This window comes from Manis pentadactyla, chromosome 7 (assembly GCF_030020395.1).
Source record: "Manis pentadactyla isolate mManPen7 chromosome 7, mManPen7.hap1, whole genome shotgun sequence".
Classification (NCBI taxonomy): Eukaryota; Metazoa; Chordata; class Mammalia; order Pholidota; family Manidae; genus Manis; species Manis pentadactyla.
Window position 1 is genome coordinate 126558386 of NC_080025.1, and position 60948 is coordinate 126619333.

The following is a 60948-nucleotide window of genomic DNA, read 5'->3' on the forward strand; positions in this document are numbered from 1 at the left end:
ACATAGTTTAGTGTTGTAAGAGAGCACATGTAGATGATCAGGTGTGTGCCTGTAGACTATGTGTTAATCCAAGCTAGACCAGGGCAATAAAACATCCACGTATGCAGAAGATTTCTCTCAGAATGGGGGGGTGAGGTTCTAAGCCTCACCTCTGTTGATCCCCAATTTCTCACCTGATGGCCCCCCTGCGACTGTGCCTGTCTTAGGTTGTTCCTCCCTTGAGGAATCTTACCCGTCTCTGGCTAACCAGTCATCTTCCGGGACCATACAGGGAAATGTGAAGTTGGTAAGTGAGAGAGAAGCCTTATTGTTTGAAAAAGTTAGCTTTTTACTTCTTTGCATATTTATGCCCTGTGGCTTCTGTGCCCAGCATTTGTCTTGAGGTATCTTTACCACTTGGAAGAATTATGATACTCGGTAAATTTGATATGAGGCACGAATTCTATTTAAGGGTTGTAATTAGGAAGGAAGAAGAAAAGCTATAGAAGTAGCAGGCGGAAGAAAACATGGGAAGATTGATTATTTCTTTGATATATCTTCTTGTAGAGTAACTTCAGCATGTATAGGTTTTAAGCTACTACTTAAATTGCACACACACATTAACATAATAGGAGTATAGTTACATAACCAAAGCATATCTGTAATTACCAGCCATCTGCAGTGAAACCAAGAAAACCAGTTAGGCACCTTAGGCATTTGTGAAAACTTATCTATGATATGGTGGATATTGTCCAAATGAACTTGAACAGTCTGAGAGAAATCAGACAAATTAAAACAACCCATTCCTGGGGACTGTTCACATGCCATATGTTCTTTTAACAATAAATAGTTTGTAGTTGTAAGACTTTGGAGCGCTACAATTTGCACTTCTCCAAATTCTTGGTTGAGTTCCAACAGTATAGATCCAGTCCAATTTTGTTGTTTTACTGTATGCACAGGCCAGCTTAGATATCTCCTTCCTCATTCCCATGGCAGGTCCAGGAACTGGTGGGATGAGTGCATCTACAGCTGTAGCAGTGCGTGGATCTTTGTTGGGGTTTTTTGATGCTCATCTTCTGGCATGAGTCTTCCAGAGGGTGCAGATGTTGGAAGTTCTTTTTCATATCGTATCTTAGTTCATTTTCGGGGTAGCCCTATTAGGCTTTGATCCTCTGTATAAACACAAACAGACCCTTTGCCTACACTTTTATATGCCCTTTATACCCTTGTGTAGAACTCGTTGGAGGTTACCACACAGGAACTGCCCTTTTTTTTTTTGCTATCACTAATCTACACTTACATGACGAATATTATGTTTACTAGGCTCTCCCCTATACCAGGTCTCCCCTATAAACCCCTTTACAGTCACTGTCCATCAGCATAGCAATATGTTGTAGAATCACTACTTGCCTTCTCTGTGTTGTACAGCCCTCCCTTTTCTCCTACCCCCCCATGCATGTTAATCTTAATACCCCCCTACTTCTCCCCCCCTTATCCCTCCCTACCCACCCATCCTCCCCAGTCCCTTTCCCTTTGGTACCTGTTAGTCCATTCTTGAGTTCTGTGATTCTGCTGCTGTTTTGTTCCTTCAGTTTTTCCTTTGTTCTTATATTCCACAGATAAGTGAAATCATTTGGTATTTCTCTTTCTCCGCTTGGCTTGTTTCACTGAGCATAATACCCTCCAGCTCCATCCATGTTGCTGCAAATGATTGGATTTGCCCTTTTCTTATAGCTGAGTAGTATTCCATTGTGTATATGTACCACATCTTCTTTATCCATTCATCTATTGATGGACATTTAGGTTGCTTCCAATTCTTGGCTATTGTAAATAGTGCTGCAATAAACATAGGGGTGCATCTGTCTTTCTCAAACTTGATTGCTGCATTCTTAGGGTAAATTCCTAGGAGTGGAATTCCTGGGTCAAATGGTAAGTCTGTTTTGAGCATTTTGATGTACCTCCATACTGCTTTCCACAATGGTTGAACTAACTTACATTCCCACCAGCAGTGTAGGAGGGTTCCCCTTTCTCCACAGCCTCGCCAACATTTGTTGTTGTTTGTCTTTTGGATGGCAGCCATCCTTACTGGTGTGAGGTGATACCTCATTGTAGTTTTAATTTGCATTTCTCTGATAATTAGCGATGTGGAGCATCTTTTCATGTGTCTGTTGGCCATCTGTATTTCTTTTTTGGAGAACTGTCTGTTCAGTTCCTCTGCCCATTTTTTAATTGGGTTATTTGTTTTTTGTTTGTTGAGGCGTGAGAGCTCCTTATATATTCTGGACGTCAAGCCTTTATCGGATGTGTCATTTTCAAATATATTCTCCCATACTGTAGGGATCCTTCTTGTTCTATTGATGGTGTCTTTTGCTGTACAGAAGCTTTTCAGCTTAATATAGTCCCACTTACTCATTTTTGCTGTTGTTTTCCTTGCCCGGGGAGATATGTTCAAGAAGAGGTCACTCATGTTTATGTCTAAGAGGTTTTCGCCTATGTTTTCTTCCAGGAGTTTAATGGTTTCATGGCTTACATTCAGGTCTTTGATCCATTTTGAGTTTACTTTTGTATATGGGGTTAGACAATGGTCCAGTTTCATTCTCCTACATGTAGCTGTCCAGTTTTGCCAGCACCACCTGTTGAAGAGACTGTCATTTCGCCATTGTATGTCCATGGCTCCTTTATCAAATATTAATTGACCATATATGTCTGGGTTAATGTCTGGATTCTCTAGTCTGTTCCATTGGTCTGTGGCTCTGCTCTTGTGCCAGTACCAAATTGTCTTGATTACTATGGCTTTATAGTAGAGCTTGAAGTTGGGGAGTGAGATCCCCCCTACTTTATTCTTCTTTCTCAGGATTGCTTTGGCTATTCGGGGTCTTTGGTGTTTCCATATGAATTTTTGAATTATTTGTTCCAGTTCATTGAAGAATGTTGCTGGTAGTTTCATAGGGATTGCATCAAATCTGTATATTGCTTTGGGCAGGATGGCCATTTTAACGATATTAATTCTTCCTAGCCACGAGCATGGGATGAGTTTCCATCTGTTAGTGTCCCCTTTAATTTCTCTTAAGAGTGACTTGTAGTTTTCAGAGTATAAGTCTTTCACTTCTTTGGTTAGGTTTATTCCTAGGTATTTTATTTTTTTTGATGCAATTGTGAATGGAGTTGTTTTCCTGATTTCTCTCTCTGTTGGTTCATTGTTAGTATATAGGAAAGCCACAGATTTCTGTGTGTTGATTTTGTATCCTGCAACTTTGCTGTATTCCGATATCAGTTCTAGTAGTTTTTGGGTGGAGTCTTTAGGGTTTTTTATGTACAGTATCATGTCATCTGCAAATAGTGACAGTTTAACTTCTTCTTTACCAATCTGGATTCCTTGTATTTCTTTATTTTGTCTGATTGCCGTGGCTAGGACCTCCAGTACTATGTTAAATAACAGTGGAGAGAGTGGGCATCCCTGTCTAGTTCCCGATCTCAGAGGAAATGCTTTCAGCTTCTCGCTGTTCAATATAATGTTGGCTGTGGGTTTATCATAGATGGCCTTTATTATGTTGAGGTACTTGCCCTCTATTCCCATTTTGCTGAGAGTTTTTAACATGAATGGATGTTGAACTTTGTCAAATGCTTTTTCAGCATCTATGGAGATGATCATGTGGTTTTTGTCTTTCTTTTTGTTGATGTGGTGGATGATGTTGATGGATTTTCAAATGTTGTACCATCCCTGGAATGAATCCCACTTGGTCATGGTGTATGATCCTTTTGATGTATTTTTGAATTCGGTTTGCTAATATTTTGTTGAGTATTTTTGCATCTACGTTCATCAGGGATATTGGTCTGTAGTTTTCTTTTTTGGTGGGGTCTTTGCCTGGTTTTGGTATTAGGGTGATGTTAGCTTCATAGAATGAGTTTGGGAGTATCCCCTCCTCCTCTATTTTTTGGAAAACTTTAAGGAGAATGGGTATTATGTCTTCCCTGTATGTCTGATAAAATTCCGAGGTAAATCCATCTGGCCCGGGGGTTTTGTTCTTTGGTAGTTTTTTGATTACCTCTTCAATTTCGTTGCTGGTAATTGGTCTGTTTAGATTTTCTGTTTCTTCCTGGGTCAATCTTGGAAGGTTATATTTTTCTAGGAAGTTGTCCATTTCTCCTAGGTTTCCCAGCTTGTTAGCATATAGGTTTTCATAGTATTCTCCAATAATTCTTTGCATTTCCGTGGGGTCCGTCGTGATTTTTCCTTTCTCGTTTCTGATACTGTTGATTTGTGTTGACTCTCTTTTCTTCTTAATAAGTCTGGCTAGAGGCTTATCTATTTTGTTTATTTTCTCGAAGAACCAGCTCTTGGTTTCATTGATTTTTGCTATTGTTTTATTCTTCTCAATTTTATTTATTTCTTCTCTGATCTTTATTATGTCCCTCCTTCTGCTGACCTTAGGCCTCATCTGTTCTTCTTTTTCCAATTTCGATAATTGTGACATTAGACCATTCATTTGGGATTGCTCTTCCTTTTTTAAATATGCTTGGATTGCTATATACTTTCCTCTTAAGACTGCTTTTGCTGCGTCCCAAAGAAGTTGGGGCTTAGTGTTGTTGTTGTCATTTGTTTCCATATATTGCTGGATCTCCATTTTGATTTGGTCATTGATCCATTGATTATTTAGGAGCGTGTTGTTAAGCCTCCATGTGTTCGTGAGCCTCTTTGCTTTCTTTGTACAGTTTATTTCTAGTTTTATGCCTTTGTGGTCTGAAAAGTTGGTTGGTAGGATTTCAATCTTTTGGAATTTTCTGAGGCTCTTTTTGTGGCCTAGTATGTGGTCTATTCTGGAGAATGTTCCATGTGCACTTGAGAAGAATGTATATCCCGCTGCTTTTGGATGTAGAGTTCTATAGATGTCTATTAGGTCCATCTGCTCTACTGTGTTGTTCAGTGCTTCCGTGTCCTTACTTATTTTCTGCCCAGTGGATCTATCCTTTGGGGTGAGTGGTGTGTTGAAGTCTCCTAGAATGAATGCATTGCAGTCTATATCCCCCTTTAGTTCTGTTAGTATTTGTTTCACATATGCTGGTGCTCCTGTGTTGGGTGCATATATATTTAGAATGGTTATATCCTCTTGTTTGACTGAGCCCTTTATCATTATGTAGTGTCCTTCTTTATCTCTTGTTACTTTCTTTGTTTTGAAGTCTATTTTGTCTGATATTAGTACTGCAACCCCTGCTTTCTTCTCACTGTTGTTTGCTTGAAATATGTTTTTCCATCCCTTGACTTTTAGTCTGTACATGTCTTTGGGTTTGAGGTGAGTTTCTTGTAAGCAGCATATAGATGGGTCTTGCTTTTTTATCCATTCTGTTACTCTGTGTCTTTTGATTGGTGCATTCAACCCATTAACATTTAGGGTGACTATTGAAAGATATGTACTTATTGCCATTGCAGGCTTTAAATTCGTGGTTACCAAAGGTTCAAGGTTAGCCTCTTTAGTATCTTACTGCCTAACTTAGCTCGCTTATTGAGCTGTTATATACACTGTCTGGAGATTCTTTTCTTCTCTCCCTTCTTGTTCCTCCTCCTCGATTCTTCATATGTTGGGTGTTTTGTGCTGTGCTCTTTCTAGGAGTGCTCCCATCTAGAGCAGTCCCTGTAAGATGTTCTGTAGAGGTGGTTTGTGGAAAGCAAATTCCCTCAGCTTTTGTTTGTCTGGGAATTGTTTAATCCCACCGTCATATTTGAATGATAGTCGTGCTGGATACAGTATCCTTGGTTCAAGGCCCTTCTGTTTCATTGTATTAAATATATCATGCCATTCTCTTCTGGCCTGTAGGGTTTCTGTTGAGAAATCTGACGTTAGCCTGATGGGTTTCCCTTTATAGGTGACCTTTTTCTCTCTAGCTGCCTTTAACACTCTTTCCTTGTCCTTGATCTTTGCCATTTTAATTATTATGTGTCTTGGTGTTGCCCTTCTTGGATCCTTTCTGTTGGGGGTTCTGTGTATTTCCGTGGTCTGTTTGATTACTTCCTCCCCCAGTGTGGGGAAGTTTTCAGCAATTATTTCTTCTAAGATACTTTCCATCTCTTTGCCTCTCTCTTCTTCTTCTGGGACCCCTATAATACGGATATTGCTCCTTTTAGATTGGTCACACAGTTCTCTTAATATTGTTTCATTCCTGGAGATCCTTTTGTCTCTCTCTATGTCAGCTTCCATGCGTTCCTGTTCTCTGATTTCAATTCCATCAATGGCCTCTTGCATTCTATCCATTCTGCTTATAAACCCTTCCAGAGTTTGTTTCATTTCTGCGATCTCCTTTCTGGCATCTGTGATCTCTTTCCGGACTTCATCCCATTTTTCTTGCGTATTTCTCTGCATCTCTGTCAGCATGTTTATGATTCTTATTTTGAATTCTTTGTCAGGAAGACTGGTTAGGTCTGTCTCCTTCTCTGGTGTTGTCTCTGTGATCTTTGTCTGCCTGTAGCTTTGCCTTTTCATGGTGATAGGAATAGTCTGCAGAACTGGGACGAGTGACGGCTGGAAGGACTTCCTTTCTTGTTGGTTTGTGGCCCTCCTCTCCTGGGAGAACAGCGGCCTCTAGTGGCTTGTGCTGCGCAGCTGCGCGCAGACAGGGCTTCTGCTTCCTGCCCGGCTGCTATGGAGTTAATCTCCGCTGTTGCTGTGGGCGTGGCCTGGCTCGGGCAGCTACTCCAAAATGGTGGAGTCGCGTTGGAGCAGGAGCTGCTGGGAGGCTATTTATCTCCGTAAGGGGCCTCCCTGCTCCCTGCAGCCCAGGGGTTAGGGTGCCCAGAGATCCCGGATTCCCTACCTCTGGATTAAGTGGCCCGCCCTGCCCCTTTAAGACTTCCAAAAAGCACCCGCCAAAACAAAACAACGACCACAAAAAAAAACAAGAAAAAAAATTTTTTTTAATTAAAAAAAAAAAAAAATTTTTTAATTAAAAAAAAAAGGTGGTCGTTCGTTTTTCTTTATTCTCCGGTGCCAGCCTCAGGCCTCTGCTCACCGGTCTTTCTGCCCTGTTTCCCTAATATTGGGGTCCCTGTCCCTTTAAGACTTCCAAAAAGCGCTCGCCAAAACAAAGCAGCAAAAAAAGCAAAAAAAAAAAAAAAAATGGTCGCGCGCTTTTCTTATGTCCTCTGTCGCCCAGCCTCCAGTGCCTGCTCACTGTTCTTGCTGCCCTGTTTTCCCAGTATCGAGGGCCCTGCACTCTGGCCCGGATGGCTGGGGCTGGGTGTTCGGCAGCCCTGGGCTCCGTCTCCCTCCCGATCTGCCTGCTCTTCTTCTCCCGCCGGGAGCTGGGGGGAGGGGCGCTCGGCTCCCGCGGGGCCGGGGCTTGTATCTTACCCCCTTCGCGAGGCGCTGGGTTCTCTCAGGTGTGGATGTGGTCTGGATATTGTCCTGTGTCCTCTGGTCTTTATTCTAGGAAGGGTTGTCTTTGTTATATTTTCATAGATATATGTTGTTTTGGGAGGAGATTTCCGCTGCTCTACTCACGCCGCCATCTTCCGCCCCCTCCTCTCCAGTATTTTTAAGAGTCTCCAAAATTGTATAAGCTTAGGCCCCACATAATCTGGGCCCATACCTAACTGACAATCAGCTTGTCACTCCTGAGCAAGCTTTGAAATGATACCTGATGTTGCCAATATGACTTTAGCCCCAAACCAAAGAACAGTCAACATAGTTAAGGATACTGTCACCAAAGTGCTCATCACCAGTTGTGCAAAATAGGAACAACTGTGGTGGCTTCAATGTCACTGAATGCACAGGGAAACAAAAGCAAACCGTTTCTCATATTATTGAAATATGTATTTATACAACTTTTCCCAGAAGTTATATGGTTGTCATTCCTAAGGTCCTAATTTCCTGTAAATGTACCCTGTTTTCTTCATTGCTTAGAGTTATTAGTAAATAGTACCATCATTTCCTTTAAAATTAGTCCAGAAGAGTAGATAGGAATTTGATATTATTATATCAGCTAGTTTTTTTTTTAACTGCGCACGAGTAGTGCTGAGAGGGCACCTCTCATATTTATTGATCAAATGGTTGTTAATAACAATAAAATTCTGTATAGGGGACTCAATACACAAATCATTAATCAACCCAAAGCCTAACTCTCAACAGTCTCCAGTCTTCTGAAGCATAACAAACAAGTTCTTACATAGTGAACAAGTTCTTACATGGTGAACAATGCAAGGGCAGTCATATCACAGAAACTGTTTCTGTTTTGATCACGCATTGTGAACTATAAACAATCAAGTCAGATATGATTATTTATTTGATTTTTATACTTGATTTATATGTGAATCCCACATTTCCCCCTTATTTTTTTAAATAAAATATGTATCAGCTAGTTTTAAGTCTGGCTCCATGTAACAGAAAACCCAAATGTATTTTTCTCACACAAAAAAGAAGCTGGAGGTACACAGTCTAGGACTAGTACTGTAGTTTTATGGTCATTAAGGAACTGGAACCCTTTTGTCTGGCTATGCTACCATCCTTAGTATGGCCACTCTGTGGCACAATGGGACTGCTTAAGCTCCAGCCATCAAGTCTATATTCCAGCCAGAAGGAAGAAACAGAGTGAAAAAGAGCATGCCCTCTTCCTACAATGACTCCCCCCAGAAATTGCATCTAACACTTGAGCTTACATCTCTTTTGCCAGACACAGTCATATAGCCTTACCCAGCTGTAAGGGAGGCCAAGAGATGTAATTTTTATTCCAGAAACTTGCGCCCAACTAAAAATCAGATATTCTATTACAAAAGGAGTGGAGAATATGGATATTGAGATAGGCAACCAAGTATCTGTCAAATGGTTTTTAAGAAGATTCAGTGTGCTAGTTTTTGAGGCTTGGCTGGGGCAGGTAAGAAGAGGTAGACATCTTAAAGCACCATTTTATCTCATCACCATTTATTGCTCAGCATTTTGTTTAGAGTTAAAAGCTTACTTCCTCATAGCTAGCTTTCTAGATTGGGTGTTAGAGCCTCTTCCACACAGCACAGAATTGGGCTTAACAGGCTTGTATGGAAAATATAAAAAGTCACCTTCCCAACTGAAGAGGACTTTTGAATATGTCAGTGGCCAAACATATACAAACCATATATCTAAGCCAATGAGCTCTACTCTTGTGGGTAAGTTTAACTGTGAAAAGCATCATATCAGGACATTAACTGCCGCCACGTTCGTACTCTGTGCTGTTCCTGGGGAAATGTAAACCACAGGTCATGGTCTCCCACCCCATCCTTAGAGAATGTTACCATGAAGGACATTTTTCCCACATGGTAAACAAAAAATGAGGCATTTGAGTGCAGAAGTTGCTTAACCAATCAGGGAGCAGTTACAGGTGCTTGAGCAGGGGCATAATAGAAATGACCAGGTGAGGGCCTGGTGGAATCAGATAAGGAACGCCTCATGACCTTTTGGCCCTCTCCCTGACTTGATAATAAGATATAAAAATGAACCTCCATGCTTGCATGTTGCATGTATTGGTTGCCAAATTGCTTTTCTAAATTGATGACATTTGACTTTGATGGCTAATACATGATTTAATAAATTCTGGAATTTTGTCCAAATTAGAATGTACTTTCTCCCTGAAGTGCGCTTGAATAGTCGGCAGCCTGTTTGGTTCTTTGCCACTGGTCCAGCCAGCCAGCCCAGGCTTTGGGTTCTGTCTTCCTTTGGCTCAGCAATGAGGAGCACTGTCTTCCTGTGGGGGGCAGTGCATGGCTTGTTGGCCCAGCACAGCTGTCTCCCGTTTCTATTCTTCCCAGTTGGCACCCTCACAAAGCCAGTCTCTGGGTAAGAAACTAATTATTTCTACTGCTCCTTCAGTTTGGCCTCCTAAGGGAACTAAGTTCTGCAGAACTGACCAGCCAGCCATAGCAGAGCACAGAGCCCTGTAGTAGACAGACTATAGCCCTGTAGCTCCTTCCATAACCAGAAAAAACCTTCTTCAGATAAGCCAGGGTGTGTGGGGCCTGCATCCTGCAAACCTCAGAAAGGCTGGGTTTTAAACAGACAACAGCTCTTAAAACTTTTTGGGGTAGGTTGCATTAGAAGTTAGGGAGGGTTAAAAGGCAGGGAGGGTATTTTCCTCTTAGCAGAAAGAGCTTCCCAGAGGCCTGCCTTCCTTCCTCACTAGGTTCTCAGCAAGTTCTGGGGCGCTGTGCCCCTGGGTCCCGAGAAGGGCTAGAGAATGTCAGGGCATAAAAAAGCCATAAAAGCAATCTGGAGGAAAAGGGAGGTTCCTCTGCATTTCCCTTTCCTGCCCCGGCTTTTCATGATGTCATCCATTCATCATTGTGAGTTGATTGGCCGTCCCAGGCCTTGGCTAGCTGCCCCAGGCCAGGAGGGGAGAGATAGATCCTAGGACAAATGCAGCAGGCCCCTGAGTATGCGCAGAAATGTTGCCATCAGTTCCACTAGAAAGACTTGGTGGAAATTGAAGGAGGCAGTAAAAGTCACAAAATCCTATCTAACCTTCCCTTCCCTGAATGCCTGGGAAGAATTCAGGGGCCTCTTGCCTGTGGATGAGGAACCAAACCCTGGAGTGGGCCTGGGTGTGGAGGAGGGACTGCTCTGCCAAACAGTTCATTCTCCAGAATTCAACCTGTTCCCTGACTCAGTGGTGTTTGAAAGCAACTTTGTCCAGGTACTTAGAGGTCACTCAGAATGACACTCCTTGATTTTTCTAAACCTGTTCCCAAGATGAGACCAGGAGAGCCCATCCCTGGGACTGGAGTGAAGTGAGGACAGAGGCAAGGAGTCAGTGAGCTCGCAAGGCCACCCCCATTTGACCCTGACTTTGCAGAGCCCCAGGCAGTTGTCAACCTTGGAAAAGAGCTGGGGTGTTCTCTGCTCTGAGCAGAGGATTTGGTATCTGAATCCCTCAATTTACCTCCCCCGGGCTGTCAGCCCAAAGAAATGAACAAAGAGGCAGTGAAATGAGGTACCCTATAAGGGTTCAGAGCAGAAATGCTGATTGGTGAGAGAATGGGAGCTGGGCTCCGAGACAGACCTGGGCTAACAGTGTGGTCCCTGGCTTTCTCGTCAGTGGGAGTGTCATTATGCAAGTGACCTGCACTCCCTGAGCCCAGTTTCCTCTCTTGTGAAAGAGGTTGGACTGACCTGGTTGTTACATGCAAACACGGGAGGCGAAGGCCTTGTGCAATGGGCACTCGGGGCATTTTTGTTTCCTCACTGGGGTCTCCTCAGGCCTGGGGGAACCCAGAATAAACAGCACTTGGGAGTTGCAAGGGACCTGACTGTGCAGGGAAGGTGCAGGAGATAAGAGGGCCCCTCAAAGAAGGGCCAAAGGACAAGCTTTTCTAAGAAAGGCCAGGAAACAGTATGGGGAGGAATCACAGAAATGTGACACGTCAGGGGACTTCTGGGTTATGGTTCTTGTGGGCAATTGCTAATAGTAGGTAGTGTAAATACTATTATAGTTGTTTAACCAATATATAGGTCCCAACAGTGGTTTCAAACAAGCAAAGATTTTGCCCCCCACCACCAGGGGGCATTTGGTAATGTCTGAAGACATTTTTGAAGGGAGGGGATTGCTACTGGCATCTAGTGGGTAGAAGCCAAGGATTCTGCTAAACTTCCTATAGTGCACGAGAGCCCCCCTCCTCCCCAAACAAAGAATTATCCAGCCCAAAATGTGAATAGTGCCAAGGCTGAGAAATCCTTCCTAAAATAAACTGCCACTGCTGCCAAATACTCAGGCTGCCAAAAAGTGCCCGTGGGGCTGCTTTGCAGGTCAAAAAGGGCAGGAACTGGATAGACATCAACAAAGCCTCCAACACCATGGCCCTTGGGGTAACCTCCTCTGTGCCCTGCCTGCCCCTTCCCAACATCCTCCTCATGGCCAGTGTCAAATGGCACCAGGGGCAGAGCCAAACATGGAACAGACCTTCTACAGCCCCAAACATCATACTGAAGAGGTAAGTGGTACAGCTGGGAACAGGGTGAAGGGTGGCTCCAAAGCAGAGGCTGCTTTGTGGCTAAACTCAAGGTGGGGAGAAGGCAGAGAAGTCATCTGTAGTGACGTTCATCTTGTTAGTCAACAGTAACTCAAGACAAAGGGTGCACTGGAAACATGGAAGCCAAGCAGGGCAGAGGGAGGTATGGATAGTGATGAGGGGCCAGTCAACATGCCCGCTTTCCTTCTCACTGCGCTCTTCCTGCTGAATTTACAGGAGATCTTGCCAGTTTGGGCAGAGAGGCAGGGAGGCAGTGAGGTCTGCAGGTGGAGCATGGATTGGGAGATGCAGGTCCTAATGCTTGGTATGCAACTGGACTTGGATATTTGTTAGTTAACTGCTCATGGCAGTTTTCCTGCTGGTAAAGTGAATGGAACTAAGTCTCACATAAAACTGTGACATGTAGTGGCATCACACGTGTCTGGAATGAAACAGCTCTTTTTGATGTTTGAGCCTCTTCAGATAATTGGTAAGATATCTCAAGAATCTCTAGAAGTCCAAGTCAACCCTTCATTTCCGCATGTTGCCTCAGTGATAAACCTCTCCATTTTGTTCTGGGTGCACCTGTAGCAAGTAGAGCCCAGCCCCTGCTGACTAATATTTGGTCCAAAGCCAGCTCCTTGAACTTCATGCCAGCTAAAATTCAAGGCATTAGATCAATGAATGGACAAGCTGGACAGTGCGGTCAGCTCGGGCAGAGGAGAGTAGTTCCCTTTGTGCTATCAAGAAGGAAATTGAAAAAACTCTATGACCACAGCTGCCTTACTCCTAGGCTATCACTCTCAAGCAGGACCTAGAGAAAACCAGCACGACTATCATGGTAGGGTAGGTGGAGGTTAAAATGCAGACTCCAGGGCCATACCCCAGAGCTACTGAATCTGAGTTTTAGGGTGTGTCTTCAGGTGTCTGCATTTTAACAAGCTCTCCAGGTGAATCTGATCTCCCAAAGTTTGAGCACCAGTGTGCTGAGCACTCCTCTCTCCTACCTGCAAAAGCCTCAGTCCCAAAGGAGAAGCAATAGGGTTATCAACATGTCTTTCCCTTGTGCCTTTAGGATTCTCCCACTGAAGTTTGTGGAGCTCCAGGTCTGTGACCAGCTTCAACGCATCCTGCGGTTGAGAACAATCACTGAGAAGATCTACTACCTAAGGCTCCACCCTGACCATCCTAGGACTGTATTCCACCTCTGGATCCGACTGGTTCAAATTCTGCAGAAGGGCCTGTCCATCACCGCCAAAGACCCTAGGATTCTTGTCACTCACTGTCTGGTACCCAGGAACTGCAACAGCCCTGCAGGAGACTCTCAGGTAAGTGGGCACCATTACAGGCTCCAGCCACGGCCAGAGTTAAGTTGTAGAGCTTAGGTGAGCTGGTAGGTGAGCACCCTTGAAGGCAACCCCTGCCTTAGGACTTTTCTAATCAGTTTTATTGAGGTACAGTTTACAACCATAAAATTCACCCATTGTATGTGTATACACTTCAACACCTTCAGTAAATATATAGAGTTGTGCAACACCACAATCCAATATTAGGACATTTCTGTCACTCTAAAAAATTCCTTTGTGCCCATTTGCAGTCATTCTCTGTTCTGCTTCCTGCCCTAGGCAGCCACTGAGCTGTCTTCAGTCTCTGGAAATACATATTTCTTAGACATTTCATATCAACGGAACCCTACAATATGTAGTCTTTAGTGTCTGGCTTCTTTCACTTAGCTTCATGTTTTTCAAGTTCATTTACATTGTAGCATGGGGCCAACTCTGTGGCAGAGTCACATCAACAATTCATTCTTTTAAATTGCTGAATAGTATTCTATTGTATAGATATACCACATTCATTTATCCATTCACCAGTTGGTGGACATTGTTTTGTTTCCAGTTTTGGGCTATTATGAATAATGCTGCTATGAACATTTGTGTACAAGTTTCTGTATAAACATATGTTTTCATATGTCTTGGGTATATTCCAAGGAATGAAATTCCTGGGTCATATGGAAAGATTATGTTTAACTTTTAAAGAAACTGGCAAACTGTTTTCCAAAGTGGCTGTACCATTTGACATTGTCACAGCAGTGCATGAGGATTTCAGTTTCTCCATATCCTCACCAACATTGGTATTGTCTTGTCTTTTTGACTAAAGGCATTCTACTGGATGTGTAGTAATTTTAATTTTAATTTCCCAAATGGCTAATGATATTGAGCAACTTTTCATGGGTTTATTAGTCATTTCTTCAGTGAAATGCCTATTCAAGTATTTTGCCCATTTTAAAATTGGATTTTGTCTTCTTATTGAGTTGCTAGAGTTCTTTGTATATTCTGGATATAAGACCTTTATCAGATATGTGATTTGCAAATATTTTCTCCCAGTCTGTGAATTGTCTTTTCATTTTTTAAATAGTGTCTTTTGTGGAGCAAAAGTTTTAAATTTTGATTAAGTACAATTTATCAATTTTTTCTTTTATGGACCTGGCAATTGACTTCTCTGTTCAACCCTAAGTCACAAGAATTTTTATCCTTTGTTTTCTTCCAAAGTTTTATGTATTTAGCCCTTACATTGAGGTCTATGATCCACTTTGAGTTACTATTAATGTACTTCCCATTGAATTGCCTTGGCACCTTTGTCAAAAATCAATTGACCATAAATGTAATGATTTATTTCTGGATTCTCAGTTCTGTTCTGTTGATCTGTTTGCCTATTCTTGTGCCATTGCCATGGTGTCTTGATTAATATAGCTTTATAGTAAGTTTTGAAATTGAGTGATGTATGTCTTCCAATTTTGTTCTTTTTCAAATTATTTTGGCTATTTTAGATTCTTTATATTTCCATATAAGTTTTAGGATCAGCTTGTCAATTTCTACAAAATAGCCTGTGGAGTTTTGACAAGGACATGTCAAGTTCATACATCAATTTGGAGAGAATGGATAACTTGACAATATTGAGTTTTCCAATCTGGGAATATGGAATGTTTTTCCATTTATTTGGATCTCCTTTAGTATCTTTTGGTAGTGTTTTTGTAGCTTTCAGCATACAAGTTCTGCTACATTCTTTTGTTAAATGTACTCCTAAGTATTTTATTGTTGCTAATACTATTGTGAATATAATTGTGTTTTCTTAATTTCATGTTTGCATCATTCATTGATAGTATATAGAAATACAATTGGTTTTTGTGTATTATCCTTGTTCGTTAGATGTAGCAAATTTTGTGGATTCATTGGGATTTTCTACACACATTCACGTCATCTACAGATAAAGACAATTTTATTTTGTTTCCAATCTGGATCCGTTTGTTCATTGCCTATTGCCTTAGTTAGAACCTACAGGACAATGTTTAATAGAAGTGGCAAAACCAGGCATCCTTGCCTTGTTCATGATCTTAGGAGAAAAACATTCAATCTTTTAAGTATGATACTAACTGTGGGATTTTTGTAGATGCCCTTTATCAGGTTGAGGAAGTTCCCTTCTATTCTTTGATTATTGACAAGTTTTATCATGAATGGGTATTAGATATTGTCAAGTGCTTTTTCTGCATTTAAGATGATCATGTAGGTTTTCCTTTATTCTATGAAAAGAGTGTATACATGTTAAGTCAACTTTGTGTTCCTGTAATAAATTCCACTTGGTTATGGAGTCTCTAATTCTTTTTACATCTTACTGGAGTTGGTTTGTTAGCAGTTTTCAAAAGATTTTTGCACCTATGTTCATTAGAGTTATTGGTCTGTAGTTTTCTCTCTATGTGAAATCCTGGCTTTGGCATTAGAGTAATACTAACCTTATTGAATGATTTGGGAAGTGTTCCCTCCTCCTCTGTTTTCTGAGTTTGTGAAGAATTGGTACTACTACTTCTTTAAATATTTGATAGAATTCACCAATGGAGCCACCTGGGCCTTTATGCCCCAGGCCCTAGTGTGTGGCATAAAACTGACTTGAGCTATGACATAAACTCCATGCAGGCAGGGATTTTCACGTCTCCTGCACTGCTCTATTGCTAGTACCTGGCATACAGCTGACATCCAATAAATATCAAATGAATGAATGAATAGGAGCAGCATGTGCAGCTGGAGCATCTTTGGGGATCACAGGTAACAGGAAAGAAAGTAATTTAGGTTGTAAAAAGCAGCTCAATATAGGATTTTCTTAGAGAAATTGTTTAAACATTCATTAAGTTTCTACAATAAATATTTTATCTCCCCACATTCAAATAATAATACCCAAGTAGAACATATAAAGTTTATATGAATAGGCTATTCAATAACATATTAAGCGATGTTAATAAGAGTAGATAGATGATCTAAAGTGTTCAATGATGATATTATCCTTAGGGTACCAAAGAATATTTATAACAATACAGGGGCATAACAGATATGGCCTCAAATTGCCTCTCTAAGTAGCAGACATGGCTGCCCAGAATTTGAGTTCCAAGACTTTAGGGTGTGACCATAACTAGAAAAATGAAGAGACCCGAAGGCTTAACCACGTGGCTTTCCTTTCCTCTCCATCTAGTTAACACAGAAGAAACCCCAAGCCTCCGAACCAAGTGAGAACCTCACGCAGCTAATGGCCAAGGGGGAGAATGAGGCCCTCTCTCTGATTTTTGCTGACTTGCACCAGCGAAACCAGTTCAGGTACTTAACTTAAATCAGGCCAGCCTGATATCTCTTCCTGCAGACCCGGTGGTCTGGGCTATAAGGTCCAGAAACCAAGTAGCTTGATTAATGAACAGAGAAAAGGCGTGACATACTGCCACTGAGTATCCAATCTGTCTCCTTGACTTGGGGCAACTTTTTCCCTGTTCTCATTGCCTTGTTCTCCTTCTCCACACAGCAAGCATCATAGACTGGACTCCAGAGGGGGAATTTTATAAAAAATGAAGAGTAGCTCTTCAATAGTAAGAATAAATTAGTAACACAGGTGGAAAAGTAAAACCTAACTTCTGATTCCTAAGAAGGGTAAATCCCCAAGTCACAAAACTTCTCCTTCCAGGCAACATTCAAGGCTCAAATTCCTAATCCTACAGAGAAATGACCAAACCATTGTTTAAAATGTTGGCTACTCCTTGAGTTCATTTACCTACTCATCTGGCCTCCGCCTGGGCATTATGGAGCTTCTGTGGTTATTTTCTAAATGTATAATCTGTTCTGGAAAGCACCATTGTACAGGCCTATCTTCTGTTTGTCTGAGGAAATGTCCCTGTATGTACAAATGACTTGGGATGGAGTCTTAAAACTGATTGGTATGAGACAGAAGTTAAAGCACTTAGATTATAGAGCACCACCATCAGAGGGCAAAGATAAAGCAGGAACAAGGGTCCTAGTGAGTTTGATTTGTGGTCTGAAAGAAAAGGGAGAACAGAAATGAATGAGTAAATGCCAGCAGAAGAGAAAGATGAGACTTTTTTCACAATAGGAACTAGCAACTCTGAGGCAAAACAAAAAAGCTTCTTTCTGTGTGCTGCCAGGAAGCTGAAAACTAGTAGAGTCAGAGGAGGCAATTTGTTATAGTAGTTAAGAGCTCACCCAGATCTGGGCCCAAGTTACTACTAAAACTGTAAGCACTTGGGCACATCGCATAACTTCTCTGGGCCTCAGTTTTCCTATCTGTACAATGTAAATTATGATAGTGCCAACCTCATCCAGATATTTTAAGGATTAAATGAGCCCATATACATCAAGTAATTGGCATGCTCCTCAGCGGATTTAGAGGCAGATATAAATAACCTCTCAATAAATGTTAACTTGCATTATTAACTCTAACTTGGGCTGAATGTAGAAAAATGTTAACACAAGCAAAAGACTTATCAGTTGCCTGCTGTTAAAGAATTTGTACTGGAGAGAAGACAAGTAGTAATTTTACAGCATCTTACTACGCAGATGGACAGTGACTGTGAAGGGGTATGTGGGGGGGACTTGGTGAAGGGGGGAACCTAGTAAACATAATGTTCTTTCTGTAATTGTAGATTAATGATACCAAAATAAAAATTTTAAAAAAAGAATTTGTACTGGGAGTTGTCCCTTTGTATTTCATATAGAGATCTGTAATTAAGAAATTTCTGGGTAAGATGTCATATCGCTAAGTTGGAGTGCTCTGGACTCTAATAGAGCATGACATGTTGAAGCAACTTTTTGTTAAATGTTAAATCACGTTGCAAATGTTAAATCTCAAAATGTTAAATCATGGATTTTAAAAAATTACTATATAAAGGACAGCTTCTGTTTATATTCATTGGCCACGATTCAGTCATATGGCCATACCTAGCTGCAAGGGAGGCTGGGAGATGTATTCTTCATCTACATTGCCATGCGCCCAACACAAAATTAGACACTGTGCCCCTGAAGGAGAGAGAAGAAGGGATACGTGGGGCTTACTGACCGTCAGCTTTTTATATCTCCAAAAGGTCGGAGAATATTAAGACCTGAAGGAGAAATAGGTACTAGCTAGATAAAGGGTGGAGAAAGCTGTGCAGGTTAAGGGAACAAACGAGTCTAAGACGGAGGCTTCACCCTGAGGAAGAAGCTGGGGTAAGTTTAGAGAAAGGCAAGGAAGGCCAATGGGGAAGAGGTGGCAGAGGTGTAAGGACATAAGTACAAGTGGGCAGGGGTCAAGATAGGGCTTGGGAAGCCATGTGAATGAATTTAGACTTGAAGTGTAATGGGAACCTTAGCAGCATTTAAAACTGGAAGTGACATGATCCAATTTACATTTTGAAAAGGTCATGCTGGCTGTTGCAGTGACAGTGGCATTGAAGAGAGGGAAAGGAAGTGTAGAGAGAGCCACCTGGAAGCTATGGCAACCTGGTCTGGGCTGTCATGCACAAAATGATCAGAGGGATGCAAGAAATAGGGAAAAATTAATTTATAATTCACTATTATTGCAATAATTGCTTTGTACCTATAGTTTTTTCTCTTTAATTTGCCAGAAAGAAGCCCCAAGTGATGGTTTTTCTCCTCATTCAGGCAGTTTCTAGTCTGGTTGCAATTAAATCAGTTTTTACACATTGGCAACAACATGCACCTAACAGAAAATAAACTACTGGCTGAGACACAGGACCAAACAGATGGAGTCACGCCCACTCCCCTCAGCAAAACCAGCAGCAAGGGTTCTGCTTGCTGCCCCCACCCCACCCGTCCCCATCCCCCTTCCCTATTTTTTCTTCTGGTACTTTAATCTGCGTCACACTCACCCAATATAGCCACAGCTGGCCTTTTTCATATTTATATCTGCCTCTAAAGCTTTTGTGTCAAGAAAAATATAACTAGAAACAAAATTTGAAATGAAAGTTTCATGCTCTGTTCTTTTCCTTTTGACCTTCATTTCCTTGATCCTGAAGTGGCTGGAGCTCTAGGAGCAGCAAAGAGACAAAGACCAAAAAGGACAGCTCAGGTAAGGGAGGGCACAGGGCGCCATGTGGGAGAACTCTCTGCTCTGCTGATCTAGGAGGAAGATCCCCTTCAGCTCCCCACCCCAGCTTTCCTGCTTATGTCAGGATCACAATCACCCTTCCATACCTTGGTTTGAGTTTCTTGAGGCTCTCTGGCCGCCAGAGTCTATTTGGCACCAAATCCTACCCATTTCTTTCTTTGAAATGTTTATTGTATTCTCCATTTCTGTCCCCACAGATCCTTTCCTAGTCCACCTTATCACCTCATGTCTGGACCACAACAGTTATCTTCCTCCAGTTTGTTCTTTTATTCATTCAAAAAGATGCTTTGAGTTGAGCACTTGGTAAGTGCCAAACACAGTTGAAGCCTTTGGAGTTACACTGAAGAAAGAAACAGTACCCCCACCCCTTTAAGGGATTTATAATTTGGTGGAGTCAGATGGGTAAATCCTCAAGTTCAACACTTCTCCTTCCAGGCAACATTCAAGGCTCAAGCCTTGGGTGCCACAGGAACACAAAGATGGGGTCCCTCATTCCTCCCAAGAAGCCACCCTGGAGGGCCTGGGGTCTGGGCTGAGTCACAGGGGATGAGTATGAATGGGCTGGCCAAAGCAAATGAGGCAGGGCATTCTCGGAAGAGACACAGAGTCTGTGTGAGAGAGCATTGCACATTCTGGAAGCAGTAGCCAATTCCCTATTTATTTCCAGGTTCTAGTTTACCCCAAATCCACTCACCTTCACACGCACGTCCCTGTATAAACTCCCCTCCCCCACAGCCCATCCCTCCTGATCACTTTCTCTTCCTCAAACAGGAACCCCCACCTCATCATCTCTCTACTGCTCTGATCAAACCTTAGCTATTCTTCCCATACCTTATTCATCTCCCCTCTGCTCCCCTCTTCCTGAAGCTCTACTCTCAATCCTGCCTATTCCTCCAGTACACCTCACAATACCTTCCTGCCCAGACTAATCTTGCCTTGGTTAAACCTCTTTTATTTTATACTTTAATTGTTTCTTAGGTTTAAGTCTTGTTTCTTTAACATTACTAAATTTTTTTATGCCCCTGAATTGTCTACTACAGCAAGCAAGGGCTGGGAACATAACAGGAGTTCAAGAACATCTGTGCACCACAACCACTAATAAATTACTCCTCCAAACTGGCTCAGGAGGCAGCCAGAATATCACATTATATTAGGGATTTAGAGGACTACATAAATCCCAGGGGAGCTCTGCCAATTTACATCCAAACCAGGGATTACAGCTCGTATGTCTGCAGGTGGCTATAAATGGGCAAAGAATCTAGGTGTCATGGATGTAAGAAATGTTTGACTTTTCTCTCAGTTCTATTGTATGTAAAACAATAGCTGGACTGACACTTGGTTTCAGCACTGAGGAGACAATAGGGAGTGGTGAGACAGTGGCAATGAGAAACAGAAGGTTTCGATTAAGGCTTCAATTAATTGTTGTCATGCCGAAACATGGGCCTGGTATTGCCAGATACTCTGATTTTTCAAGAAAAGCCAAAACTCTGAATTTTTATGTGACATACTCCCTGCCTCATTAAAAAACTAAAGCACAATATAGACCAAAACTTAGTAGGCAGACAAAATATATCTGCAGACTGAATTCAGCCTGCAGGCTGCCAGTTCACAGCCCTGTTCTAAATGATGAGTAGAGCTGATGCTGGCCCACATTTTCTCCAAGTCTATGATTGCTTTCTCATGCTGTGTGACTGATAATACAATATGATTCATCAATGTTTTTATACACACATTCAATCTCACACATATACACACACACAGACACAAAACATACCCCATGAGATTGAGGTTGAAGAAGACAGCAATAGAGAATATTTCAAACTTATTTCTAGGACTGAGAAAACAGAATTTCACAGGAGATCTGGTGTCATGGGCACTACCACTCCCAGGATGCCCCAAGGCTGATTTCCATTAATCAGTCCAGGATGTGCTCAGGACGCTTCTCTTTCCTTGGGGCTGAGGGAAGCCCTCTTTTCTCTCTGGGCCAGGTAGCATACCCTTTCAGTTTGGAAGGGCAGTTACACCCCAGTTTCTTGGAATTTTTGGATGAGAAGAGAGTGTACCAAAGCTTGGAAAAACCAGTGTCCCAAAGCTTGCCTAGGTGGCTGAATCTTTCAACTGCCCATCAGGTCCTGGTATGGCCTATTGCAGTGCTTCTCAAACTTTAATGTGCAAACAGTTCCCTGGGGACCTTGTTAAAGTGCACATTCTGATTCAGTGGGTTAGGGTGGACCTGAGACTGTGTACTTCTCCCAGGAGAAACATGCTCCCAAGAGATGCCAAAGCTGGGGGCTGCGAGCCACCCCTTGAGTAGCTGAAGCCAAGTGGACCAAGAACAGGCTCTGGCTTCCAGCCATCTGGGTTCAAGGCTATTGCCAGTTTGGCTAGCTAAATCTCCTGGGGAAATTCACTTGATTAACCTCTCCAAGTCGCGTTGGTTCCCTTCTTTTACCCGCACTGCCTTCACACAATGTAGTGCCAAAAACATGGGCCCTGTTGCCTGGCTGCCTAGGTTCAAATTCTGGCTCTGCCTCCTCATTAGGTGACATGGGTGAGTTAGTTCACCTCACTGGGCTTCAGATTCTTCATCTATAAAATGGGGACTACGGCAGCAGTGACCTGTCGGCATTGTTGTGAGGATTAAAAGAGCATGAATGCATGGAATTGATGGGAACAGTGTCTAGCCTATAATAAGCACCCCACAAATACTGGCTGCATTCTCTGAGAGTGCTCTGTGAATTACAGTACAGATGCATTCCTTTTTGACCTAGAAAAAGATACTCCCGCTGAAGACTGCATCCCTTGCACCAGCGACTTCAGTTGGAGAGATTCATTCACTTACACCGAGTGGGAAAGAGAGAACCCCTCTGGGCTGCAGACGCTTTCACTCCTCAGCACTCTGGCAGCCTCCTCAGGGCTGCAGCTGGCCCCATGCATAAGTACGGACAGGGGATTCATCCAGCTGCTCTGATGGGACAGGCCTGGATTCCACCTCAGGCCTAGAGTCCTTGGGGAGGGATTCCACAAGGCTGTTGGGTGGGAGTGGGAGTGCCACCCACCTTAACCCTCTTATTTCCCTGTTTTTTACCTCCAATGGGGCTGGCAGAAATCCCAAGTGTGGCACCTCCAGAGCCACCAGAGGCGATGAGAGTCCCTGCCAGCAGCTCTGAAGGGATGGCGATGGGGCTGACCCTTCCTGCTGTGGCTAGAGCTGCTCCCTCCCTGCTGGGGTGGCATGGGGGTTGCCGAGCTCCTGTGGGCTCTTTCTCTGAGGCAGTGGGGAGCTGGCTCTCCCCTTTCCCTTCCAGAGCTCTTGGGGTGCTCCAACCTTCTGCAACAGAGAGTGAGAAGAAGCTAGGCCAGGAGGAGGGGGAGGGTGTCAAACTTCAGTGGGGTCCAACCCTTATATTTCCACACTCCAGGGCTCGCCCATCTACCCGCTACTCATTTAACAAACATTCATTAAGTACTTCCTATGTGCCTATGTCTGACCAGAGATAGATCCCCAAAAAGGTAGGAGTGGTTTATGTTTTCTAAAATAAAATATGAAAAAACCACTCAGTCTTACAAGATACCTGTTATAAATGACAATTTTAAAAATTGACATCAGTATCTATTTGCCCCCAGAAGAGCATTTTAGGCAAGTTATACATATCTTATTGAACATTTTTCTTTTCTACACTAACAGGAAATTATATTTGAGCCTTTTCTCACACCAGGAAGAATCTACGCAGACCTCATCAACACCACTCTGCAGCATTCAGCTTTCAGAGGGATTCTGTCTGGATAGAGGGGAGGAGAAAGCTGCAACTAAGAAAAAACTAGAATTATCTTGTGCTGACAACATAGCTTTTCCTTGGAGAACCATTTGGGAGTGGGCTCCAGATGAGAACCTTATTTCAGCATTATTCCCATATATAACTTTGCTTCCCCACCACCGCACATCACGGCACCTCCCCTCCACCCCACCACCACCAGGGTGGGCACAAGACAACGTGGCTTTTGGAAGGGCCGGGACCAAGAGATGGAGAGAAGGAACGGAGGAGAAGCAGGACCACAGGAGAGGTGGAAGAGAGCGTGGAGGTGAAGGCGAAGGTGGAGGGAGGAAGTCAGAGAAGAGGGGAGACACAGAAAGGTGGTAACAGACACTTGGGAGAGAAGCTGAAGAGGAAAGAGAAGAAATACACCACTGAGAGGCGCCTCATCAAGCTTCTACTTATCAGATTTAAAACTTGAAAGTAAGGCCATATACAAAAAAAGAAATGTGTTTTTGTTTCTGTTCTGGACAAGTATGAGGGGTCAGAAATGAATTCCAGCCAAGGGCCTCTCCTTAAATTTCCCTTTCTGCCGGTTTTTCTTGTCAGTCCCTCTTTTCTGATTCAAGCTTTGGAGCGTCTTCTGTAGCACATTCCCTAACTTGGACTTTACAGTCCGGCCCTGGTGTTCTAAATGGAGGTCTGGGTTTGAGGCTTCAGAAAGGTTCCTGCAGGAGGTAGTAAGACAAGGTGTTTATAAGGGGAATTTTTCTTCTGAGTTCACACTTTCTAAGTATGCTATTGTCTCAGCCCTATAAACACTGGTTCAATTTATTTTGTGTATGACACCCCCTCGAATTGTCAACATACCTTGCTAGTACTTACTAAATTAGCTATTCCAAAGAGAAGAGATACAGGCTCAAAGTACAAGTAAATCATAGGTTCATAATCAAAAGAGTCAGTAAGTGTCTGTCAGATGGACCATAGACTGGTCCCTTTGTTTGAAATGCACAAATTTCACGTTCATAAAAGCCAGACTAATGAGTGTTTTAGAAAACTGCCCAACCTTCCAATTAGAAGGCTTTTTTATCCAAAAAAAAATATCTTGCTTTGATTTACAATATCCTAGAGGGGCTTTTTCTTCACCGAAGTGGTTTTCAAACTGAAACGGCTGGAGAGCTAAAACATAAACCCCTGAATCACCATCACTCTTTTCAGTGATGTTTTATGTCCTAACTCTGGGTGATTTCAACATCTGCATAGATGATCTTTCCTGGCCACTGTCCCTTGAACTGCTGCCCAGTGATTCTGTCCTCCACCTTCCCCAGCCACTGACTCCCCTGATTGTACTCCAGAGTTTGTTAAGGACCTGTACCCCACCCCATTGTTCCCTCTTTCCAGTTATACTGTGTCCCATCTTTCCCTCTGAGCCAAATAATCCTTTGACCCCACCAATCCTGCCATCTATTGCTCCTTCTGGGTTTTCACTGTCCCTCCAGCCTAGATTCCATGACCAGTCATTATTATCACTCCCTTGCATGTGCCCTCAACTCCTCTGTGTTTCTTCCACTTTTTTGTATTCACTTGGCTGAGTCTAACTCTCCCCCAAGTCCATGCCTGCACCATGCCAGTAAACTTGCCTTTAGAAAATCACATGACAAACTCACCAGTCTCACCTTAAAGTCATAGCTCAAGCTTCAAGAGGGTCCTTAATGTTGCCTGGAGATCACACTATGTTCCCTTGTCTGTTCTCTTTGCTGAATGGCTATTTCACAACTTTTCTTTCCTCAAACCCCCAGTGCCACTGAGAACAGAGAAGCAATTGACAAAGAACTCCAAGCTCTCACCACCATGTCTGCCAGTTATGTGGAACCAGATCCACAGATCTAGTTTCTCTCCTTGTTACTAGGAAGAACTGTCTCCACTCTAAGCTAAGTCCCCTTTTTTTTAGATCCTGTCCCATCTCATCTACTCAAGGACATTCCTCCAGCAACTTTCCCTTCTTTTTCCAACATCGATTTCTTCCTCACTCCTAGATCCTTTCCATCAGCAACAAACAAGCTGGTATTTCTCCTAAACATATTATTTCTTCCATTTAAAAAAGGACAAAAAAAAACTTCTCTTGGTCTCTCTGTCCCATTTTTGTCCAACCCTAAATAATAAAAATGGATTTCCTCCCCATTTTCTCTTGAACCCCTCCAGTAAGTTTTTGTACCCACTACCCCACCAAACTGGATTCCTACATTGCTAAAGCCAATGGCCAATCAGTTCTCATCTCACTGTTTGCAGCATGTCACTTATTTAATTAGTCTGTCAACACCCCTCCACCATGTCCAAACATCAGAACTTTCCATGATTCTGTCATTGGGTCTTTTCTATTCAAAACCAATGTTTTCATACCACACATTACCCATTACTCACGAATCCATATGTCTACTCCAGGATGCTGAACTCCACAGATATATACCCAACTGCCTACTTGACACCTCCATTTGAATATCTAATAGTCATCCTAACATGTCCAAAACTAGTCTTCCAACATTATCCCTCAAGATTTGCTCCCCACAAGGTCTTCTCTATCCTAGTAAATGGCAGCTCCATTTTTCTACTTGCTCAAAACCCTGGAGTCATCCTTTATTCCTCTGTTTCTCTCCACCCCATTTCCAACCTATCAAGGGTCCTTTTAGACTACTTTCAAGATATATGTAGCATCTGACACTTCTGCTTCCACTGCTACCAGGACCAAGCCATTATTACCACCTGGATTGTTGCAAAAGGCGCTGAGTGGGCAGCTTGTTTCTAATCTTACTCTCTTTGGGCTAATGTGACCCATTTAAAATCTATGTCATTTTTCAAAACTTTCCAATGGCTTCCCATCTGTACTAGTTAAGGTAATGCTAACTCTGTTAGACATATGTTATGCCAATAAGTCAATGGCATAAAATAACCAAAAGAAGTTCTCATTTCTCACAAAAAATCCAAAAAGTGTGTTCAGTAAGTGGCTCTTTAACAGGAACCTGGGCTCCTTTCATCTTATGATTTGACATCTGCACTACACAGCTTCTAAGGTTGCCACAGAAAGACATAGAACTTGGAGAATGGCACCTGGCAGTTTTTTATGGCCAGTCCTGGAAGTAATGGACATCATTTCTGCCTGTCTTCCTTTGGCCAGAGCTCAGTCACAGGGCTACACTGCAAGAGAGCTGGGAAATGTAGTATAGTTGTGTTCACAGGATGAAAAATAAACAGTGTGGTAAGTAGCCATTCTCTTCCATGCCATCTCACTCAGAGTAAAAGCAAATGTCCTTACAATGGTCTAAAGGCCCTGCACAGTGTCCCTCCCTCCCTCCATCACTGTTACTACCTCTCTGACTTCATGTTCTCGACTCTCCTCAGTTACTGCTCTCCAACCACACTGGCTTCTCAAACCAAGCGTGAGTCAGCTCAGGATCCTTGCCCTGCTGTTCCCTTTTCCTGGAATGTCATTCACCCCCTTTAGATGTTCACTCCCATGTCATCCTCTTCATGAGGCTTCCCTGGGCACCCTTTCTAAGATTGCAACACTGCTCCTGATAGTCTCAATACTCCCTTTCCTCATTTCCTGTCTTATTTTATTCCTTTTTTTTTTTATACCCATCACCATCTGTCATTCTATGTCTTTTGCTTTTATTTTGTTTATTGTCTTCATACCTGAATATAAGCACCATGAGAGATCAGTTCTGTTCACTGTTGTATCTCTAGTGCCTGCAACAGTGTGTGGCACACACGAAACAATACATTCATTTGTGCACTGAACACTCAGTGGCACCATACGAGCAGGGTTGAGATGGTTAGAGAAGAGCACCAGCCTTTGGGGGTGACATCCCTATACCTGCCACAGTCCTTCAGTGCTTCTCTCAGAGATAGGATCCAGGGCTAGATGGGCCTTAGGAGCAGCTAAGGTGACGTTTCTTGTGTCACCCCTCAAGTCCTTTTCCTCCTCTACCTGCCTACCTCTGGGGCTCCCGTGAGGCCTGATGGACTTTTCTTCTTTTTGAGAAAACTCATTTGTTCTAATGGCTTCATGAGCTGCCTCCTGGCCAATGGCCCTTATAAGTATCTCCTCCAGCGTAGCAGCCCTTTCTTTTTAGATGTTCTGCCATCACCTTAGACTTACCATGTCTTGAATTTAACTCATTTCCCTCGTCTTCCTCTCATCCAGTTCATTCTCCCAGTTTCCTATGATTAAAACTAAGCTTTTGATTGCTCCTTCATTTCTTTCATCCAAGCAGTCACCAAGTCAAGGACTTGTTATTTCCAGTTTCAAAAATTCTTTTAGATAAGTATTCGTTTCCATTTCCCTTGCTCTGACTAGGCCAAATCCTTAACAACGCAGGGAATCTCAGGATTGGAGGGCCCCATCTCTGGCAGAGTTCCACTATTTTATCCAGCCTCCTCTGGGACACTTCCAAGATAGGTGGCTCTCTCACTAGGCTCCTCGAGGGCTGGGACCATGTCCTTTTCACTGTGGGATCACCTAACACAGTGCCTGACTTCAAGGAGGTATTTTAAATATAGTTTTAAAAATACTTTCTCATGCAGCCTTTGTATAGTTAATCATATTAAAAGATGCATCTCCCTGAAAGAACCACTTTTAATCTCATTCCACCTTCCATGTAGGCACAAGCTTAGAAACCTTCAGAAAGCTTAGAAATGAAGGCCCACAATTCCCACGGCCTTCAGCTCAGGCTCCTCAGATTGTTAGGACTTTCCATTGCCAAGAGAAACATCTGTTTTCCCTCATGACCCACCCCCACCGGCGTATCTTTTGTCCCTCCCTCATCCCCTAACCAACCTGAGAATTTACCTCCCACTCTGTCCCCCACTTGTCCTTGTTCCTGTTATTCCTTTTACTGAATAGTGCATTCAGGAATTCTTTAATCTAACCTGAGTCATCTCTTCTTGAGAACCCTCTCTGGCTACCACCAAAGGGTCACTGTCACTCCATTGGCTGAATTCTCAGAGCATTCATTGTCAACCTCTAGGAGCATAAAAGTAAACTAACTTGCTTTGAATATAACCCTTATTTAATACTTGTTTTAATTTCATGACATGAAAATAAGTGAATAATTTCCTGTATTCCTCTTAATTCAGGGACATGCAATGGGTTTCACCTATTCAGTTCACTTAACATTATTAAGCGTGTACTTTGAACTGGGCAGCAAGCTCAGAGCTATAGATATAAAGATGAATAAAGCAGATCTCTACCCTGGAGCCTAGTTTAGAGGACATATGGATAAGCAGTATTTTATAGCAAAATTTGGCAAAGTGTAATGAAGACACAAAGTACTATAAAGGCAAACAAAGGAATTCTTGTTCCTAGTGGCGTCAGGGCAGACTTCTGGTTCACAAGGCTGAGAATCAGGAAAATGCCCTACTCTAGGCAGAGGAGCTCCTCTGATGATGAAAGACACAGAGATGTAAAAGGGCTGGCTGTTAGGGAACACGGCGATTATGGGGGCCAGAGAGCAGGATAAGTGAGGGGTGAGTGATGGGAGATGAAGCTGAAAGATACACTGGAGCCAACGAGTAAAGAGCCTCCTGTAAACTACCTCATCAAGACGGTAGCGCTTAAGAAAAAGAAGTTGGGATTGTTCAATACAGTTGGCGATTGATACAGTCGGAGTAATTCGGCCCAGGTGCATGTAGGCATGAAGATAACTAGAAGGGTGATCCAAGAAGCCCTGTGGAAGCCGTCACATGCTGTGAAAGGGGACGTGGCGACCAGAAAGCCGCGCCCACACGCCGCCCAGAGTACGGGGCTGGATCGCGCCATCCCCACAGGACTTGGGACGAGGGTTGGGCGGGAATCCGGTCCACGCAACTGGGCACGCTCCCGGGGACGTGGCGCTTTCCAGCCAATCCCGGCTACACGACTGTGAGACCAATGGCTGCCCGGGGAGGCTGTGCGTCAGCGGCGGCTTTGTTGATGATTGGTCTGGAGGCCGCCGGCGAGGCGAAGAGGGGCGGGGCGTGGAACCGCTTCCGGTTGGGCGGTGCTTGTGCGCGTGAGTTGCGCCTGTGGGTGAACTGTGCCCACGGTATTTTGGGCTCTAGGCGGTACGTGGAAAGGTAGGTCCCGCGGTGCTGGCTGGGTCCCTTGGCTTCCTGGGCCTTTTTCGCTTTCTTCTTGTCCTAGCCTCGCTGCCGAAGCGGCATCGACCACCTTCTTTCGGAGCCCCATTTTCAGCGGGCTTGAGCGTGCTCACGACTCCGGGGCCCTCGGCGCGCAGCCTCGGTTGGAGGCCGCCGCTCGCCCTCCCGCGCGCTCTTGGAAGAGGCCTGGGTCTCCGTGAGCCCGACTCCCAGCTTGGCTTCCTGTGGGGTACTTTTTAGTGCCTGGCTTGCCACGTTCTCCTTCCCTGGGTTCCGTCACTCCCCGGGTCCGCCGACGACAGGGTGACTGTTGCATGCCTCCTGAAGGTCAGAGGGCAGTCGGGTAACATTTTCTAACAGCTCCCTGCCACCTCCCACTCTCAGACCTACTGGTGTCCGCCAGCCCCGCCCCAAGGCCGCATCCCTCGAGTAGGTTGCATCTGCCAAGGAAGTCGTGTTCGCTAATTTTGAGGGTGTAGAAACAAGGGGAAAAGAAAACCTGAAAAAACTGACTTTTTTTTCTTTTTTTTTTTGGTATCATTAATCTACAATTACATGAGGAACATTATGTTTACTAGACCCCCCCTTCACCAAGTCCACCCCACAAACCCCATTACAGTCACTGTCCATCAGCGTAGTAAGATGCTGTAGAACACTACTTGTCTTCTCTGTGTCGCACAGCCCTTCCCGTGCCTCCCTCCACATTATACATGCTAATCTTAATGCCCCCTTTCTTTTTCCACCCCTTTATCCCTCCCTTCCCACCCATCCTCCCCATTCCCTTTCCCTCTGGTAACTGTTAGTCCATTCTTGGGTTCTGTGGTTCTGCTGCTGTTTTGTTTCTTCAGTTTTTTTCTTTGTTCTTATACTCCACATATGAGTGAAATCATTTGGTATTTGTCTTTCTCTGCCTGGCTTATTTCACTGAGCATAATACCCTCTAGCTCCATCCATGTTGCACATGGTAGGATTGGTTTTCTTCTTATGGCTAAATAATACTCCATTGTGTATATGTACCACATCTTTATCCATTCATCTACTGAAAAACGAATTTTTTAAAGAACTTTCTATAATTTTAAAGAAAAGTCAAATGTTCCCAACTTCCATGTTTGGCTGCATACTTAAGTCAGTGATGGATAATCGTTTAAGAGTTGCATTAGGGAGTTGCATTTTTTTGTCTGTTTTGTTGCTTCTAGTCTCAGAACCTAGTTCTGATTTTTGGCGTGCTGTGTTCAGAAGTAAACTTAATTCCCTACAGTTGCCCTGATTAAGAGTCTAATAGTGTGTTTTGCAGTTTCGAAAGCTGCTTTTGCATCAAGGCATTTGCGCCCAGGGTCTCCTGTTAAAACTTGAGGACTTTTGATCTCAATTCCTAAGTGTATAAATTCCCAGAATAGCATCTTGAGAATTGAATTGCATTCACTTTGTGTTATCGACCATAAAGTCAACGTTAACGAATCAGGAGTAAATTTGCTTTTACACCTGGGAGGTAGAGAACCGTGCAATCTCTGTAAACTATTCATTGCCATAGGTTGGAACTTAATACAAGATAAATACATGTTTGACCTCATTCGGTACATTTAGTTAACCAAGTAACAAACGATGGCCATCACTGAAGAATGTATATAGTATAGTACAAAGGAGGGTCCAGAGATAAACTGTAAATTTTATTTGTGTGTAGAAAGGGTGAGTTTATCTAAGCCTAATCTGAGTTTTACAGTGATTCAGGGGCCTCTGATAGGATTTGGAATCAAAACTAGGAGAACTGTGAGCTGACAAGATGAATTGAGTGTGCCTGAGTGATGGTACTCAGATACAGCATTGAAATAAACTAACTCATCGTTATTCTCACTATGATCATTGGAACTTCATCTAGTGATGTGTCAAAAGATATTTATTGATGGCATTTTAGATACATTGCACAGGAGGTCAGTACATTTATATTAACACAGATTTTCTGTAACATGGGTTTGTTGGGGGTGTTGGAAGGATAGAAGTGTATCCCGGGATAGCCATTGGAGATGATTGCTAGGCCATAAGGTCCTAGATCTTCTGTCTGTGAACTCTTAAATATGGACGTTGTTGATGTTGTAATTTATGTATTAGAGTTAAGACAGCTGAAGTAACACTTTGCCTGTTGCTGGCTGATGGCCAGGTCCCATCCCGTAAGGGAAATTGGGGGTTGGGAAGGACCAACGGGCAGGAACTACACTACTGCCAAGTACTAGCCAATCTGGTAACATGTATCGGCATATAAAAGTGCAAGACACTGTACTAGGTACGCTAGAGAGATGTTAATTTATATTAGCTGAGGTCCTTGCCTTCCAAAAATGTAGCATCTATAAAGTAGCTAAGGAGATAAAGTAGCCTATAATCATTATTGTGGAGTGGTACAAACACGTTTTGTAAGTTTAGAGGAATTGTACAAATCACTCCAGTTAGAGTGGTCAAAGTGGATAGGTCTTTTCATCAAGGATTTTAAAGTTATTTATAGACATTTGGCACTGAAGAAAGGTTGAGCTTAAATAACTACCAAATTCTCAAGGACTTTATGTACGTTAACATGCACAGCAATAATACAACTAAAAACCAAAGCTCTTGTCCCTACATTTTTCATAGCCTTCCTATGGCAATTAATTATGTTCTAAAGTTTCATCAGCCAAATGGAAACTTTTTTCTTCTGGAATTTCTAGCATTTTTTTCTCAAAGAAGTTTTTTCACTCTGTAGCCAGAAAAAATTTAAATTTATACTGGGTTGCTTTGGTTATAGAACTAATGAAGTCTGAATGACAGTTTGTCATTCTCAAAGCTTTTCTTCTACAGCCAATTTTTGCACTTTTATATACTCAGCTGTCTTATAAACTTATGCCCTCAGTCACAGATAATTTAATTAGAATGTATTAATGAACTAATATAAATTTGCCTTCACTAGAGAAACATGGAATAATGGTTTATCATAACTTTTATCAAATCTTGAAGGATGACATTATTACTTTAATATGGTATTCCAGTTGGTTGTGTTACTTGTACTGAAGTTTATAAGTAAAAATGTCAGATAACCAGATAGCTTTAATTTCTAGTTTTCATAACCTGAGCCTTAGTATAGTTAAATTGCTTTCAGGCTGTTCCTCCCAGTCCACAATTGAAGTAGACACTTAAAACAGTGAGCTTCTCCTTTTGTTGCATTAAGAGGAATGCCCTTTTTGCTGAATCTCCAACTCAGGGGACTGGAATTTTATCACCACACCCATTTGTTCCCCTTGTTACCATTGAGCAGTGGGTCTGTGGTCAACCAGAGTAACTGTGGGATTGATCACTCATTGCTAATGTTCTTGAGAAGTTGAATTTAACCCAAATATTTAAATTTCCCTTAAACAATTTAAGTATTCTATAACCAGTGGATTTTGACAGAAAAAATGACTGAGGATGAAGGGGGGAAATGGCAAAAATTTAGAGCTTTGAAGGAAATTTTTTAATGGGTAAAATAGGCTGATTCTTAAGGCTAATCATTGTTGTTGGAAGAAATGCAAGCTTATGCTTTAATCTTTCTTCCTTACAAATTAACTGAAATAATTCATGAAAATAACTTTATAGAATACCGTTATTGGTCACATGCTGCAAAAAGATATTTACTTGGTATCTTATGTTCTAGCCCTTTAGTTTGTTTCTCTAACGTGGTGCTATCCAGTAGAAATAGAATACAAGTTACATATGAATACATTTTCACCTGATTTAAAACAGGTGAAATTACTTTTAATACTTTATCTAATCCAAACATACAAAATACCAGCCTTTCAATATAAACTAGAGCAGTTATACCACATTGTCGTTCACACTAGCCACATTCCAAGTGCTTAGTAGCCACATATGGTTAGTAGCTACCGTCCTGCATGGTGCAGGTCTAGTTTGTTTTTCTTTTAAGAAATACTAGCTATTTCCCTTGATGAGGGAGGGACAGGATTTTAGAGAAATTTATAGGTCATTTGAGAAATGGAAGATGGGAAATTTTTTTTCAATGACCATTGATTTACCTTCTAGACCACATGATAAAAGTTCATACAAACAAGTCTTTCATTTATGTATATCATGTTTTCCTAATATTCTCTTATCCACTGATACGTAGCTGTGATTATGGGGAAGGGTCATTTAACTTTATATCATTTGGTTTCAGTTTAGTTGAAAAGAGAAAGATGCTTCAAAAACAACCACTAATACAGTTCAAATGCCTTGTGTGAAAAGTTGTACTATTCTCACATGTTCAAAGAATAAAATATTCTTTGTCTTGGGAGGTATCCTTTGTTTTCATTTGAACATTTTTATATGTATATGCATGTAGACACATCTAGATACATATTTGAGTGTCTATAGTCATAAAACAAGAGGCCTTTTGTTAAAGTTTCTAATAGCCAGGTGTTGGTATGTTACATGTGGGCACAATGAGCATATATATATATATAAATTTTTTGTTTTTTAAGTTATTTGAAGTGCAGGTTTTTCATTGCTCCCCACAGAGCGATGTAGGTAGGGTTGTTGGCTTTGCCCATCAGGTGGTCCTTGCTGTCTTTTAGGCAGTTTCAGGGTGACAGTGGTTGATATGAGGAAGCAGAGACAGCAGTATAGCCAACTCCTAGAGGCTGTGGGTGAGGAAGAAGGGCAAGCTTGAAGGAATAGCAGGGTCTGGGAAAGATTGATTTTAGATTGTGGAAACCTGAGAATATTGAGAGAATGGAGGAGCTTACAGAAGGGGGAATTGAAAGTTTAATTGAGAGGAGAAGGAAAGAGAAATCATAAATGATAAAGCCAGAATTCTCTGAAATTTTTCTTTTATCCTTATTATTGAGATGTTAAGCCTCAAACATAAATGTACTTTTCCCTGAAAATCACAGTGTATCAATCTGTTACATTTCTGTATGTTACATGTATCAAAACTTTGTACAATATCCTTCCCAGGCCTTGATAGTGTTAGTGGGTCTAAACATTTATTCTTATTGTAACACTTGGGGTTTGCAAGGGTTGTTAGATTGTTATGTAAGAGTTGTTAGGGTATTTTATTCTGGGTGTGTAATTAATCAGTTATTAAAATTTCCCTAAATGTTAAGTTCCCTTATTAATAAGCATAAAGAAAATCCTTATATTGTAGTTACTCTTGATTTTACTTGATTTGTAAGCCTCTAATACTATAGATACTTGTGTTGATATCACAAAATATCAACAACATACAATTTGTTCCTTGTCTCTAAAGAGTTTTGTCTATAGAATTATGTTTAGTTTGAGATGGAAGTTTCATTTTGCCCTAAAATAAAGGCATACTTACTCTGACATTTAAGAGAGCTATTAAATCTCTAATTTTCTACTGTTCCACTGATTTGATTGATCAGTTGAATCATTGAAGGGTAAGCTGGAGTGTTATTCTAGAGCACTATGTTCTACTTTTAATAAACAGGGTATGTCTTAAGAATAATAGATGATGTGTTTTTCCTTACGTCTTCTTTTTCAGTCTGGAGAAACAGCTTGAAAATGTTTGGTTTGCTACCTAATATTGAAAAGGGGTTTTATAGTATTGTTTATGAAGTAATACAAAAAGGTAATACACGTGAGTGTGCTTATTTACAAAAAAACAGACAACACAATAGAGTATAGTATTAACATTTACTCCATATTAGCTTTACCACCCCACCTCTGTCTCTTCTCCCTTAAGCTTAGGGTTTACACTGTTTACAGACAGGTGTTTATCCTTCCACACCATATTCTTGCATATGTTAAATTTATACAAATATAAACAACCTGAGGAGGTTATTTGGTTTGGCTTTTTACATAAATGAAATCTTGGCATTATTTTACACAACTAGCTTTGTTTGTTCACCTAACATATCTTGGTGAGTTCTCAGTGCAGATAGAGCTACCTACCTCATTCTTTTTAACCTCTGTGTAGTGTTCCATAATCTAAATTTCATATGTATTTACCAGTTCTCTGGTTTAATTTTCTGTTTTTCAAATCCTTATAAACTATCATCATTGAACCTCTGTGTGCAAGTATCCGTATATACACATTTGGGTGTTTCAATGGGATAGCATGAAACAATGTTGATAAACCTTCAGAAGCATAGCTGAGTTAACCTTGGTAGGAACAGCCTAAGTACCACCACCTCTTTCTCTAAGGGTCTTCTGGTCTTGCTTTCACACTGTTTCCTCTCATGGGTTTCCATAGTCTTAAACCGTCCAGTGAGAGTACTGTGTTTTTGTTTTTGTTTTTGTTTGAGAATAGACACTTCAGAAGTAACCCCATCTTCTGTTATCTCTGTGTCTACATGTCTGTTTATCTTATTGTCACTGTTCTATTTACTGTAGAACACTTCTACTCTCTGTTGATAGATCCTCTTGCCATTTCAGGACCTTGCCACCCTCCCCCACTGAGCTGCTTTCCCAGTGTTCACATACAGTGCTCTTGAATGCCGTTTTACAGGCTAAAAAATGTTCTTCATGGAGGCCTCAGGTTGTGCCCTTTGTATAATCAGCTCTCTAGGTTTTGTTGGAATTAAATATATTTCTCTACTTGATTTCTTCTACTTTTAAGGAATCTATGTAACATGCTCACCACTAACAATGCTAAGCAATTTTTAGTTTATTGAATATAAATGAGACTATAAATCCAAGGTACTACAATGTAACTTTTCAAGCTACTATTTGGGGGTTCCAAAAAAAAGCAGATACATTGAAATATGTCTAATCTGTTGTCATATTTAACATGCTTATCCTCTGGTACACTTCACTTCATTCTGGTTCCTGAAACTGTCTATTAAGCAAGTATACTTTCAGGTCAGATTTCTTAAGATATTACAATGGCTGCCTGAGAGTTTGGTTAGAACAGTCGTCCTCAATGTGGGTGCCTTTTAAAAATATTAATGGTTAGGGGTAGGATTTAGCCATCATTTTTTCTAAAAAAACTATCTGGGTGATTGTAGGTACAATCTAGATTGAGAATCATTGAGTTAGAAATTATGCTCAAAGAGCTTTCATATTTTTGAAAATGTTTACATATAAAATGTGAGCCCTTAGAGTAGATTGTTCCACTAATGACATGGAGAAGAAGTCAGTGGCTGGTTGAATCTGCAGATTAGGACATGATGCATTTTTACTTTCATGTGATGTGATGTTCCTGTGTACTGTAGTCTTATATTAGTTTCTAGGGCTGCTATAACAAATTACCATAAACTGCATAGTTTGAAAGGACAGAAATTTGTTCTCTCATAATTCTAGAGGCTACAAAGAAATCAAGGTGTCAGTAGGGCAATGATCTCTGAAGGCTCTAGCAGGATTCTTCCTTTCTTCTTGCTAGATCTGATGATTGCCATTAATCTTTGACATTTCCTTACTTGTAGATGTATCACTCTAATCTCTGCCTCTTTTTATAACATGGCATTCTCTTCTCTCTGTGTACAAATTTCCCTTCTTTTGTAAGGACATTAGTCATTGGAGTAGAGCCCATCCTGATCAAATATGACCGCATTTTAACTTGGTTACATCTGCAAAGATCCTATTTCCAAATAAGGTCATGTTCACAGGTATCAGGGATTAAGTCTTCAGCATATCCTTTTGGGGGACACAATCAACCCACAACGAGCCTCACACCAAATAACCTACCCATCCAGTACGAGCGCCATTGGTCATAAAAGGGAATGAGTAAGTGATAACGTGAAATTGCAAAACTTATTCTCACCACTGGGGGAAAAGCCTTCAGAATCCATGTTCTGCTGATAAAAAATTAGTTAAAATGTGAAACTCTGGGGAAATCTTTCCCCTTGATTTTTAACTTCACAGTTTCTTTTCTCTGAGACCTTAACCTCTCTGAATAATACTGTGGTGTGTTTTTGTTTTTATTTTTATTTTTATTTTTATTTTTTTTATTGAGGGGTAGTTGACACACAGTATTACATTACATTAGTTTCAGGTGTACAACACAGTGATTCAACATTTATATACATGATAATTCTAGGTACCAGCTATCACCATACCAAGTTGTTACAATATTTTGACTATATTCCTTATGCTATACATTACATCCCAGTTACTTATTTATTTTACAATTGGAAGTGTGTTTATATATATATATATATTTTTTTTTTGTGAGGGCATCTCTCATATTTATTGATCAAATAGTTGTTAACAACAATAAATTTCTGTATAGGGGGGTCAATACTCAATGCACAATCATTAATCCACCCCAAGCCTAATTTTCGTCAGTCTCCAATCTTCTGATGCATAACGAACAAATTCTTACATGGAGTACAAATTCTTACATAGTGAATAAGTTACATGGTGAACAGTGCAAGGGCAGTCATCACAGAAGCTTTCGGTTTTGTTCATGCACTATGAACTATAAACAGTCAGTTCAAATATGAATATTCATTTGATTTTTAAACTTGATTTATATGTGGATACCACATTTCTCTATTATTATTATTTTTAATAAAATGCTGAAGTGGTAGGTAGATAGGAGATAAAGGTAGAAAACAGAGTTTAGTGTTGTAAGAGAGCAAATGTAGATGATCAGGTGTGTGCCTGTCGACTATGTGTTAATCCGAGCTAGACGAGGGCAATAAACATCCATGTATGCAGAAGATTTCTCTCAGAACGTGAGGGGGGAGGTTCTAAGCCTCACCTCTCCTGCTCCCCATTTTCTCACCAGATGGCACCCTGCGACTGTGCCTGTCTTAGGTTGTTCCTCCCTTGAGGAATCTTACCCGTCTCTGGCTAACCAGTCATCTTCCGGGGCCATACAGGGAAATGTGAAGTTGGTAAGTGAGAGAGAAGCCTTATTGTTTGAAAAAGTTAGCTTTTTACTTCTTTGCATATTTATGCCCTGTGGCTTCTATGCCCAGCATTTGTCTTGAGGTGTCTTTACCACTTGGAAGAATTATGATACTCGGTAAATTCGACATGTGGCACGAGTTCTATTTAAAGGTTGTGATTAGGTAGGAAGAAGAAAAGCTATAGAAGTAGCAGGCAGAAGAAAACCTGGGAAGATTGATTATTTCTTTGACATATCTTCTTGTAGAGTAACTTCAGCATGGATAGGTTTTAAACTACTAATTAAATTGTGCACACACATTAACATAATAGGAATATAGTTACCTAACCAAAGCATACCTGTAATTACCAGCCATCTCCAGTGAAACCAAGAAAACCAGTTAGGCACCTTAGGCATTTGTGAAAACTTATCTATGATATGGTGGATATTGTCCAACTGAACTTAAACAGTCTGAGAGAATTCAGATAAATTAGAACAACCCATTCCTGGGGACTGTTCACATCCCATATGTTCTTTTAACAATAAATAGTCTGTGGTTGTAAGATTTTGGAGTGCTACAATTTGCACTTCTCCTAATTCTTGGTTGAGTTCCAACAGTATAGATCCAGTCCAATTTGTTGTTTTACTGTATGCACAGGCCAGCTTAGATATCTCCTTCATCATTCCCATGGCAAGTCCAGGAACTGGTGGGATGAGTGCATCTACACCTGTGGCAGTGCGTGGATCTTTGTTGGGGTTTTTTTTTTGCTGATCATCTTCTGTCATGAGTCTTCCCGAGAGTGCTGATGTTGGAAGTTCTTTTTCATATCGTATCTTAGTTCATTTTCGGGGTAGCCAAATTAGGCTTTGATCCTCTGTATAAACATCAACAGACCCTTTGCCTACACTTTTATATGCCCTTTATATCATTGTGTAGAACTCATTGGAGGTCATGTGGTGTGTTTTTAGAGTGTGTTCAACAGGTTACAGTTTCTCTGCAATTTTTTTAATGCACATTTTTCAATACAGTGTTCAAGCCTTGTGCTTATTAGAATTCCCTGTGACTGCAGAGATTCTGAAGGCATGGGTAGAGCTTGGGAATCTGAACAGTACTCTAGATATTCCTTATGCCTGGGCAAGTTTGGGAAATACAATATACAGAGTGATAAAGCAGTTGTTATCCATCACATATCATCTGAATGGTTTGATCTTTGGAGATGATTTAAGGTTGAGCCTAGACATGGAAGATGACTTGGTGCTATATATAGGGCAATAAAACTGCTCAAATATTTCATTGGTTCCTAATCTGGTGATCATCAATCACCTAAGATGCATTTAAAACTAAAAATGCCTGGATTCAACTTCAGAGATTCTGATATCAATGGGGGAAACTTTTTTTTTTAAAGCTTCCTAGGTGATTTGATAACTAGCCAGGTTTGAAGACCAGACTGCTGATGAAGTACAAAAAGTAAAGTTTTTGTAGTCAGTAGATCTGGATTTAAATCTTGATCTTCTCACTTTTAAGTGTTTGGAACTTGGGCCAAAGGATTCAAGTTCTACTTCGGTGTTTTTCTAAAGGGAGACTACTTGCAGGATAGACGTATTAACTATAATTCATTGTCAGCCTACAGTCAGATGAGAGAAACTGTTTAAAATTTCTCACCATAAAACTGGAATGTATGATATTCACTCTACCATACTTTATGGATTAAGTAATAATATTGGGATAATATCAAAGTAATAAGCAGATGAAGCATGTAATTTCTTATTTAATTATTAAATACACTGCTCCCTGAATTAACTACCTTTCTTTTTCTCTCCAAGATCTGATTATCATGGACCTGCGACAGTTTCTTATGTGCCTGTCCCTGTGCACAGCCTTTGCCTTGAGCAAGCCCACAGAAAAGAAGGACCGTGTACACCATGAGCCTCAGCTCAGCGACAAGGTTCACGATGATGCTCAGAATTTTGATTATGACCATGATGCCTTCTTGGGTGCTGAAGAAGCAAAGACCTTTGATCAACTGACACCAGAAGAAAGCAAGGAAAGGCTTGGGTAAGGTGCCAGCTCTCAGAGGACTAGTTAGGGTAATGACATTTCTTTATACATCAGCTCGTTCTTTTCTCTTTTGACTCAGTCACCCAGTAAAGCTATGTTGAACTACATCTTCTAAAAGCTAACCATAAAATTGCTATCACTAAAATTCAGTTAAGCACTTGCTTTCATACAATTCTTTATTGTATAACAGCTTTTACTTCATTCTACAAAGCAGAGTCATTTTTGCACAACATGACCTAGCTTGAAATGCATCTTGATCCCAAAGAAACATTGCATGGGGACTTCTCACCTCTGGTGCTTTTAATTTTTAAAAAGTATGTATAATCTATTTGTTGTTGCCCAAGCCCAGTGTTGGAGTAGATAATAAACTGCAAATTAGACACTTGAGCTAATTTCTGTCAAGTTTATGATTTCTGAGAATATCCTTCACCCTCTTTATTTTCATTCTCAGACACTTGATTAATTAAGAGCAAAAACCAACCTTGCCTTTTAGAAGATTGAAACAAGTAATGGTCTTAATGTTAAAGTATGGGTTGCTATGTCAGTAACACCTAGGCCATAGTCAGGTTCTGTGGCTCTCAGCAGGCATCTTTTTACCTAAAGATTTGGTTTAGTGGAATCCCAGTTGATTATTTCTAACTGGGAATCTGAGAATGTCTTTTTTGGCTATCCTCAAACCTGGCTTTTAAGGAAATGCAGGTTAGTTGAGTGAACGTTTTCTCCTCAAGGAGCACCACTGGTGTAACTTTCTGAACTACACTCAGGAGATTTGTCTACAAAGTTGTACTACATAGGAATTTCCAAAAGCAATATTTTGCCATCATGGGTAGTGTTGTGAGAAGACATAGGGTTTGCTTTAGTCAATACTTCAGAGTAAATTTATTCTTTCATTGGGTTGTCTGCTAACCGAAGGGTGCAATAGCTTGTCCTTAAACACCAACAAAAATAATCAAAAGATTTTGCTATGTAGAATGAAAAACTACCTGAAAACATTTTAAAGTAGGTATAGAAAACAGAAATATATTAGAGTCCGTCTTCTGTTAAGTTGCTTTTCTCACTTTGAGAGACAATTTTAATCTTGTAACTATGCTAACATTCCAGGTTGAAAATAGGAATGCATGAGGATGTTCTCAGTCTTTGTGTCTTGCCTATTAATGTGCATGTCCAACCCACATTTTGTTCTGCACATTTCTCTTCACAGAATTACTCTTAAATAACGAAGGGCCCATAGTTTTGGTGTCAGTCAGGATGTTTTGGCTCTGTGCAGGTAGTGGACTAGCTCTGTTAGCAGTTTGCAATAGAGAGAAAATGTTTCTTTTTTTCATCAGTGAATATTAAAAATTCACATGAGCAAACTCCATATTTTATTAGAATAAAGGATTAGAATCATGTTTTTCATATGAATGAACTAAGTCCTGTTTACTTCTCCCAGTTTTTGGAGATAAAGACAAATATCCCAGATTATAAGGTTATGTATTATTAGAAGCAAGAACTCCTGATGAATCTTTTTTTTTAAAACTTACTGTGGCATTTCTAAATATTGTTTTGCTAGGTAACTATACACCAGAGGTTGGGAACAACAGATTCCCCCTCTTTTCCATCCATGTAGAAGGCAAGTAATTCTTAGGAGATATGATCTTTGTTTATACCTATAGTTGGAAAATTTCACCATTTTTAAGCCTTTAGGAATAATATCTAAAAGACCAGAGGAAGCATTATAAAGCAATCTTAACATACAATTTTCATTTCCTTTTTCTTAAGAATATTGATAGAACATGTTTTCTTTTCTTTTTTTTTTTTTTTGTAGATAATTATTTTTTTATTGAAGGGTAGTTGACACAGTATTACATTAGTTTCAGGTGTACAACACAGTGATTCAACATTTATATACATGATAATTCTAGGTACCAGTTATCACCATACCAAGTTGTTGCAATATTTTGACTATATTCCTTATGCTATACATTACATCCCAGTTATTTGTTTTACAATTGGAAGTGTGTACTTTTTTTTTGTTTGTTTGTTTTGTGAGGGCATCTCTCATATTGATCAAATGGTTGTTAACAACAATAAAATTCTGTATAGGGGAATCAGTGCTCAATGCACAATCATTAATCCACCCCAAGCCTAATTTTCATCAGTCTCCAATCTTCTGAAGCATAATGAACAAGTTCTTACATGGAGAACAAATTCTTACATAGTGAATAAGTTACATGGTGAACAGTACAAGGACAGTCATCACAGAAACTTTCGGTTTTGCTGATAGAACATGTTTTCTTAATGTGTGTCCACCACACCCCTAAAAGAAGTCCGAGTGTAGTTAATTTTCATTTATGTGTCCTCTAAATCAGGTGATGGTGGTCCTTAATATTAAGAAGAACTCACCCTTGATATATTTGCTGTAGAAGTGAACTAGAACAGTTCATCATCCTTTTGTTGAGTCACAGGCCCAGCCCCTTCAAGAGTCTAATGAAAGTTAAGGGCTCTTTCTCAGAAAAGTGCACACTTATGAATATATATGAAATTTTGGATGCTTAAAATTTCAGGAGTATTATCAGCCATCCTGGAGCCCACTTATTGACCCAGGTTCTTAAAAAGCCAAAGGATTTGCTTTTTGCCTCTTGAAATGTGGAGGCATGTTACCTCTTAGGAGAAATAATATGAGGTCCAATAAGTACATCATTGTGCCTGTCCTAAAATAAATGCTTATTGAGTGCCATCATAACTGCATCAGTAGGGTTCTCTGATGCCTTTGGAATAATCACCATTAACTTCACTAATTTGTTCTGGCTTTTAAAGATGGACATTCCCACTTCCAGTGTGCTTTCACAGCTGCCTGCAGGCTGGATGGCCAGTGGGATAACAGGGCGTTTATATTTTTAAATGGTGGTTTGGGTATGTATGTATGTATATATATATATGAGACAGACCATATGTGGCCCACAAAGCCAAAAATACTATTGGTCTCTTCAGAAAAAGTTTGCCAACCTCTGGATAAAACCATTTGGGTTGTTTCTGTTGGAATAAATAGAATGATGTTTAGCCATCCTCATTAAGAAAAGCCCATCATGAGCAATCATATGCCTTTTTTATCTGAGCGATCCTTCTCTTGAGGCCATTTATAATAGTTTATACTTTTCTTTGGGGAAGGGGTTGGGAGGAGTTCTGACACTTTGCCCCTTTTTTTCTTCATGGTACAGTGACACGATTGGTAGCCAATACCATTGGACAGAAACTGGATCCCATTATTATAGCATAAGTTTTTAATATTGGTATAACTTAATTTGTTAATATTGTTAAAACTCTACAGAGTTAAAAGTTGCAAAAAAATTTGTCCCATGTCCATGTAGAGGGGAGAGTATTTAACATATGGTTTATTACTTTACCTTTTCTATTAATATTTTAGAACAAAAGCTGTAAGATTACACAAGTCCCTGAAGGAAAACACTTTTTAATTACAGGATTTAAGTTACAGATAGTTGAGGCTAACACTGTATCAATATCCTGCTGAATCTTTTTTCATAGTGTTGCTGCTGTTCTCTGAGGCTAATCATTTTCCATGTTGTATTCCTGAAACAAACACAGATTTGGAAAAGACATTACCTGCTACCAAATGACAGTCTTTTTCGGTTGTGTGAAAAATAAGAGTGTAAGAGTATGCCAAGATTTCAGTTCTGCTGGAAGTTTTGATTTAAAGTTCATATTCCAAATTGGGCCACTTTTGTGTGATTTTACATAGGTTGTCTTAGCTTCTGTTATGTAGGTGATTGCACCTTTAAACAGGAGTTTTAATACCATGCACGTATTTTGAAATCCTTAAATTAAGATGACAAGTGCAGAAGAAAGAAGCTCCTGAAAGGCAAGTGCTTGATTCTTTGGCTTTGTAGTTTTGCTTTGTCATCTGCTCTCTAACCCTCTCAGCTTTTCAACATGTTCATCATCAGGGATTATGTTCTTACTGTATTTCCTCAGAGGTCTCCACTTTGGGTTTTTTAATGTGAAAATCCAACTGAACACAGTGTATGATAAGCTGCTACTATTTCTTAGAATAAGTCTTTTTGTACCTGGTTGTTGTTTTTAATAAGTAAAAAATTTTAATGCCTTGAGGTATAAGCAATCAAAGTCTGGTTTAACATTTTTGAATTTTTAGAAAACCATGTCAGTGGTTATGAGTATTTACCAAGAAATTGAGATTCTCCTAAAAGCAATAAAGAAAAATATAAAGATTTGTATGTTTGATACAAAGAGCGGACACTGTAGATCAGAGTGAATATTCACCCCTGAACTCTGACCATCAGCTGTAACCTAAAGGGTTGTGGCTGGGTTTATTTTTCCACGTGCACCAGCCATGAACTGTGCTTGCCTTACCTAAAGATGGCTATACAGAGCAATAACAGGCCACTTAAGAGAAAAACTTTCAGTTGCCTGTCTGGCAGTTTTGTTTGGGAAACAACTTTTATTTCCATTCTTTAGCCCTGGGCAAGACCTGCGGTTACAGCACACACCTGGCTAAGTCCAGAGTCTGTGTCCTTTTAACCTCTTGCTGAATTTCTCTGCATTTTCTACAGAAAGATTGTAAGTAAAATAGATGGCGACAAGGACGGGTTTGTCACTGTGGATGAGCTCAAAGACTGGATTAAATTTGCACAAAAGCGCTGGATTTACGAGGATGTAGAGCGGCAGTGGAAGGGGCATGACCTCAATGAGGACGGCCTCGTTTCCTGGGAAGAGTATAAAAATGCCACCTACGGCTACGTTTTAGGTAGGTCCCTACTATCTGGGGGAAAAAGCCTTACGGAGCTGGCAACTTGAAACGTAACTGTTTTGTCTTGTAGAATGATTGTAGATAAAATAGACGCGGATAAAGATGGGTTTGTGACGGAGGGGGAGCTGAAATCCTGGATTAAGCACGCCCAGAAGAAATACATATATGACAATGTTGAAAACCAATGGCACGAGTTTGATATGAATCAAGACGGCTTAATCTCCTGGGATGAGTACAGAAACGTGACTTATGGCACTTACCTGGGTAAGGGGCAAGATGTCAGCCTGGCCGAGACCATGGTCTTGAGTCAATTAGAAACAAATGGGTCACACAGTGAAGGAAAGGAAGAAATTGTGTTTATGTTGATGCTAAGCTGATTTCCCTTTATTTTTTTAATTTTAGATGTATATGTTATGTTGTTACTTTGTTTAATTTTGGTTTTTAATGTCTGGCATCTTCAGCATTTCAGATGTATTTTACCATATTTTCTTTCTGTCATGCCTCAGAGAAACTATTTTTGGAATAGATCTTGTTTAAAAGGCTGCATTGTTCCAACAGTGCAAAACAAGAGGCTTTGAGATGTCTCCTGACATGGTCACATTAGAGGGTTGGACCTGAAATGCAAACCAAATTAGATTCCTTTATAACTGGTGAGAATAGCAGGAAAATTACTATCTTTCCTTAATAAAATAAAGATAAAAAATAATAGCTTGCCTTCATAAAATTTAACTCTATCAGTGTGTCTACTTAACTGAAGTTTAGAAATGAAATTTCCCATTTGTTTTCTCTGGCACACACGTTTTTTAGCGTGCTATGCAAATGATTCAAGGCAAATAAATGTGACTTGGCTTTCTGTTGATTTGGTGACTTGTGTGCTTGGGCCACCTGTTAGTAATTTTCTTTTACTTACTAGATTTGCCTGCTGCTAAGTGGTAAGTGGCAGTCTTACTGAGTTGGTGTCTTAGGCTGTTTTTGTTAGTGAGATTCCTCTCTGGTATGTGGTTACTGTTTGAGATAAGAATGTATAAATGTATAAATGTTACTTTCTGCAGTTTTATTCTGGAAATAAGGCAAAAGCAGGTGTTCTGTGCCACTGACTAGCAGGCAGTGAGTGTGTAATGGTCTGTTTCTTCCTCTGGATAGCCAGCTGTCTGTGTTAATGACAGGACTGCATGCATTTATGGTGAAGAGACTTTATTTCTGTGTTGGGCTTGTTCTCATTCCTAAAACTAAAGTGGCATTCTCTTTCCATGCTTAACACTAAGCCAAGAACCAGACATATCCTTCACCTAATTAAGAACACATGTATTAAAAAAAAGTCAGGGCAGATGGAGAGGCATCCATGCTTCATGCTCTCTGGCTGAGATTCACCACCTACCTGATTTATTTGGAATTAATTATAAATATAGAGCAAAGGGTAAGCTATCACTGATCTAAACAGAATGTGTTGATAAATTTCAGTTCAGACCTAGGCACTTACTTGCCCAGAATGAATCTTAACCTTTTTGTATGATTATGTGCATAAAAATCTGTTGAGAGTTCTGTTGCTTCTCAAGGCAAATGATTCAATGTAATGGGCATTTCTGCTGACTGAGACTGCATAAGCTGAAGCACTGGCTGAAAAAGCAATGTCTTTATAAGGCATCTTTCCCTGGAGGCATGTCGGTGGACACTGCTCAGGGGTAATGAGGTGGCTTACAGAAGTGCTGAGGGGTTTTTTGTGAGTGTGTTCTTGACCTGATTTTGAGTTCAGGTGTAAATAATCTTAGCTTTTAATTAAAATCTCTCTTAATAAATCTCCTTTCCACAAAAGGAATGTTAACACTGTCTCTGCCACAAAAAAAATGGAAATACTAAGATCCATCCTTCCTATACCAAAACTGATCAAGAGCCACCCAAAGCTGTGTGCAGGCCAGCTATCAGTAAACCAGGGCCTAGGATGGGTACAGCACTCCAAGCAGTGACAACAGGCACAGGAGTTTAGTCATTAAAAATAAAGTCGTATATCTTCCTTTTTCGTACTTATATATGTGCATGTTACCAGGCTTCTTGATTACAGTCACCATGTTTTACCCTAGGAAGGAGAGAAGGGCTCTTAGCTAAGAATCTAGTCTTAATGTATAAGTTGTCTTCTGTTATCATTCTTATTTATGTTATATAGTTGGTACTTGAATAAAGTTGAAACTTCGGACAAGCTGTCTTAGTATTTTAGAAAAGTGGTATTTTCCTTAAATTCTCCATCTCCAAAACTTATTATGGCTTTGAGTATACATATATACTCATGAAGCTGTCCACTGAATTTTGACACTCAACAAAGAATGAAGCTTCAAGCTGCTCAGCTCTCAAAATAGAACAATAGTGATTTTTTAGTTTTTTTTCAAACTGTGCTTGAAGTATGGGAAGATTCAACTACAGAATCAGAAGTCAGGAGTGTGTTGTTATTGTTAAAGGGGTCCTGTGGGTCTTTTTATAAAACTAATGCTATACTTTTTTTTATTTGACCAATATGTTGAAAGAAAGTTGTTTCTTAGCTTTAGTGTGGTGTCTTTCACTTTTCAAAATACCTACACAAGTTATCTCATTTGGTCCACACAGCAATTCATATGGAAAGTTGGGTTTTTTTTTCCTTTTCTGCTGTTAGCTCCTTCACGTTTTTTCAGCTTAAACTAAATTTCATCTAGATTCTCATGAATTGAAACTAACCACTGCTAACAGATGGATTCAATTGTAGCCTAATGTTTGTTTATTACAACAGCTTTATTGCAATACACAATACATTGCGCATATTTAAAATGAACAACTGATGAGTTTTGACATCAGTATGTGGCAGTGAACCCATCACTACGATTAAGACAAATGAACATTTCATCATCCTGAAAAATGCCTTCATGCCCCTCTATAATCCTGCTCACCTTCCCCATCTCCCATCCCTAGGCAACCGCTGATATGTTTTCTATAACTCTAGATTAGTTTGCATTTTCTCGAATCTTACATAAAGGGGGGAAAGGCAAACAATACTTGTAACTCAGGGTAGATTTCTGAGTTGACTGAAAAAATTAAAGTGTGACCTTTCAAAGGGTGATGTTCTGTTGCTTGAATCCAGGTGGCCTTAATGTGGGACGTGCAGCCTTTTATACCTAGCTTCTTAATTGTAGCCTAGTGGTTAATGAAAATGGCAATAGCTTACATTTACCGAAAGCTAACTATATGGCAGGCACTGTTCTAAGCACTTAGATTTATTTGCTCCCTTAAACCTCCTAACAATCCTTTGAGGCAGGCACCATTATCTCCATTTTACAGTAAGTAGATTAAAACAAAGTAGATTGGAGTTCTATGCTTCAAGTGAGCACAATAAGGTCGCACAGCTAGGAAGTGGTAGAGTTAGGATTCAAATTGGATTCAAACCCAGACGGTATGACTTTAAAACCACCACTGCTCGACAGATATAAATTCTAACTCAAGCCTTATCACTAGAAACAGGGAAGCATTACATAATAGGTTATATTTCCAGGAGCCAGGGTTCCATGCTGAGTGGCACACATTTACATTCAACTTGGACCTGACTTGGAGGCCTGTAATTACTGGAGCTGAATGTCTTCACACTATTACAATTTTACTTGTGTGATCAGGAGTGATTTCTTCATTGCTTGGCTTACCTTTCTTGGAAATTGATTCCCTAGCTCACACATTTTCATGTTTCTGGAAGTCTTTTAAGATTTGGCTTAAAATTTTGTTTTCTAGATGATCCAGACCCTGATGATGGATTTAACTATAAACAAATGATGGTTAGAGATGAGCGAAGGTTTAAAATGGCAGACAAGGATGGAGACCTCATTGCCACAAAGGAGGAATTCACAGCTTTCCTGCACCCTGAGGAGTATGACTACATGAAAGATATAGTAGTACAGGTAGGTGAGAGCAAGGATTCTCAACAGAAACTCAGCTTCTCTTTGTTGCTAATGCCCTCCTTCCTCTAGCCTTTCCTCTGTATTTGGAAGAATGACTTCCTATACAAGTGCTGGCCAGATTCAGAGTCCAAGCTCTGTTATTCTGTTTTTCTGTGACCTTGATCAAGTCATTTATCTTAGTGCCTTAGTCTTTCTGTTTAGTATGACAGTATTTACCGTATGTATTTTGCCTTTTGATGGCTTTATATTATAAGCATGAGGATTTTTTAAATCCTATTTTTTAAAATACCATGACCAGTGATCACACACTGGGTAATAACAGTAATATTGAAGAATTCTTACAGAAGGCAGTTATGGATAAAATACAGACTATAGCTGTAGACATACTCCCCAGTCACATGTCTTGTTACTATGACTTCAGCATGACTAGAGTTGCCAGATCAGCATGGGCTTGGGATAGTTTGCTGGTAAGCAGTGCCAGTGTTCGTCCAAGAAGACTCACAGTTATTTTACATTAAAGCACAAAAAATTGATAGTATTTCACTTTTTTCAGCTAGAAAAACAACAGTTTCTCATGGCTTAACACCCACATATGTGCACACATACATGTATATGTACATGTGTGTGGGTGTATTTTGATGAATGAAAAATAATTGCCTAAACTAATTTATTAGATACTAATAGTATCTTCTTAATCTCTTCTGTCTAGGAAACAATGGAGGATATAGATAAGAATGCTGATGGTTTCATTGATTTAGAAGAGTATATTGGTAAGTCGGCTTCTAGGTGTTTTAGAAGAAGCTGAGAAGCTTTGGAAGATACATTTACCCACAGAAACTGTTTACCCCATGGGTCAATTCTCGGCACATCATTAAGTCAGCCCAGTGTGAAACATCTGTAGCAGCACTGTCCAATCAAAATATTAATGTGATCCACATATATCATTTTAACTTTCTAATAGCCACATCAAAAATATATATAAAAGAATCAGATGGAATTTCAGTAATGTATTTTATTTAACCTAGTTTTCTAAAATACAGTAATTTCAACATATCAGTATAAAATATTGAGGGGTTTTCTTTTTTTCATACTGTCTTCAAAAGTGTATTCTACACTAAAACACATCTCAGTTTGGACCAGCCATAATTCAGGTACTTGATAGCCTCATTGTGGCCAGTGGCCACCATACTGGACAGCACTAATATAGTGCATCCTGGATGCCCGTGGAGTTGACAGTATGAGTTGTAAGGAGCCTAGATTGGCATTAGGAAACCCTGAAGAAGATTGGGAATAGAGTAAGAGAGAGAGGCGGGTGAATATAGCCTTCCTTTTCCACTGTGTTGTTTGTGTTTTCTGCCTAGGTTCTCTGACTAGTCTCCTTTTGTTTTTATGTTTGTTTTTAAATCACTTCTTTCTGTCATTTTCCCTTTAGCTATCTATTTAATTTGGTGGGGGAGGGGTGTTAACGTTTTCAAAGCTAATTTCTCTCAAGTAAAGCTGTTTTTTTATCCTCAGAGTAATTTCAAGACTTCTCCATTGCTTTAAAACAAGGCAAGGAGCTACCTCTTTACTAAGTAGTTAAGCTAATTGTTTCACAATTGCTCTGACGGAAAGTAAAATAATTTTATAATAATAATTAACAATAAGTGAAGGAGAAGAGAGAAATTACAGATATCTTTGTTACAAATGACATTCCATTTTGAAAAATACTAGATAATTTAATATTCCACATTCTTATTTTTACTCATAATAAACTCAGTTCTAGTGCACCACTGCTTTTGTGTTTCATAAGCCAGTTTGTGTTTAGACCTCTGAACTTTACCTGAAGTGTTTTAAGTGTGCAAGGGAGACTTAAACCTGGTCTCTATCACCTATCATTTAAACTGCATTGAACAAGTCACTCCTTTACTCAGATTTTGTCTAATTACACCTATTTATTTTCTAGAGTTATTCCAGTTGAATCACTCCTTGAATTTTTACCACTATTTTTCAGTGATGTACTTTTGAGTTTTTTAGAGAAAAAAGGAATGGAGCACTGGAAGACAGGATTTTTTTCCAAAATGATTTTTTTAGTGGAGTTCATTAGCACGGTAGAAATAAATGCCTGGGTACATTTACAGAGCTTGTTTCAAAGTTAACTATGTCTACTTTTAAATATTTTATCTTTTCATTCTTGGCTTTTGCTGTTTTTTTTCACCACTGCTAACATTAAGGAACTCATTTGAACTCCCTGAGGAGAGAAATTAAATTTAATAACTATTAAGTACCATCATTTATTAAGCATTGAGGTCAAATAAGGAAATATTTCTGTTTTCCTTCTCTTCATACAAACCCAAGGGCAAAGGAACTGTATCTTAAAATGACTAAAACTATTGGTGCGGGGAGGTGGGGTGGTGTCTGTGTGTTGCTTCCCTTTGCAAATGATACATTGGGGAGCTGGGCTTTTGTGAAGCTAATTTCTGGAAGGAAGTGCTAGTTTCTGCCCTGTTGAAGAGTGAGATCACAAAAAAACAGATGGTCTTTGCCTTTTATGTTTCTCATTAATAAGAAGTCCCCATAATTATACTGTTGAATTATTTTTGTTTTTTAATTATTATAGGACATTGAAAACATAAAATTAGATAGAATAGTATGAATCTCCATGTACCTATCCCCAGCCCCAACAGCTATCAGCCCACAGCCATTTCTTTCAAATCTACATTCACTCCCTCACCTCAGTTACTATTTTGAAGTAAATCCCAATCATTATCTCATTTCATTGGTTAACATTTGATTATGTAGTTTGAGATACATATGTATCTCTCAAAAACTTTTTTTTAGCATAATCTAAAGAAATTTACTAATTCCTTAATATCATTATATAGATTGAATCCTAAGAAGAATAGGAATGAATAGAAAATTAAATAGTATTGTTCTTACCACCTTTACTCATCTAGCTTTAACATGTGTTTATGCTATGTTGTATGTTCTAGCTTCTATTAAAAGTATGGCTTTTAAGCACACATTCCTTCTCTAATTCAGAATTTCCCAGTGTGTATACTGTGGAAGGTCTCCTTGGTCCTCAGGACAGCTAGGGCAGGGCACTAGCCCAGTGGATCCTACAAATACTACATTTTCTGTAGCATGGAAAATAATTGGCAAGTCCTGCTTTGAGGAGGTCCTCTTGTGCTTAAGACAGAAAGAATAGTTCTGCTCTTAACCCTCAAGTTCAGGAATGTGACAGTACCATGGAATGACAAAAAGAATACAGCTTAATAAGGGGTTTGCCCTTCATTCAAGGGAAAATAGTCCCTGGATTGAGAGTACAGTGTACAGGGCATCACAAGCAGTAGAGCATTCTTCCCAAGGGATTTTGGGCAAGAGTGAGTTTTATTAGAAGTGATGCAGAAATGGCATGGTTGGCTAGGGGCTAATGGGTTTTCTTACAGGGCTGGCAGTCCTCTTTTCTAGGGCCGGGTAAGCTAGCTAAAGCTGAGCTGGACAATTGTGATGGGTGTATGTTAGGTTTCTTGACAGGTGTTTCCTCCCGGTGCAGGCTGACTTGGTTCAGGTGTGTAGTGTAGGTCATGCCACCAGGGCAGCCTCCGTTTTGTGGGTCCCAACATACAAGTTACCTCTACCACAACCACATAGCTACCTTTGCTTAAAACTGCTAGAAACTATTTAGATTTATATTAGGTGTGTTTCCATTACCTACACAAAGTGCACATACACTTACTAGATGTAGTATAACTCAGGAGTCTTCAGACTTCTTCATTCAAGTAATTCCTAAAAGAATGTCAACAAATAGCATTCCTTTACACATTAGAAAGTTGGCATCTAAAATATTTAAGTAGATGTTGTAAAGAATAATCTCTGTTCGGTGTAAGTATTGACATTTTAAAATTCTTAATCCAGTAAAATTTAAATACCATAACAACTTTTTACCCTCCATCATTCATTTAAATAATTTGAACAAACCAACTTTAAAAGATACGTAGGAATTCTGATTTGGACTGAGTATAATACCAAGAAGTTGATTATGTAAGATGTGGTAATGGCAGTATTGCTGTATAAGAAGATGCCCCTCAATTTTAGAGATCTGTTCTAAAATATATTTAGTAATTGGCTGGTAGACAGTTTTGGCTTATAACATACTTCTCAAGTTTCCTTGAGAATTTAAAACAGTGCCTTTCTAATACCAATACCATTCCTGAAATGGAATACAGGGAACAACTGTCTTATAAAAATGAGTCTTTATCTTTCTTGATGCTAGTCATCTCCCTTTATTTCTGCATTTTTTAAGGGTAATAACTCACTGCTGTCATATCACTCAAAATTAACAGCTGGGAATATTCTCATGGCAAGATCAATAATTAAGCCTCAGGGAAAATGCCTTGCTTCTGGCTCTCTGACCTATACCTTGGTAACTGCTGTTAGATTCCAAACAGATGGATGAGGAGGAAGGCTTAGGTCAAATCAGCATGGAGCAGACTTCATAAAAATACAAGCCCATCTTTTGTATGTATGTGTGTGCACACAGGTGACATGTACAGCCATGATGGAAATGCTGATGAGCCAGAATGGGTAAAGACAGAGAGAGAACAGTTTGTTGAGTTCCGAGATAAGAACCATGATGGGAAGATGGACAAGGAAGAGACCAAAGACTGGATCCTCCCCTCAGACTATGATCATGCAGAGGCAGAAGCCAGGCACCTAGTGTATGAATCAGACCAAAACAAGGTGAGTGTTCCTATTAAGGTACATAGAGCATTTAAAGTCTTAATTAGCCTAAGCCTACTGTGGGTCTAAAGTTGGCAATTGAAAACACAGGGCAGCACTAGCTATCTGATCTCATTTTAGAAATCCCTTTGCCTGGTGTTCACAACATTTGGGGAATGAGGCTTTGGGAAAGAACCTCTGTATCGTCTGTGCCCAGCATGCTTCATCTGTTATCTTTGGATCCCCAGGAAACTTTCTTGCTTTTTTTTCTTTGGTATTTCCTTTCTTCTTTTACCTACCACAGGCTCATTTTGCCTACTCAAAGCTGGTTATTTCCTTGTTAAATCAAATATACTTTTTAAAACTAAGTCCTTTGTAGTAGGTTATAAATCAGCTTATCTCTGGAACCTGTTAAAATTGTCCTTGATCAATTGTCTGAGGCACTTGTCATTAAAAGAGTGGTGTCATCACTTGGCTCTGCCAACCTTTTTATTAGAGATTTGAATGCTCTGCTTAGAGTAAACTGGAAGTCAGTCTAAAGATGGGAGTTTTAGTATTCTGAACATTCTCTTATCTAAGCTAATCTTCAGTTTCAAGTGCAGTTTCTTATCACCACACCTTTTGAAGGGTCCGTCTGAGTTCTTGCTCAGTTGTTTCAGTAGCCAGGTGCTGTGTCCTGAGGTATGTGAAAAAAGGAAACTCATGTAGTCATCCCTTGGGAATCTGGCCTAGATAATTTTTGAGATGAGTGTCTGAGCCTTCGTTTGGGGTTGTGTCTGAAATCTGTGGCTAGGGCATAGTGAAGGTGAGGACTGTGCTTGATTTTTGCAGGTTTTGTTGTTCCTGGTAGATAGAGACTTGATTCACTTGGAAGTATTTTACCCAGTTCTTCTTGACTACCTCTTACTCATATCTAGATGTCCCACATTTTGCTCAAAAGTGAGCATTCTCTCCTCAAGAAACAAACTCCTATCTCTGGCACTGAGGGACTTAGAATCCCTGTTATTGTATGTGTTTCTGAATTTGGAATGGGAAATATGTTGCCTCAATTCATTGTTCTCTCTGATTTCAGGATGGCAAGCTTACCAAGGAGGAGATCGTTGACAAGTATGATTTATTTGTGGGCAGCCAGGCCACAGATTTTGGTGAGGCCTTAGTACGACATGATGAGTTCTGAGGAGGAACCCATGTTTCTTCAAAAAGTAATTTATTTTTACAGCTTCTTGTTTCACGTGAAATTGTTTGCGCTACTGAGACTGTTGTTACAAACTTTTTAAGACATGAAAAGGTGTAATGAAAACCATCCTGTTCCTATTCCTCCTCCTCTCTGGGAGGGATGGAGGGAAACTGTGCTTCTGAGGAACAACTCTAATTAGTACACTTGTGTTTGTAGATTTATACTTTGTATTATGTATCACATGGTGTGTTTATTTTTGTATTTGTTCTCTGGTTGGGAGCGAGATATGAAGGATCAAGATCCTCAGCTCACACCTGTAGGCAACCTTTAGTCCTTCACTCTTTCTCAACCCTTACCATACAATTTTTATAATTCCAACTTAACTCATTTTTTAAGCCTGAGATCAATAAGTGTTCAGGAGAGAGAGAAGGGAAGAAATATCCCCACAATTTATATTTAGAGAGAAAACACAAGCTTGCTTATTGGAAAGTATATTTCATAAGTAGTAGGGGGCCACAGATTCCATTCAGCTGCTGCTGCCCATCAACTGATCCTGCCACTGTCTGGGCAAGGACAGATCCCTGTGCTGTAAGAAAGCCTGGCTCAACTTGATTTCATTCATTCATTTTGTTTTCCTTCCCTGAAGTACTAGCTGTTTGCTCCTTTTGTCAAGCACAGCTTTTGGGGGAAGAGTTAGGGCCAGTGTCTTGAAAATCAATCAAGTAGTGAGTGTGATCTCTTTACAGAGCTATACATAGAGAAAGCTGGAAAACTAAAGGAAAAATAAGTGTTTCCAGGGCACAGACTTTTCTGGGTGTGCATCTGTTGAAGCACTCAAGACTGTCTTGCCTATTGAATCACTGCAAGTGCCCCATTCGGCTTGTGTTTCCTCAGGTGGTCTGAGGAATTAATCTTGCTTTCACTGCAGTTAAAATGAACTCCTTTCTGATCATGTCATTGAAAGTGCCTTTAATGAGAGAAAGATCATTGAGTGAGGGTACTTTTAAGAAACCCTAAGACGAAATAAGATTATTTGGACCATCTTATATGAAAGCTTAGACCTTCCCAATTTAGTGGGGATTTTTTTCTTCTTCCTATTCTCTTTCAGACAGTGGTTAAATAGCAGTATTAGTTAGGAGCTTGGTTGCAGTGTTCTTATCTTGTGGGCTGGTTTCTAAAAACCACATGCTGCTGACTTTACCAGGGATCCTCATACCTCAGATTGCTAACCACTTACTACCAAGACTGTTTCTGTGTCAGCTGGGAGCTTGAGCTCAGACTCAGAAATGAGAGGCCTACAAAGGGGCTTTTTGGTTTGAGGACCATCACTCACCCTTCTTGCCTTTGTCCCATCACTCCCTATGTCCCCCTCTCCCCCTCTCCCCACTGCCAAAGACAACGTTCTTCATGGATCAACAGATTGCCAATACTTATCAAAGAGAGGGACATTGTAGAAAGAACTGAGGAAACCACCTTCTGTTCCCAACTCACTTTACCCATATTTTATGTAACACAAACTGTCTTTTTTGGTCCCTTTCTTACAGCTGGACCTCTTTTGAGAAGAATTACTGTATTCCAAGTTCTTAGCCCTCAGGTTACTAAGTTACATACATTTATATCTAACCTTTATTATTTCATGTATCTTTCTGGATAATACATTCAGGTTGTGCTGGGTGATTTTTATAATCTGAACCTAGGTGTATCCTTTGGTCTTCCACAATCGTGTTGAGGTGGGCTACTTGACCTGGTAAAAAGCCAGACACCATGTAACTTCATCCCAGCCTTTGCATTGAGCTCTTGAAGTTGAACCCTAGTATAGGGGAATGGAGATTATCTGCCATCCAGATTCCCTATTTTATTAAGAAGAACAGAGATTATTAATGCCACCAACTCTGGCTTAGAGAGGGCACATGAGCAGCTTACTAAGTGCAGAGAACCCAGCCTTTATGGTAAAGTTATGCACTTAGAAAGCAAACCTTCACGTGCTAAGTGAGCAGCTTGTGGTTGCTGGGTGCTTGGCAGCAAGCATTGTACTCTACTCTCTAATGACACCCCGGGTTATCTTTTGGTTTAATGAGGCCCGAGGCTGGTGAACAGTAGCTCCCCACCCACGTTGTGTGTTCTGTGAATGCTAGCTCTCTTGAATTTGGATACTGGTTATTTTTTATAGAGTGTAAACCAAGTTTTATATTCTATAATGCAAACAGGTACCTATCTGTTTCTAAATAAAACTGTTTACATTCGTTGTGGGGTATGTGTGTCCTTTATTCTCTTAAGAAGTGGAACTCTTGGAATTATAGATGCTCTAAAATGTCACAGAAAAGGAGCTCTTTTAGAAGGTTTACCATACCTCCTCCCCAACCCAGGAAGTTCCTGCCTTCTCCCATGTTGGTTATTCCTTCTTCCTGTTTCTGAAATCTTCTCGAGTCCTTTTCACTACAGCTGTGACCCTTCTCTGCTTCCCTTAGGCCATGTAACTGGAGAGGAGTCCAGCTGCCCAGTATGTAATTACCTGATAGCAAGCACAAGGCATTCCTGAATGTACACACAGTGTTTCTCTTGATTTTTATTTCAAAAAGGCTCTATTTGGTGGGGGGAGGGGAGTATAAAATAGAAGGTAAACCTTTTTTTTTTTAACATTTTGGTATAGTTTATATAAACAGTATTGAGATGTGCAAATTCACTTTGAGAACATCAAGCTGTTGTCTTTAGTAAACACACAGCTTAAAGCAGATACATAGGTTTAGCCAAATTGGAAGTGGGGGCACCTGGGGTACTTCATGTTGGCTCAGGGCTTACGGACATGGCTGTGCCTGCCAAAGCTACAGTGATTATTGGCGGCGGTAGCATGAAGTTACTTCAGACTCACATTGGTGTCTACTGAAGGTTCTGTTTTTTCTTTATGTCTCTGCCATTTCTAAGATTTTTAAAGTTTGTTTTAGTTCAGAATGTATCATCTCAGAACAACCCCCAGTAGGAAAAGAATGTTACTAAGAAGGAAAATAATTGTTATCCATACACTGAAAAATCAGCTCTCCTCCTTTATAGTTGCCTTGTATGTAGAAGTCAGTTCTCCAGGTGCCGTGAACAGTGCTACTTAAGAGTAGAAGCTGATGATGGCGTAGCCTGTGGGGTGGTCTGAAGGAGACCCAGCTGGAACAGTAGCTTTATAGGTAGGGAAGGAAGAGTAGGAGAACTGGCTCCCCAAATTGCTGTCACTACCTTTCCCATCTTTTTTCTGTGCTTGTTAGTTTGGTTTTTGACAGGGAAAGTAGAAATTTCCTTAAATGTGAAATTCTAGTTGCTGCAAATAGACGAATTTGGCTCCTTAGTTGGGACCAACTTGGCTAGAGGAGAGAGTAGAAACTTTTGTGTTCGGGAGGCTGGGCACGTCAGGCTCCTCTGTCATGGACTTCCTATACCATCCTCATGATGCAAGCATGGAACTAGAAGGAAAGGGCAGAATTGGAGATAGCCCCCCTGCAGACCACTACAGAAGGAATAATACTGGAAAACGGGGGAGAAAAGATCTGGCTTTGTGTCCCCAGAGCCTCACACAATACCTTATACCCAAGATCTCCTCAGGTGACTTTGAATACACCTTCCCAAAGCTGAGAGCTAGCTAGATTCCAGCCTAGGACTACTTACCGCTCCTGGGTCTCTAGTAGTAATCCCTACACATCCTGACTCAGAGGCCTTACCGCTGGGAACCCTCACAACCAGCCTGCCTACTGAGAGCACTGTCACAAGTGGCTCTGCAGTAGGCCCCACCCCCCACCCCACCCTTACTAAAAGGTGTTCCCAGTGGGAAAGGACTGCCGCTTCTGCTTCCATCCAGGTTTCACATTAGTCTTGGGTCCTCTGGGATTGAGGAAACCAAGTAACTATTAATAACTCTCAAAGAAGGCTGTTTGCCCTATAAGACAAGAACTTTCCTAGATTTATCTCAGTTTGGGTTTTATTAGCTCAGATACAGGATTTGGGCCAGGAGGCCCCCCAGTACCTTCAGATGATAAGCTGTTGCAGATGTCATGTGTCATGATGTCTGTGCTTTGAATATGTTCTTGCAGGTTAGCAGTTGGAAGGGAAAGGATAAAAAACTTGTGAAATGGAAGAACTAGAAATTTAGGGGGACTGTTGATCAGTCAGTTTTCAGAAAAACAGAAACCCTTTGCTTGTCATGCTGTCTTCTGGAGCAGTTTGAACGTGATACAAGTTGTGTCTTCCTGGGTTCTGTTATCCTGATTGCATGACCATACCTTCCTCCCTGTGCTTATACGGGCTTCCCTTCCGGTAAGAGCTTCTCTGACCTCCCTTGTTTACCCTTAGAAACCCTATGAGTATGAGTCCAGGGTGCTCCAGGTTAAAAGTCATTGGTGAGAAAAGAGCCAGGTCTTGTGAAGTAGAGTCTCAGAGGAATGTAGAGGGCTTTACCTGCTTATTCGTGAAGCCACTCACGACTCTGAAGGCCCCCAGCAGATGGGGCAGAGTGGCACAATGAAGCAGAAGATGAAGAGGAACCTGACATAGTACTCACTGTGGTATTTGGTGCCACGCTGTACCAACCCAGGCCATAGGAACACTGACGACCCTCGGGGATTAGCCTGCAGGAGGGTGCCCAGTGACTTCAGGCAGTGGGGTTTCTGCCCTCACCAGCTGAGGCTATAGCAATTCCAACTGCAAAGTAAACATGAGCACTTGTCTCCCACAGCCCTTGGCCTCAGCCACTCTACCTGCTCTTTAGAAAGTAGAGGTCAAGACTAAAAGGTTACACCCAACTCTTTCCACCCATGCCAGTCTGAGCTCCTGGCCAAGTCAGCGCCCCTGCCCTGCACTCTCACTCGCTCCAGCCAAAGAGGGGTGGGATGGAGATGCCGATACCAGTGATCCAGGTGGCCAGGACTACCATCAGTGCATGCTTGGAGCTGAAGCAGAAGTTGCCAAGGGAATTAGAGATGACAGTGTAGCACCACTCAAAGGCCAGGAAGACCAGTGACCAGCCTGTCACCAGACCTGTAGGGAAACCTGAGGGTGGTGGGTAAGCAGCCCTGCCCAGTCTGGCAGGTGGAGTGGAACACAGATGGGTGGAGCCTGCACAGGGAGATGGGGAGACAGGGTTGGGGGAGGGTTTGGGTTGACAGTTGAAGCAGTTTGGTACTCACTGGTCAAACCTGGTCTGCTTTCCAATAAAAAAAAGAACACCAAACTCCTTTCCCCCCAACTCCTTTCTAAGAGCCCACCCTAACCCAACAGCCTGGTCCCTGGTTCCAAGCCTTTGCCTCCCCCAAGTCCTCTTCCCCTGCAAGTCCAGGAATTGCAAGGCCACTTGGTCTCCACTAGATTGCCTGAGGCATTTCCCTCTTGCCCTGAGCAGGCACTTAGGAACAGGACCAGAGGCCACCCTGAAGGCAGTATTTAAAGTGCCCATCCTCCTGTGGGCATGTGGCCATGCATTAACCTGGGAGGAGTGGAGTGAGCCAGCCTCAGTGTCCACAGGGCTCTGCTGAGATGCCCACCTCTGCAAGTGGTTCTCACAAGAGCCTGCCAATAGCAGCTTCTGGGCTTGGTCTGCTTGGGCCATGTCTAACCGAGGTGGTAAAAGATACTCCCAGCCCTCTTACACTACCCAGGCCAGGTGGCCCCATCCTCGGCCCCTCCTAAGTCTGTCCTGACACCTCAGACAGTCCTTCCCACACTATTCTACCCCACGTGTGACTGAGAGGCAGTGGGCCCTAGCTGGGGGCAACCCAAACCAGTTAAGATGGGGCAGATGCTCCCTGGGGGGCCTCAAGCAAAAAGAGCCTTATGCAAGCATACAGTCTTACTGGCACCTAAGCAAGGGATAAATCACTTGGAGTCACGGAAGCCATGGGGTAGTGGGTAGGGAGATTTTGAGGAGGGGGGATGGGGTAAAGGAGGATGGTAATGATATAAAAGCTGGGGACATTTTAAGTCATTTAACATATACAGTACCATTTTCAGGTTTAAAGTCACTTTATTAATTTAGGAACATGATAATACACTAAGGCTTTACAGAAGACCATGTTAGATATATTTAGACCAGGGTTTCTCAACCTTGGCACTACTGACATCAGATCAGATCATTCTTTGTTGTACGGGAAGCTATCTCGTGCATGGCCAGATCTTTGGTAGCATCTCTGGCCTCTGCCCAGTAGATGCCAACGGTACCCCCATCCCCAAGTCATAATAACCAAAAGTTCTCCAGACATAAATGTCCTCTGAGAGGCAAAATTGGTCCCTGCTCCCCTCCCTTGTGGTTGAGAA

General features: G+C 40.9%; 3 protein-coding genes across 4 annotated transcripts; 2 read left to right on the plus strand and 1 right to left on the minus strand.

Moving 5' to 3' along the window:
• Nucleotides 1-10371: 10371 nt before the first annotated feature.
• Nucleotides 10372-29465, plus strand: GARIN1B (golgi associated RAB2 interactor 1B). Its single transcript, XM_057504975.1, has 8 exons — nt 10372-10629; nt 11739-11923; nt 13017-13269; nt 16460-16581; nt 19299-19336; nt 22147-22314; nt 28923-29241; nt 29309-29465. The coding sequence occupies exons 1-8, from the start codon at nt 10372-10374 to the stop codon at nt 29463-29465; spliced, it is 1500 nt and encodes a 499-aa protein (XP_057360958.1).
• On the plus strand, nt 29135-56909 carry CALU (calumenin). Of its 2 annotated transcripts, none has more exons than XM_036909095.2 (7): nt 29135-29241; nt 39878-40109; nt 44681-44874; nt 48619-48785; nt 49495-49555; nt 53308-53507; nt 54559-56909. In XM_036909095.2, exons 2-7 carry the CDS (start codon nt 39889-39891, stop codon nt 54661-54663), a joined length of 948 nt encoding a protein of 315 aa, XP_036764990.1. In that variant the 5' UTR covers nt 29135-29241; nt 39878-39888; the 3' UTR covers nt 54664-56909. The 2 variants fall into 2 exon arrangements, with proteins under 2 accessions (XP_036764990.1, XP_057360730.1); XM_057504747.1 differs by lacking the exon at nt 44681-44874 and adding an exon at nt 44948-45141.
• A 529-nt stretch (nt 56910-57438) lies between these two features.
• On the minus strand, nt 57439-60244 carry OPN1SW (opsin 1, short wave sensitive). The gene is given in 7 exon segments (XM_057504976.1): nt 57439-58082; nt 58084-58109; nt 58312-58324; nt 59122-59218; nt 59221-59267; nt 59505-59820; nt 60199-60244. Coding segments are annotated over 7 exon segments (636 nt in total). The 3' UTR covers nt 57439-57991.
• Nucleotides 60245-60948: the final 704 nt, after the last annotated feature.

Coding starts and splice junctions, on each gene's coding strand:
- GARIN1B (XM_057504975.1), top strand. CDS start 10,372: ATGCGCAGAAATGTTGCCATCAGTTCCACTAGAAAGACTTGGTGGAAA. Junction 11,924..13,016: donor CCAAACATCATACTGAAGAG/GTAAGTGGTACA, acceptor TTGTGCCTTTAG/GATTCTCCCACTGAAGTTTG. Junction 29,242..29,308: donor TCTAGGCGGTACGTGGAAAG/GTAGGTCCCGCG, acceptor TTCTTGTCCTAG/CCTCGCTGCCGAAGCGGCAT.
- CALU (XM_036909095.2), top strand. CDS start 39,889: ATGGACCTGCGACAGTTTCTTATGTGCCTGTCCCTGTGCACAGCCTTT. Junction 40,110..44,680: donor GAAAGCAAGGAAAGGCTTGG/GTAAGGTGCCAG, acceptor CATTTTCTACAG/AAAGATTGTAAGTAAAATAG. Junction 53,508..54,558: donor ATGAATCAGACCAAAACAAG/GTGAGTGTTCCT, acceptor CTCTGATTTCAG/GATGGCAAGCTTACCAAGGA.